Source organism: Camarhynchus parvulus, chromosome 1 (genome assembly GCF_901933205.1).
Source record: "Camarhynchus parvulus chromosome 1, STF_HiC, whole genome shotgun sequence".
NCBI lineage: Eukaryota > Metazoa > Chordata > Aves > Passeriformes > Thraupidae > Camarhynchus > Camarhynchus parvulus.
This window is the reverse complement of record NC_044571.1, coordinates 34,636,560-34,700,266: the sequence shown is the minus strand read 5'-3', so window position 1 is coordinate 34,700,266 and position 63,707 is coordinate 34,636,560. Positions and strand designations below refer to the sequence as shown.

Below are 63,707 nucleotides of genomic sequence, written 5' to 3'. Positions count from 1 at the left end.
TTCAGCTGGATAAATGAAAATTCAAATACAGATTGGAGAGTCATTCTGTGCCAGCAGAAACCAGACGAAAGCTTTTTCTGATGGCCAGATGTCAGAAACAGACTTCTTTCAGGCAGGCAAGAAGAAAGAAGATAAGAAGGAGGAAAATAAGGTTTGAAAACAGGAGTTGTATAAAACATCCCGAAAATAAGTTATGGCAGGTAGGTTGAGCAGTCCTGTGTTTGGAGCCCTCTGAAATATCTTTCTACAGCTTGTTTGCATATTGTGTGCCATGTTTAATTCTTCTGACATTGCAACAACTGCTTGCATGCCTGGAAAGACAACTGCTACAGAACATGCACTGGGGACAGACAAAAGAGAAGTTTTTCCTGTAGTATTTACAGCTTTTTACCTACATTTGACTCTCACTGACAGAGGAGAGACGCAAACCACCTGAGAAGACCAGACAAGACCCCCTCACAAGCAAGACAAAAATACACCATATGCTTTTGCTGCGTTTCGACTCCATCCAACACTGAGGAGGAAGCCGTCTGCAGTGTTGTAGGTAGTTGGTTGAGACATCTCATGCTGCACAGATTCCTGAGCTCCTGTGCCTAAATAATAGGCAACGCCCAAGGCCCTTAAAATTTGCCATTTTTCTTTGGGTATCTTGTGGTTTAAAACCAATTTTCCACCACTTATTACCAGGAATTTCTTCACAGTGGAGGGTGGAAAACCACAACAATCACAGTGAGATATTTGAATGTCCTATCTTCTGCTAAAGTATTGTCAGTTTTTAGAGCAGAATAAATGTGAGTGGACCTAGCACTACTGTTTACAGGCCAATGTGAACATTCATTTGTGGCATTTCACAGTGCTAGTTTTAATTGATCTGCACATGTTCTGAGTACAAGGCAAATCTTAGTGATACGTAACTCACCTAAACCCTCCCATCAATTTACTTGGAAGCTACCCTTCACTATTCATTTTTACATGATTCCAGCTTTCTCACTATCACAACTGTTTAATTGTTTTCTGCATTTTGTTGTGGCAGAAATTTTTTTAAAGTTTATACTGAAATCTCTTTCCTTTTCTTTTTTAAACATGGAGATATTTTTACATTGAAGGCCTTTACTTCTCCTACATCTAATGCAGACTTTGTTTTATCTTGAACATGGTCCTCAAGTGCATAGTCCCTCCTAAAATATGCTGCAAAGTGCCTGAACTATAACTGACACAACATAGAGCCAAAAGGGCAGAAACCTTGCACTTTGGACATCAACTGCTATATTTTGAAAAATGGTGAATTCCTCCTTTTTCAAGTGAAAAATATGCTCACAATGGACTAAAAATATTCTCTCCAAACCCATGCATCTCTTCATAACCCTTCATCTCTCTTCTGAAAATGTTTAAAAAGGAACAGGAAGGATGCCTCATTTGAGTACACTTCATGCCATTTCACTAACTAGCTTCTAGTGAACTCTTGTTGGGTCAGTGAGATTGTTCCTTGAGAAAGGAATGCAAAAATGCACCCATTAACAGCAATCCTTCACAGTATATGCGATGGCATATACTGTGAAGTCTTGGAGAGTTTCTATTTGAGAGGAAGAGAATAAATTATTATTAAAAGAGGCCCATCATACTGTTCTTTTATCCTGGAAATATATCCTTCTGGAGCACCATAAGAATAATGGCTTCTACCCTATTTGATCAGTAAGTGTAAGTTGACATCCATATATATATATAAATATATACATATAAATATACATTGCAATTTGTGAAGTTATTGAGAAGTCATGTCCATATTACATTCAATTTGGGGAATATGGGCCCTGGGCAACTTGCTTACTTGTAAGCATTACTATGTAGTTAATGTAATTTTACTGAAAAGACAAGAATGTAAAGGCTTCTGTTTGTTTTCAGGGTTGGGAGGGGAGTTTGTGTTTGGTATTCTTTTTTAATTACAGTATATAAATTTAATCTATGAATGTGCTTGAACTTTTTTGTAATGTAATGATAATAATAAAAAAAAAAAGTACATGATTTAAGATTCATTCCCGTGTTTTTACCTGCCATGCATGAAAAACTTCCAAGCATAGAAGAGGGCAAGGAAACCAAGTTATGAAATAAAATTAATCTATTTTTCATTGTTATTGTGGATTTTTTCAGGTTTTTTCAGATTTCTTTACATGATAGATATATATATTAGAAGTTGGCATTGTCATAGACACTTCACACAAATTTTAAAAATATCAATACTTTAATGAGGTGTTGGCTAACTTGAATCCTTCTCCTTATACAATAGGTGCACCGATACATATATTTTTTAAAATTTCTATGCATTTCAGAAGGAGCCTAGCAGTCTGAGCCTGTCCCACCCCCAGACTGGAGCAGAGCATTGGAGGAAACTGGGAACAGACAGTCAGTCAGTAGTCATGGAATCATAAAATATATCAAGTTGGAAAGGACCTACAAGGATCATCAAGTCTAGCTCGTGGCCCTGCACAGGACCATCCCTAAGAGTCACACCATGTGCCCAGGAGTATTGTCCAAACACTTCTTGAACTCTGTCAGGCTGGTGCTGTGACCATATCCCTGGGGAGCCTGTTCCAGTGCCTAAACACCCTCAGGATAAAGAATATTTTCCTGATATTCAACCTAAACCTCACCTGACACAACTTCAGGCCAAGTCCTTGGGTCCTATTCCTGGTAATCAGAGAGAAAAGTGCCTGCCCGTCTGCTTCCCTTCATAAGGAAGTTGTAACTGCAATAAGGTCTCCCCGGTCTCCTCTGCTCCAGGCTGAACAGACCAAGTGGCTTCAGCTCCTCCTTATAAAGCTTCCCCTCTACACACTTCACTATTTTGTAGTGTTCCTTTGGATGTTCTCTAAGAACTTCATGTTTTTCTTATATTGTGGCACCCAGGTTGCAAGGTAAGGCCACAGCAGCACAGAGAAAAGCAGGACAATCACCTTGCTCAACCAGGTTGTGATGCTGTGCTTTCACAAATGTTCCCTAGACTGACTATGTTCCATTTTGTGTTCATTTTCTGTTTGGCCTCATATATGCTGATACATGAGAGGGCCAGAGATTATCCTGAAGTCAACTCATCACTTTTTGTTATTTTTTCCAGTTCAAATAGTTTATAATAACATGAGGTGTTATCTACATTGATACCCACCACGGTGTTATCTACATTGATACCCACCAGGGTGTTTTCTCTAAGGTGGTGGTTAGGGTATGTGCTTACCCAAAGATGGCAGGGATAGCACAAATGTTTGTGTGTGAAATTCAGTGTTGGTAAGTGTGAAGTAATGCACACAGGGAAACCCAGTCACAGCTTTGTGTATTAAATTATGTTACTTGTCAGTGACTACAGTGAATGATAATCCGTAAGTCCATTCATCAGCTCAGCATCATAGAAATCCACAGTTCACCCATCCCTAGTTTACTCTCTGCAATTCTGGCCTCTGGCACAGAGAGGATCAACAAGGACTAGAAAAGGCCGAGGTAAGAGCACATGGTATCCCCTAAGAAATTAATTTAAAATCTTAGAAGTCAAGTAGTTTAGGACTGCTCATCTCAGAAAAGAGACAATATAAGGTAGGTAAGAAAAAGGCCTCCAAAATCCTTAATGAAGTTGCAAAAGCTGATTTGGATGACTTACACTGCCTTTGCCCAATAACTGGTGAACAACACATTAAGCTAATGAGATCTAGGCTTAAAATCAGATCAAGTTCATATCTCTTCTTACAACACATAGTACAATTAGAAAACACTTTGCCAAGAATGTTGTGGATTCACTGGTCCAGAGAAACTGGAAAAGAGCATGGAAAAGAAATCCATTGTAGGTTATTAAACAGGAAAACCACCACAGGCTCAGGAAGATCTCGAGGATTAAAACTGTCAAAAGTTGGAGGAGTAATAAGAGGAAGTCATAGTATGCAATTGCCTGTTCTCCCTTCTCTTGAAATGCCAGTGTTTGAGGCAGGACTCCATAAGCAAGACAGCCCCTTGGCTCCCCTCTGGTCCATCTCATACTCCCAGTTAAGCCCTGCCAGAACCACCTTGGAGCCTGGCCTCTTCCACCCTGCCTTCTGGGGCACTGCCAGAGGGATTTAGCAGGAAATTCAGCCTGCTACCATCTTGGAAGAGGCCATTGCATAGTCAGGGGAGCATGGAGCACAAGCTTGATCATCTGTCATTTAGTCCTCTTGACAGATCACAGAATCACAGGATGGCTGACCTGGAAGAGACCACTTGGAGGTCACCATGTCCAACCCCCCCCCAAACCAACTGATCTCTCACAATCAGGTAAAGATGAACTTGTGTCTTACCCCTCAACCAATCTCTCCAGATGCCTGTAACAGTTCATCCATTTTGCTTCAAAACACATAATTATTAATTCCATTTCTGACATATTGTCTCATCTCTGGTCTCATTTTTTCCATCACCTATCTCTCTCACAGGCTTCTGCTGTTGGAGCTGACTAGCAGCAGACCTGCTTGTGCATTTGAGGGATGGCAATTCACTTTTGCTGGTTTTATTTTTAATTTCTCAGGCAGCAGCCTAGTGTACTCTTTAAAGCTCACAGCTGTATTAGGGAAGAACACAATTCTCTGGCATGAATTGTCACAAATACATTGGCAAATACACTCTAGTGTACCTTTTCTGCAAAAAAGAAAAAAAAGGAAACAAAATCTTTTTCAATAACCTGATAAGTTCCTCTAAAAAAGCGAATTCTAATTTAAGATGCTATGACCTGGAAAAGTCCATTAAAATAATCAGTTTTATTGGTAAAATTTTTAGGTGTATCTAAAGTCACAGTTCTTTTAAGTGCCCCAAATGAAAATTCTAATATTAAATAACTCTTACAAGAATGATTAGGATATAAGACTTGGTTATTGTTCTTAGCAATTAAATCCATCCTGGAGGAAAAAAAAAAAAACAACCTAGAATCTTTTCTAGGGATAAATGTACTTTCTTCATTTATGCCACAGTTCATAGTCTCAAAAGGAGTTACTGAGAGCAAGATTTCAGTCATACTAATAAATTTGATATATTTGGATTACTTTCATTCTGGATTAAGTTTTTGCAAGTAATTGTTTTCTTCTTGAACATATAAAGTATAATTATGTAGTGCATAACAGAGTACAGCATAATGCTTAGTTGAAATATCTTTTTTAAGCTTTCTTTTTTATTAGACCAAAAAAAAACCACCACAACCCTGCATAACTGAAGTCTGGACTGCCACTGAACTCCTGGTCTTTCATGACTTAGTTGCAAGTCTTCTAGTATTTTTCCTTGAAGTCTAAACAGCTGGAATATGTTATCAAATGAGGAGATTCTCAAGCATCTTTAATTATAAAACATGAAGTTCAGAGCTGCCAGACAGATTACCTTTCTAGCTTTTAGCATAAATAAATAACTCAACTCCCTTCTTGACTATCTTATCTCAGGATGATGTCTTGCACTCAGACTTTTTCTTCTGCAGAGATTTTCAGCACAGGGACACTGATGGTTCTCTTTCCCCAGTTTCTGCATGACCTGGCTCTGGCATGCCCCAGTTTGCAGAAAGAAAAGTGCCATTGTCCTACTGAGAGCTTCCCAGGCTAATTGTCCTTTGGAGCTTTTCCTAGTATGTTCCACAATCTTAACTGCAGTTGTTTGGTACGGTGAAGTACCAGGAAAATGGAGATGTGTTTTGTCGAGTGCCTTAAATCTCAGGAAATTTAAAGGTTTTTCTCATCTGCTGTGTACCTGAGCAGCTTTATCAAAGGGGAAAGGACAACAGACTTATACGAAGTATAAATAGAAAATGGAAGAAGGATTAAAGAAGTAACTTCTGTGGCAGCTGGGCAGAGAAATACTTTAGGTGTCTGCAGAGAGACACAGGAAGTCAGTTTCTGCACTAGGCTATCTGCAGTTAGAGAATGTCTGTAAATAGTTTTTTCATAAACAGCCACTTTCATTTTAGAAACATGTCGCCTGTTCATCAGAAAAGCTGGGAGCAGCAGTAAATCTCCAGACCTCTGCTGTAAGGAAAGAAATGTGATTAACAGACAAACAAACACTATTGAGATACAGAACAAACATCTCACAGAGTGACTCAAACCTCTTGAAATGTGGGCTTGCCATGCACAAAAGGTGTAACTTACCTGATCAAGTGTTGCCCTAAGCATCTTATTGTTTGGAAGCACTCATGATGACTGGTGACTGTCTCCTTCATTTCCTAAGCAATATCTGCTTTGGTTTTTGATTGCATTCAGACATCCAGATGTCAGTAGATCTCTCTGTAGACAATCACTACAAAAAAAATATTGGTATCCCACAGCTGTTACCATCTTCTTCTTGACAGCTGTTTTTGAATTTGCCATTTTCATGCTTGTAACAGCAGGTTAAAATAATATTCCTGAGGATCCCTCAAATAGGCTGTGGGTCTTTCTTATCTCCCAAAACTCACACGGCTCCAGAAAATAAAGGAAAATATATAAGTTAATGTATAAACTAAAGTCTCTTCCTGTTATTTACCTCAAAAAAGTCTGTCCATCTTCTCAATTTGAAACTCTCTATGAAGTACAATGGCTTTTTCTCACTCAAAAAGTTTCAGCACCACACCTCTGACTTGGTTTCCTCAGTTCCTTATTATTGTCAACATGCTGGTATTTTTTTCCTTTCCCTATTTCATCTTGCATTCCATAGTATATGGAGAATGCATTGGTATGCCACCCCATTCTGATGAGTAAGGCAAATTTCTCTGTAAACTTTCACATAAAGTGTCCATATGTTTGAGATTTTTAAAACCCCCTAAATGAGTACAAAAAAAGTGTTCTTCACTTGATTCATCTGATAAAATTGAGATGATGGAAGACAGAAGACTGACAGTGTTTATTTCCATAGTCAATAAAGGTATTTATTTCATGGGGTAGAATTATTCCTATTCTTACAACCATGAAAATTTGCTGAATGACCCTTAAGATCTTTGGCAATCATATCTTAGCACTTCTTCGCATGCTTATAGTGTCTCTTTATCCCTCCAATCTCAATGCATCTCTTTCAAGATATTGCTAGACATATTGCCATTCACATTAGCTCTGACTGTCCCTAAAAGTACACATCTGCACACACACACGTGCATCCATTGCTCAGCCTGGAGAAGACGACTCTGAGAGGAGACCTCATGGAGGTTCCGAGGTCCTCTTGCCTTTCTCTCGAGAGCAAGGGGAGGGGCAGGCACTGACCTCTTCTCTGTGGTCACCAGTGACAGGACCCGATAGAATGGCCTGAAGCTGTTCTGTTATGTAGTCCTTAAAATTAAAATTAAAATTAGGAATATGAGCGTTTGGGGTGTGTGGCCTTAAGTTCTTAGAAGTTACAGCATTTTAGAGGTACTTGAAAGTTAGGGGTCGTGATCAAACACGTAGGGAAAAGACGGGACGCACTGCCCTCCGGTGGAGATTCAGAAAATAAATATAAGAGCTCCAAGATGCTCTTCACCTCGGAGCCTTTGAAGTTTTTTTCTGGAAAAGCTGGGATTACAGTGAGCAAATTAATATTCTCTTCTCCACACCTTATTTTAAGTTTCCCTAATTTCATGCCATTGTCTTTGCAGCTATCATTATACGGTACAATAAGACAGGAGACCTATTTTCAGTCAGGCAACTATATATTTGTATCTTACATCACATAGATAACATGTGCATGATGCATATATAATAGATATATTATGTATATGCACATAATTTCCCCCAAAATATTTTATGTACTTGTTTATGTATTTTTCAAATTTAAATAACACAGAACCAGTGGTTTTTATAGTCTGATACACAGCTTCTTTTTGTCTAGTGGTTGTTAGTGCTAATTGAAGTGAGACTGAGGCAATGCTGAGATTAGAGGTGGAATCTGCATGTGCAGCAAAAACCAGACATATGACTTCAAGAGAGGCTCATGGATTCAATATAATCCACTGGCTGTCAAACACACAAGCACACAGATATCAAGGGATGCTGTCAGCAAACACTTATCCTCCTGTCCCAGGGACTACAGGGTTATTAGACTCTGACTAGTCTTCCCTTCTGAGGCTGCTTGTTGGCCTCAAGCTCACAGCATGGAGAAAGAAATCCGCAGACCAGAAGTTGCTCTCAGCAGCAGACACTGGCTATGGCACCAGCTGGGAAAGTCAGCATTGGTACTGTTGTAACTGTAATGCTGCTTCTATGTCATGTAAATCAGGATGTGCTTGCAGCATTCCACTTTATACTGGAGGAGGATATAGCACTTATTTGATATCAGGTAGAAACTAGAAGGAAGGAAGCATTCTTTTATTTCTTCTATCTTGTGTCGCTGCTGTGGACCTGGCAGCACAGGCAAAAAATCTGTCATACTCTGGTCCTCTTACTAGGATTTAGTTGTCTTCACATTGAATTTTTTTCAAGGCTCTAGGTTTCTCCAATTTACAACACGTTTTCTGTGGCAGAGGCCAAAAGCAAAGTTAGTTTGAATTCCTAACATTCTTTCTTCAATTATTCTTGGAATGATACTTTTTACACTATTTAAATGTGCTGGCCAAGGATGACTCTTTGGGGCTTGGATAATGATTTCTGTATTGTTTAAAGCTGCTTTGTGAATGGCCATGTCCTGCCCCTGAGCACTGCTATATCCATGTTTGTTGTAGCTGCTGCTTTCCTTGTCCCAGGAGATGGGCATGGAGCTGCCTGACAAATGGGTTGGTATTCTTCTGGTACTAGTTATACTGCACTCTCTCAGCAGTTGTGAAGTTTCTTCTCAAGGTATGATGTCTTTTGATAACTATGCTGTGAAGACAAAGATCTTCACATTAAGTATGTGTTTAAATATTTACAGGGACATGACGTATCCTACGGCCTTTATCCTACAGCGTATTTAAATCTTATTTAATCTGACTTCCTCTGGTCTCCACAAAATGTCTCCATACGATTGTAGTACTACTTTACTTCAAATAGAAAGGAAATTCTGGGAAGTGATCACCTAGAGACATTGAGATATTACAGGCCTTCCAAGCTGGACAGAAGAGGAGGAAGGAGCATTTGTACCTGAGCTGCAAATTGATAGGGATTCTTAAAAATGGCTTATGAGAACACAGAGCTAAGCAATAAGACTGTGAAAGAAATCTAGGGCATCTGCCAGCTAAATACAAGCTGTATACAAAAAGACAAAAATAAAATATAGGACGGAGAATGTTAAATGACATCATGATTTTAAACAGAGTTACTGACGATTAGCTGATGAAATCAATCTGCAAACAACTAAAGATCTTTTCCCCTACAGCAACAGAAACAAGATGTATTAATTACTTCACAAGTTAGGCAGACACATTATACCATGGCAAGGATTTCAGTAGCAGAAAAAGGTTCATTGAAAAACATAAGTGTGAGCTCTTTGAATTGATGAGGTTTTCCTAGAAAAGTCAAGCCGCCCTGTGAAAGGTGAAATGCTCATTCCCTTCATAGAAACTTTATAGCTAAGCCCCTAGGGTTCACTAATTTCCTCACAATGGTAATGCATTGTTCCCCAAACAAGATGACCCTGTGCTTGCACAGGTAGCTCAGGCAACTAATACACTCATCACAATACACACAAAAGTAGGCACAAGAACTTAATCATCACAGTGCTTTTTGCATGCTTGAAGGTGTTACTGTCATAGCCACCAAGTAAATGCCTAGACAGAAAAGCAGAGAAATCCAGAACAAAAGTATTGAGGTCTCTGCAGTTCAGAGTTTTAACTGCTGTTTGCTTCTGCTCAAAATACTTTGGATATTTGAAAAAGTCAATAGTTTCATAACCAACCTTGGACAAGCTTAATCTTTGACTAGCACAGTCAGCCACGACACAAACTTTTCTGATAACTGCTGGTGTCATTGATCTCCCCTCGGTCAGCTCGCTGCAGCCTCACACTCTCTGTGCCTGGCTTGCGAGGCTGCCGTGGAGCAGTTAACAGCTCTCTGCCAAACCTCTCCCAGACATGGTAGCTTATGTGATGTGGTTCAGCTTTTCTCACAGCTTGACATTTGGACCAGCAGAAATAACATATAAAGATGGAAAATGAAAATATGTATTTCAACAGATTTGTGGTTTTGTCTTGTAAATGAACAAAAACAACATTTGCCATGTAAGTTTAACAGAATAACAGATTTAGTAATTACCACTCCTTAAAAATAATAATCCAAGAGCCACATCTCATTTTCTTCAAGTAAAAACCTCTTTTGGTGCTCTCTAGTTTTGGGCATTTTCTTAACTTTCACGGAAAACATATAGAAATTCCACATATTTCCCATTTATTTGTTCAAGTTTCAAAAAGTCTGTTGTGCAAAGCAGAATTCAGTTAAGGGAAACAAATCAGGCTTGTTTTACTCTTGAGTTAATGGGATGCCACACCTAAGAAAGAGGAGTTATGTTGGGTGCATCTCTAAAGGCTCTACAGGTGTCTAGAGACAATGTGTCCTTGTTCCTCTCTCTCAAAAGAAGCTGCCAGGGACAGGTGTTCTTTCATCTCAAGTCTTTCCTTTACTCATACACACAGATTGGGATGGAGTCATAGCTTCACTGCTCTGTTGCTATGAGGGCCAAACTATATTGGAAGACTGAATAAAATGAGGAAAAGAAAATTTGGTCTGTTGATTTGATATATAAACCTTTGCATTATCATCTTAGTCCTCTGGAGTGTCTGATTTTAGTTTATTATGCTTGCTTATATTCAGCACAAAGCAAGGCATAGTATAGAAAGATGACTAGATAAGAAAAATGTCCCGGGTTCTAGGAACACCCATACAATTGCGATTTCCCTTTCTTTGGTTAGTAATGCAGTCACATTGAAGATGTACATATATTAGGATTTACATTTATGTTAAACTTGCAGGGCTGTAATATTTTTTCCCACAGGAATAACTCTTTTCTGATGTGTGCTGGGAAACATAAGCTTCTGCTACTTGATGAGATCCTTTTCCTTTTATTCCATCAAAAATTATATTGGTAACATAAGAAAGATACTATGGCTTTCATTTCTGCAATATCTTTCAGACCTGTCATTTGCAAGGAGCAGTGTCACACTTCACAGCCCTGAAAAAGGAACAGTGAATTTGTTCTGACAAGCATACACTATTCCTTTTTCACACAGGCCCTATTTTCCTCACTGACTCTCCAGATATCCCAGAACTATATTCAGTATTATGGATATGCAGAGCACAGCTGTCTACATTCACAGGTGTACTTAATCTAAATCTTTATTTCTGTTTTCAATTCAGCATAATTTCCCTACATTTTTTTTATTTTGTAATTATTTGAGAAAAAATGTCTTTAAATTTTCAATTCTGCTCTCAAGTCATCATCTCCACTAAAAATAAAAAATAAAAAAATCAAATTTCAAGCTTTAAATCCTTGTAGCTAGGATGATATACAACCTGTCAGGTTATGGTGACAAATGGCTGATCCCCATGCACCATGATAGGAGCAGGAGGCCCAAGACTGAGGGGAGTCCCAGCAGCCCCACGAGGCCAACAAATTTCCCTGTCCCAACCCCTCCAGGTGCCACAGGAGCCCTGTCCAAGCTGTGCTACTGGGGGATCCACATATATGATAGGTAGGTAGGGGAATGTGTGTGCATACAAAAAAAGTTTTTCATCCTGATCAGCCAGAGGGGAATAAAGAACCTGGTGGTGTTTGTGCCTGTGTGAGTTCTTAGTGTCCCTGTCTGTGTTGCTCCAGGTGGTTTTCCATGTCTCCAAGTACACGTGCCATACAGTGTGTCCATGTCAGCCTGCTGGCAATGGAACTTATGCTCAGCCCTGCTGCTGGGGGCACCTGGGTCATGGGGCTGTGGCAGTCTCACCTCCACTGAGCTGTCAGATTTGGCAACCCTTAACACAAACCACGGAATCACAGAATGGGAATTGGAAGTGATCATCGGGTCCAACTTCCTTGTTCAAACAGGGCCATCCTAAAGCACATTGCACTGGATTGTGTACACATGGTTCTTCAGTATCTCCAATGTGGGAGACACCACAATCGCTCTGCGCAGCCTGTCCCAGTGCATGGTCAACTGCACACTAAACTTCTTCCCCATACTGAGGTGAAAGCTCCTGAGCATCAGTTTCTGCCTATTGCCTCTTGCTATTGCTTGGCACCACCAAGAAGAGCCTGGCTCCGCAAATGAAACACACGGTCCATGAGACAGGTGTCAAAAGATCTGAATATGGAATGCAAACGGCTGTTTTAATGACTGGACATATTTTTAATGCTGGAGGATAGATTTCACTTTCTTCCAAGCCAACTGAGAAAGCATGCAGCATCACACTATTTGAAAGCAATCTGAGTTTTTATGATATTTTTCTACTACTTTTTCTACTTTTTCATTTAAAAGGCCAAAGAGGGGATATTTAAAGTTTGACGAAAATGCAACAGGTGATGATGAAAACAGAGTCACAGCATCGTAGAATGTTATGGGTCCTCAAAGATTCTTCCAAATGCCTAACCTAAATTTCCCCTCTTTCAGTTTGTACCCATTACTTCTCATCCTATCACTACATGCCGTTGTGAAAAGTCCCTCTCTGACTTCCCTGTTTTTGCCCTTCAGATGCTAAAAGGTTCTTATGAGGTCTCCATGAAACCTTCTCCAGGCAGAACAGCTCCAGCTTTCCCAGCCCTCCTCATAGCAGAGCTCTGATCCAGCTCCACTGGCATCCAGTGCTCCAGTTCTGATCAACTTCATGGCCTCCTCTGGACTTGCTCCAACACTTTCATGTCCTTCTTATGTTAGGGCTCCTTCTGAGCTAAGAAAAAGTGGTAACACTTCTTTCCCACATACTTCATGCCAGCATTAGGGGAGCAGAAGGGATGGGACATTACACATGATGTGAGCACTGGTGAGGCCACCTCTCGAGTACTGTGTCCAGTTCTGCGCCCCTCCATTCAGGAAGGACATTGAGGTGATGGAGTGGATCCAGATAAGGGCAATGGTGAAGCGTCCGGAGCACAAGTCCTGTGAGGAGCAGCTGAGGGAGCTGGGGTTGTTAAGCATGGAAAAAAGGAGGTTCAGGGGGGACTTCATCACTCTCTAGAACCACCTGAAAGGAGGCTGTAGCCAGGCAGTGGCCAGCCTCTTCTCCCAGGCAACCAGCGACAGGACAAAAGGAAACAGCCTAAAGCTGTGCCAGGAGAGGTTTAGGTTGGACAGAGGGAAGAATCTCTTCACAAACGGACTGATTGGATATTGGAATGGAATGCCCAAAGAGAAGGTGGGGTCACTATCCCTTGAAGTATTTAAGGAAAAGCTGGACTAGTGTCATGGTCTATCGGTGGTGTGCAGTCATAAGCTGGATTCTATCTCAGAAGTCCTTTCCAATCTGACCGACTCTGTGTTTCAAGGCTGCTGTCAGCTGGTGCACAGGGGATGACCGGGACAGCTGCAACCCTGCCCTCACGGCAGATGAGCTTCCGAGCCACTTTCCCCACACGCGGCCGCCCCGTGCTACACGGATCCGGCCCCGAGGTTCTCCGCCCCGGCCCAGCTCCGCCCCGCGGCCCCGCCGCCACATAAATTCGCCACCGCCTCCTACCCGCCTCCGAGCGGCGCGGAGCAAAGGCTGTGGGCGGCTGTGCGCCGCCATGGTGTTGAACCCGGTGCTGGGGAAGCTGGTCAGCAAGCGGGTGGTGCTGGCCAGCGCCTCGCCGCGCCGGCGGGAGATCCTCACCAACGTGGTGAGTGCGGCCGGCGGCCGCTGGCCTCGCACGGGCCGGGGGCTGCGGGCAGCGGCGGCCGCCAGCGCCGGCCGGGCCTGCGGGGCCTGCCGCCTCCCGGCCCGGCCGCTCCGTGAGAGCAGTGGGAGGGGAGCGGGGCAGTAAAGGACATGTGTTCTTTCTGAAATGCATTAGTGCAGAGCAAAGGAGGCCGTAACCTATCATTGAGACTGTTCAGTCCCTCCAGAGGAACGTGTCGGCCTCACTGGGTGGGCTGCTGGAAGCTTTTGAGTAGCACTTGGGTATTACCTATCGAACTTAGCTTGCTTAGTATTACTATTCTTAATAATTCTCCCGATACATTGAACTAAAGTGGAAGAAATAGCTTCAAAATACGGATGTGTGGAGGAGCACCGAGGTTCAGTCATGCACTAAGTTATTAGAAACATACATGCCTGCTGAGTGCAGTAAATGTACAAGTGTAACCTAGAGCAAAAAGTTGGAAGAATAGTTGGGCATTATTTGACAAAACCAAACAGAAACTGTCTGATTTTGTTTTCTGCTTATCGTGTGTAAGGACATATAAAGTGCAGTAAAGCTCCTGTAAGAATGTGCACTGCTGTTGCATGGGTAAAGTGCTATGCAATTAAATTTTAAAAATCCAGTAGTATTTTTTTACTCTGTTTATGAAGTGTGTAAGCTTATAATGTTAGTTTTTATATGAAAAGAATAATGAAATTACTAATGTGATTAGGTTCCAATAAATAAGGGCAAAATCAAATATACACACCAATTTCCAAGTTCTGATTGTTCTGTTTTAGATTGTATGCAAAGAATATGTATGCACTAAGCACTGATAGAAGCACTGGGGGATTTTTTCCATGTGTGTTTGGGGAGGGGAGATGTGTTAATGTGTAAAAAGCAGATGTCAAATTTGCTTAATATGCCTTGGGAGCAATGTTTTATAATGAGGTTGGATTGACTGCATCACTTTCCTGTGTTACAGGGTCTGCGGTTTGAGGTGGTTCCATCCTGGTTTAAGGAGACACTAGAGAAGTCATCTTTTACAGCACCTTACGAGTATGCTGTGGAAACAGCAAAACAGAAAGCTCTTGAAGTAGCAAACAGAATGCATGTAGTAAGTTACTAACTATTACTGCAATGAGCTTTTTGTCTTTAGGTGGTGCATATTACTGTGATTTAATTTGCTTGCACTGCTTAAGTGATCCCTGAGTCCTTTTTCTCCACTGGAGGCTGATGGATGTTTTCCTGTCATTTGTGAAAGATGGTGTCTTGAAATTGCCTAATCAGAAGTCTAATGCCTGCAGTTCAGGCTTTCCACAAACTGAAGTGGCCTGCATCTTTTGTCAGCATCATACCTAGTCTTGTATGGGATGCATATTCCATATTTTTTTGAACAGTCAGGTCTGTGGCTGATCTCATTCCACACATTTGTTGATTGTGGAGACAGACTCCACAGAAAAATGATGATGTGATTCCAGTGCTTTGCTGTAGCTTTCACTGAAGGAGTGACAAGAATAGCTCAGAAATTGTGTGTACAGGAGGAAAGCAGAAAAAAATTACTTTTTATTTGTCCAGAATGTTTTAAAACAGAATTGGCCTATCTAATTTTAAGAAGGGAGAAGTTTATATCATTTTAGATTCTGTTAGACAAAGCATCCATTTTGAATCCTAAATTTTATCAAAATCAGTGATGCAACTTACACTTTCTGTGGTGTTTGACTTATGCCCTTGGCTGTGATCACTGTTTGAACACATAAGGCTCACAAGAGGCTTGCTACATAAGGCTCACATAAGGCTTGCTACCAGAACCTATTCAAAAGTTGAGCAGATTAAATCTCACAAAATGGACCATAATATTTTCTTAATAATATAGCTCTGAAAGAGAGGGGTGTTTGCTGATCCTATTCTAGCGGCAGAAAAGGAGTGTTGAACACTTTAAATTAACACTGTTGCCAGATGTCACCATTCTTCAAAGCAAATATTGCATGATCTCCAGTGTAAATCGTTACCCAGTTTTCTGTCAACTACTTTCCAGACAATGGTACAGCATAGGAGAATGGATTTTAAACCCAACCTCTAAATTACTCACTTTGGGCTTTTATTGCAAAATCACTGTGCTGGTGATAATGCTGGTTCAGTGGATTTCAAAATGCTTCTTCATACAGGAATTAGTAGAACTAATTCTAGATATCATTAAACAATTTAGAGCACATCAAGTCTTTGTCTAGAAGAATTGCCTCCTTGTAAATGTTTTATTATAATGGTCACACAGACAGGTTTCATGTCACACTGTGATAAGTAACAGCAGTATACCTTATAATATGCAGGTAAATCAAAACATAGCTATAAGGACAGGTACTGTTTACAAGGAATTTTTATATATCACTACTTCTCATATTTTAAAAAATAGATTGTGTTCCCCTTTAAGAGGAAAAGACAAAGTGTAGCTAAAAAAAGGGGATTTATTTTTCAGTAAAATTTTGCTTGGAGAAATGATCCTCAAGGGCTGTATTCTCTGGTTTCCAAGTGCTAGGCAGTTCTTTAAAGGAATTGTTTTCCACCTTGAAGACCAGATTGACTTTTGAGAATGCACTTTATTTTCTGGATGCATTTTTTCATCAGTAACATATTTGGGCAAATTTGTGGCTTGAGAATGGTGTGCTCGAGCCTCACTTTTATGGTGATATAAACGTTTACTATTTTGCAAACAGTGCAAAAGGAGAAATGGTGTCTTGTTTAAAGGTTAGTGTAGAACCTTACTTCTAAACCAGTAAACTGCTATTTTCTCACCTTATGTCTTGAAAGATTTTGTTCTCTTTGCATCTTCTGACAAATGCCTTCTTTCTTATGCTTTTGCAGAAGCATATGAGAACACCTGATGTTGTCATAGGAGCAGACACTATTGTGGTAAGAAGTCTTTAGTGATTTAGCATTATTTTAATTTATGACAAATGTAGAAAATACTTGTATCTTTAGGTTTAAGTTTGAAAACTGCCTTCACTGTGAAGTTACACCTGCATTATGATACATCTTTTTGGGGTGTGTTGATGTGGCTTTTAGGGCTTTTTTTCCCCAATGAGGTAATTTTTGAACTCTTGAGAACTAGAAGATTTGCTGCTGGTTTTGGGGACACTAATACAGTCATAAATATTGCTTTGGATCTTCTAGTATGTAGTGGAAATTCTGTTCTCAGGTGAGTTGTCTGTCAGGAAGTCCAGATCATGTGAACAGTTCTGTGCTGAGCCTTGTAGGTGGATGTCACTTTGTACCTGACATCTTCACAGAGACAGTGGAACGTTAAGGACAGAAAAAGCTGAATAATCCTTTTGTTTGAGAGGTGTAGCCATTGGAGGATAGAGTATGGCAAGCACATGCTTGACACTAAATTACCTGTTCTACCAAAGTGTCTGTGCTTCTTGCTATACTCAGTAGACTCAGGTTTGAAGCCCTGGCTGAAATCATGATATGAACATAATTTCTGACCTCAGTTTTTGAGATGTGAGAAAAAGCAGCACACTCATTCTATTTTTCTGTTTTAGTCTGTGGATGAGCAGATCCTGGAGAAACCAGTTGATAAGCAAGATGCCTACAGGATGCTATCAAGGTCTGTAGTTTTAAGTAAGATACAAAATTTGAAGATGCAATTTCTCCATCCATTAGATTCTCAAAACAGTTCCACAAAAGGGATACTTGAAAATTTTTTGGGGTTTTGTTTTGTTTGTTTTAAGTTTAGTAGGTCAATCTCTTAATTAGGGATATGAAAAGCACTTAATATTTAGCTTTTTAGAACTCCAGGACAAAAGACAGACAAGATGATGCATCTTTGCATATATCCAAGGTGTCAGGTGAAAATTTTCACACAGTTTCACCTTACAGTTTGGTGTGGAATCTCGTGGGGAACAGAGCATGTGAGATGCTTCTGATCTCATCCAGAAATATCCTGGCTAATCTTTATGAGATTATTCCTTAAATAGTCTCTTCAAAGATTCACAATCCCTTGCTATTATACATGTGTTGCTTACGCAGCAGATAATAAAGTCCTCAGAACTAATCCGCCACAGCGTGGCACTCTGGAGCTGCTACAATAGAGAGACGGGTAAGGGAATCTGTGCTCTTCCTCTGCACTCTGACTTGCCATGGGATCTTTGGGGACCAGTCTGGATGAAATGAGTACATATGCTCTAGTTCCCTATTACATGTTGAGTTACATCACCTAGCTATTTATAGCCAGCTTTCAGTGAAGATGGCCCTAACAGTAGAATTTATGCCAACTGGCCTTTTTTAATGCATTTGAAATAGTCACTTTTCTGATGTATAGTGAATGAGCTGATACCATGGACTATTCTTATACAAGTGGTATTTTGGAGACTTGAAATGACTGCAGTAGTGGTTTTTATGTGGTTATTTTTTGTTTGTTTTCCCATTATCTTTTCAGTGATCCTGAAATAAAATTTATTTGTTTAGGATACATGTCAGATCCATTGAGTGATACATTAATGTAATGGTCTGCTTCTCAGGCTGTAGCAATATATTCATGTAGAACATTTCATAAGACTGTTGCTTAATGGACATTTTTTGCCTGACAGGTTAAATGGGAAAGAGCACAGTGTTTTTACAGGAGTGGCTATTATACACTGCCACAGTAAAGGTACGTGTCATTTTATTACAACTCAGTATTTGTATTAAAAATTACTTTCATGATAGCTTGTACAAGTAAAGAAACAGGATGAAAATGTTTCATATACAGTCTGAATTGGTTTTCTGCTCAAGAACTACCTTATCAAAATATAAATTAAAGTCTCCCCACAAAAGCCAGCCTTCTTCCTGTATTCAGTTTTCACACAGAAGGGAAAGCGACAAGACAATGGAGTTCAGAAATACTGTCTCTGAAAGCTGTGAGACTAATTGAAAGGCTAGTGTAAGTGGTGGAATACTCTAAATTAAATTCAGGTAAGGTACTACAGACTGTGAGGCTGAGCTGAATGTGATCCATATCAGCTTCATTCTGTGTTGTGCTTAGGCCAGTTGGGGTTTAATGCCTCAGACTGTTAAGAAACTGTAGAGAGAGATACACCAGTCTTCCTTATTGCATAATTTATAGAGAAAGTAAGTCATTTTTGTGGAAACTGTACCATTAATAGTGTTTGAAGGGCATTGTCTGATAGTTGTGCCAATAGTCTTATAGTAGAGCTTTTGCAGACATTTTGCTGGACGTAGTCTTTATGTACAGAAATTAACAGTTTTTAATCTTTTCTGGAGTGGTTGCTCTTAACTCTTGTAAAATGGAATTAAAGTTAATATTGCAGTACTGCTAATATGCTAGTACAGTAGAGGGAGAGCTGCTGCAAAAGAAATAAAACATGTTACCAAGGGCATGTTCCTGTGAACAACCCAGGAATGTAAATAACACCTTTAACTCTTTACTCTAGGAAGAAGGTTAAGTGTGTCCAGCTGTAGTAGTGATACTGTAACAGCACATATCATTTGAAGTGGACAAATTTGAACTGCAGTTCAGTCAGATGAATAGCAATGTACCATTAGTCTGTAGATTCCCCAAGAGATGCAATCAATAGAACAGTTTTGTGGAATTACTATAAACTGTATTTACAGTTTATAATTACAATGTGCTTTTTAACTTGCTAAAGATGAAATTTTTTTACTAGAATTTGTTATCAATACTGAAAGACATGGTAATCTGTCTTCATATGCACCGATTTTCTTATTTTGTTTGGGCTTCACACTATCACTATTAGAAATTGGTTAGCATTCTTCCTTTGGTCTGTACTGTAGATATTTCTTACTCCTCCTCAAGCATTTCCACTGCTACCAGAACTGTGGTAATGGGAGTTGCTTGGTGTTTATAGCAAAGAGTAGAGAGAGCTAATAATCTGCAATGTGCACACTCACCTGTGCAAGGCTGTTACCTTTTGAACATGTTTTGGAAAAGCCTCTGTCTGCAGTGACAGCAGGGTCCATACCCAGGTCTGCAGTACTTTATTGCACTTTCCCTCATCCACTTTCAGCTACAGAAGTCTGAAATAATATTGGCATCTCTTCAGCAATGATAGGTAGATGATGGTGATGGTTCTTGATGGGACTGCTGGATACCCAAGTCTGAAGTGCAGGTGCAGCTGCACGTACCCACTTTTATGACAGCTACGTGTTGAACTCTGATATGTTGTTAAGAGTTCTTTGACAACACTCATAAAGTTGAAAGGGTGGCTGTAACCTTCTTTTGGGTGTGTATGACAGCATCCATAAATAGCTTTGTGTAAGCATTGATAATTTAAGAGTATATTCCATACAGGAAGAGCAGTCTGTAATCCCTGAGACAGGACTGCAGAGGTTGAAAATGCAGACTCTTACTGTTTTGGGGAAGTTAATCCACTGTCCCTGAAGACATACATCTGTGCAATATATTTAATTTTTCTCAAGCAAAATTGTCAGATGATTAAGAAATACAACCTAGATGTTATGCTCTAAACTACAATTCCTGTTTCTAATAAGACCTCTTTCTTTCTGTAGACAATCAGCTAGAGATGGAAATCACGGATTTCTATGAGGAGACTAAAGTAAAATTTTCTGAACTGTCTGAAGAGCTCTTATGGGAGTACATTGACAGTGGGGAGCCCATGTAAGTAAGGCCCTGATGCCGCCACACAACACTTGAGAATAGGCCTTAGGGTACATTATTAAGCCAGTGTAAAACATTGTCCTGTGTTCTGTGAAATTTTGTCCTATGTGTATGAGAAATGATAGTATCAGTGATGCAAGGGCACTTACTCTTTTGTTCTTGTGTAAAGGTGTCGTTTTTCCAGTGAAAGTGAGCTACCTTTTTAGAACCCTAATGAATTTGAAAAGTGAAGACTTGAAATACTCTGGATTAAGCAAGCACTTGTGCAATAGTTAGCAGAGGCGTTCAGGGATCTTCAGTGCCCAAGACCATTCATAGTTCATTACAGACAGGTGAAAAGAGTTAGTGTTGGATAATCAGGGCATCATGGAACTGTATTGGGAGAAAGCTAGAACTTGGTGTATTTAGTTTATCAAAATCACTGCTCTAATGCAAGGAACACCAGCTTAATTTTTACTTATCCTTGTGAAAAGTGAATACACAGTTTGTGTGTGTTGCTGTGTCAAAATTGTCCTTCAGTTTATGCGTTTCTGCTACACTGGTAATATAGTTACTGATCTATATAGGCAACATTTGCAAAAACAATATACCAGACAAGAGCTATTCCATGGAAGAAAGAGGATGAGAACAGAATGCCTAGTTACTAGTCCTAAAATGAAGTTCACTAGATTGCTTTAAAAAAAAAAGTACTTATATGGAGACAGCAAGGGAAAGGAATTTGTCTTCCCTTTGTGTTAGCTGGGCCTGCCTGAAGGCATAGTTAGCACTATGGACTGCATATCAGGTGACTTGATGTGAACTTTTGTCCCTGTAGCTTCAATTCTGACCATGTAAGAAATTGTGGTGGTTTTTAAACTCATTTGTGCTATAAAACAATAAAGCCACGTTTTACTGGGGAAAAGAAAGCACTGTGGACTTTGGATATACTTCAATGATTATGTGTAAATGAAGCGTACTTTGTGAACATGTAAGGTTCACAGCTTATTGAATAGACTGATTTTTAAATTGGATTATATGGAGACAATGTTTTGGCAAGACTGCAGCTTGTAATAAATTCCTGCATCGGTTTTTGGAAGGTGATGTTTACTATGCTAGTTAGTACGATGTTTAGATTTAGTGGGCCATAAAGCTGCAGCTTGAAGGAGAAATTACCATGGATTTTTAGAAAGAATATGAGGTTGAAAATTATTTTGGAATATTCTGAGTATTTCCTCTGGAAGCAAATATCTTTAGCAGTACTTTGCTGCACCAAAATGGCTCACGAGCAGGACTGGGTTGTTCTGTTCATTCTCCTAGAAAAGGAGTGTGACATCAAGGGTTTCTCAAGGACCAAAGGTTCAGAGAATGTATTTTATTATTCTCTGAGGCTGAAGCAAATTGATCTTTGTTTATATAATCCTGTGTATATATGTTCCTATTATGTTTATATAATAGAAAGCACTTGTTCTGACTTTGCAAAGGAGCTACTAAACACAGTGTCCTATAAATTTTGCAAAATTCAGTAAAGAAAAATATCTCACAGCACTGGTTTTTTGGTCATTTTTGTTCCCTCCTCCATGTCCACTCATACAGGTTACACAATTCTATGCATATAGGTTTTTCTAAACAAAAAGTGACCATTCCTTCTTTTTTTTTAATTACATGGCAAAATAATTTTCTGAAATAATACAAGACTTGATAATCACATGAAAAAATAAAAGAAAAATGGCTAGCTCTCTTGAGGATTAAATTGAGTTCTTTTTCTAGCAAGAAAAAGTGTACCATGTGCAGTATAGTCCATACTCAGATGTGCAATACTTTATTGCACCTTCCTTCATCCACTTCCAGTTACAGGAGTCTGAAGTAATCTTGTCATCTCTGGAGAAGTGACAAGAAGATGACAGTGATGGTTCTTGATGGGAATGAAGAAGAAAATTGGCATATGGTATTTAAGTCAATCACTGGTGACAGAGAGTAATACTAGAAATACATAGCTGATGTAAAGTATGGGTACGGAAGGAGGGGGAATTGCTGTCTCAAGGTAGTCTGTGATGAGGCTATAAAAACCCTCAAATTTTGGCTTCAGAAAGATGTTTAGCTTTTTGTTTCATTCCTGTTCCTCTTTTCTAACCAAGGATTTTCTCCTTGCAGGCACTGTCTCTTCTTTTTCTGTGTATCTGTAGAAAGAAGGCTGTACCACAGTAATCCCCACTGTTTTGGGCTTGTATGATGAATAGACTTTGGCCCAGCTTTTTATTTTGTAATCTTTCCCTTGTGAACAACTTTCTGTCTCTGCTTACAACTGCTAGCCTGAAAACTGCTGTGGTTTTAGTAGCTCTCGTCTGATGGCAGTAAAACCAAAGGACTGTACTGCAGTCTAGGAAGGAGGTGATGACAGAGCCTTCAACTCTACAGTTTCACATAAGGAATAAAATATAGAATGTAAATGTTCTTTTTAGGATCCAAATCCAGAACATAAAGTGTTGTAGAAAAATAAATATGTAGCCATTTCTGTTAATCTTCTTGCTGGGAGTATGATACTGCTGCTTTTGATAGTTATAATGTTTTTTGCCTACCTGTAAGCATATACCAAAATAACTATAACTTACATTGAAATATGAAAAGACATTTTAGTCATTATAATATTCCTAATTTAGTTTATGTAAATCATAAAAATATTATAAAAGAAAAAATAATTTAAACAATGACAAAGTTATAAGGTAGTGCTGACAAAGCAAGATTAAAGGAAAATTCCTATTCCACAATTTATAGCAATTCAGAAAATCCTACTTGCTCGTATACTGATTCCTCTGTTTGTTTTAGCATGCTATTAGAAAGGGAATTGAGAGGTAAGTACTAAAAATAAAGAGCTGTTTCTGATCAAATCTAAGATGAAAAAATTAGTAATAATTTTTTTGTGTAGTGACCTTCTTTCTCAAGCAATTTGTGTAATTCCATACTACCTTAAATTAATAGATCTGAGAGTGACTGACCTTTGGTTTCTAAGCTTGCTGACGTAGGCTTTCAGATTCTGCTGTTATGTAGGAAACATACTTTTAACTGTCTTGTTCCTTGTATGAGAACAGTAAAATTGTTGGGTCTCCTGCAGCTTATCTGACTTGTATATATTTCCATTCTAATCTGTGGAATTTGCATAATTACACCTAAAGACAAATTAGATTTCCAGGGTTAGTTTTTGTGTACATACATTCCCGTGCCAAATTACCAGCATTACCATGACATCTAAGAGCACAGTGTTGTGAACTACAGCTCTGTTCTGTCTCAGATGGTTGCACAAGAGATGGATGGATAGGGCTAAATAGAGTAGTGGATCTTATTTGAATAGGTTGCTCTTTACTAAGGAAGTCCTGTCTTCCCAATCCTCATTTTAGGTATTCCTGTGACTGAAATCTGCAAGATGCATTCTGTAATAATTTGAGTTCTAAAAGGTCATCTTTATTGAGCTCCTTTGGGACCTAAAGGCTTTCCAGCCTCTTGTGGAATTGGGTGAGGGTCATTATGCATCTGGTGACCCGGGGACCCTGTTGTTTTTGGTGACACTGTTACCTTTTTGGTAGCCACAACTTGGTAACCTATGACAACACTCCGACTGCAGTCACCTGCTGCTTAGGTGACTGTTGCACTGTCTGAAGCATCAAGACCTTTGGCTCGTCATCCGTAGTAGAAATACTGAGCCTTATATTTATCTTGTTATTTATAAATTGAAGTGTTGAGCCTTCCTAATAGATTTAATCTGCCTGTAACTTAGGTACACTAATCTTTATTCCAGCCTCTGCAGTTCTGGTGTATTATTAGTGTTCTGTGATATCTCTGCTCTTAACCTTAATTAGATCTTTGTTGGTTTTGCTTTCTCTTCCTCAGGGACAAGGCTGGTGGATATGGTATCCAGGCCCTTGGTGGGATGTTAGTTGAGTATGTCCATGGAGACTTCTTGAATGTGGTGGGATTTCCTCTAAATCACTTTTGCAAAAAGCTAGCAGAGTTGTACTATCCACCCTCTAAACATAACATACAACATAAAAAGTATGACTCTATTCCTTCTGTGGACACTTTTGAGAACCTAAGCGATGGAGAATCTTCAAATTTCACAGAGCACAAAGCTGCTAGTAAGTTGGACCACAGTGGGATGCGTTCATCTGGAGCTGCTTACACTTCTGGAAACACTTCTGCTGTCAGAACTGGTTTTACAGTACCTTTGGAAAATCAGAATGGAGTGTCACAGAGTGCATCAAAACTTCCATCCAAAATTCTAGAGCTGATGGATGGTTTTAGAGCTTCAAAGGTAAGGGGAAAAAAACCTACTCATTACATTGTTGTCTGATACATTTGTTTCACTGGATTTCAGTATGTAACAGGTATTGTGAAATACTTCAGCTGGGGAAGGAATGTATTAATAATTAGTAAAAAAGGACCACGGACGTTCTGGAGAATTGTAAGATAGCTGTGATTTCTGGTGCAGTGCAAGCATTGCTAGGCTTGTCTTTTTGTATTTGTTTTTATGTGTTCTAGGAAATTTCAGTTACCTATTGGATGATTTTATCCCTTGAGTTGAGAGGAGAGAAGTTGCAGATTTTTTTTTTTACTGATCAGAAGAGCACAACCAAGCTGGAATTACATACTCTTCAAAAAAAACCATTTTAGGTGATTAACTCACCTGACTTGAAACTGTGACAAGAATTGTATATATTATATTTCCTTTGTAACTTTTAAGGCTTTACATTAGAATTCTGTGGAAAATCTTAATTTTTTTATTGCCTCTTCAGAATATTACTTTTTAATATTTCATGTTCTGGATGTGTTTAACTGATAATATCCATGCTGTATCTGATGGAAGCATACCCCTAACATCTCACAAACAAGGTCACATGCTCTGTGTTTCAGCCAGGCATGATAAGATGCATAGCTGGACATTTTAAGTACTCCCAGATTTTTTACGTGGTTCTAGTGTGGCAAAGATAATAGTGAAGAAGAGGAAGAAGAAATGAACAGTGATCATTCTAATAGATCACTGGTCTCCAAGTTATTTGTGTTTTAGGAAGATGTGGGAAAAAAGTGCTAAAGTGGCAGTGAAATGCAAACTTGGAGCTAAAAATCCAGCAACTTGGAGGTGAATGGAGGGGGGCACACCAGACAGTGAACAATAGTTTTGCTGAAACAGTGGAGAGTTGTGCTCAGCTCTGAAGGAAGACTGTAGTGTGATCATGTGGTTCTGTGGGTGTGCTGCTTGTAGGCATGCAAAGCTGTCCTGAGAGGTTTGGAATAAAGTGGCTTTGAGGGTGCTGCATTTGTGAACTTCTTGTGTACCTATGGGGAGTGACATATTTGAATAGGTGAGATGATGCTGAGCATTTCTTCAATTTAAGTAAAAATAAATATGGATAATCATCAGCATGTGCTGTACATTACTTACACTGTTTACAGTGATGGGATGCTGAATAGTTTTGTGCAGTGAAAGACAGTGGAAGCTGGAAACAAAAGAAACAACTTTACTTTCTCACTACTCCAGAGTAAAGTCATAGTATGAAGCACTGAATCACATGTTGAACTAGTGGGATTTTTTTCCCCACTAAATGGATCTTTGTAAAATTAATTACCAGTAGTGATGAATTGTGATCTGACAAAACTCATCATGTTTCCATTTGCAGAATAGGCATAAGTACAAAAAACATTTATTTCCACCAAAACTCTCAAGTTTTTTTCATTTTGATTCTTGGATGTTGCTTCAAGAACTTTATAAAGCAGAGTAAAATCTCCCACAGGTGAAGGTATTGCTGTCTATTTTCCTCTGAACCACTCTGTTGCAGAACAGGAGATGATCAGGTTTAAGTACTCGAAAGTTAAAAACTTTGAAGTTCACTATGTTCCAAATTTACATAGTCTGATCTGTACTCAGATATTTTATGTTTTTCTTTTAATTTTTTTTTTGACTGAGAATTACTGAATGGGTTGGTCAGCCAAGTTTTCTGCCTTATCTTCTGACCTTCTTTTTCCTGTTCTAATGGTTTCCAGTTGGGATGAATCCAAAGACTGGGCAGTTCTTGGAATCTGGTTGTAAACTAGGTGTAATTGGCTCACTATTGTGAAAGCCTGAATTGTAATAAATCCCAGGTATATGTTCTTATTAGAATAGCAAAGATGTTATAAAATACAGTAAAAATATGTGAAGATGATAGAATATAATACATGCAGTAACAGACCTACCTCTCAAGGTTAATCTCTTTTTCTCCCTTTGCTTTTTATTAAGCAGAATGTCAAGGTCCTTCTTTCATTAATTACCTTTATTACCTTTAGATTTAAATTTCATTATAGTTGCTTGCAGTTGTAAGGAAATGAATTCTGTGTTTGCTGCATTTGCCTCCACTGTTGTGCTCTCCAAAAGTTCCACGATTTTAGGTGTTTTACCTGCTTCAGAATACAAAAACTGTGGAATTGCAAATTAATTTTGACTGGAGAGGTATATATTACTATATTTCATTAACTTTGCTCTCTGGTTTGGTTAGCATATCTTGAAAAAGTTCAGCTAAGGCTTTCAATTTAAGGCAGCCATTGCCCATGAGCTTTTCTTCAGTATGAGGCACTTGCTGTTCTTTTGTCCCCATTCCATCTGTACACATCCTGTTAAGGTGTGCCTGTAGTATAGTTGTCCTGTGAAGTTTTATTCTTTTTGTTCTTAATCTTTTTGGGTTTTTTCCTTAATCTTGCTAAAATACAGGTCTTTATTTTATTAACTGAAGCTGTTACAGTATGTTAGTGGAGAGTTTTGAATTCCTTATGCTTTGGGTCTATTAAATTTAATTTTTCATTATTATTTAATAATAATTCTTATTATCAAATTTTGGTATTGGTTCATATGCTTAAGAACGTTCCATTGCGTCAAACAGCCATATAGATGGGGAAGTGCCAAATATCTCAATAAAGAGGTGGGTCTTAATACAAAATTTGTAGGCTGCATTCCAGAATACTGTGAGTTCCCTTCTCTCCCAAACACCATTGTTAAAAGTTCTGTTACTTGGCCAAGATACTGAAACCCTCTGAGAAGGAAGGGGGAGCACTTTTTAGGAGGCTTGTTAAATTGTGTTGCAGTAGTTTAACAGTAGTTGTGTAGGATAATTCTAGGCAAACAATATAGTTCTTCTGTTTTCTGATTGCAGTCTTTTAAACACAGCATGATAACAATTTCTTACCTACACATAGGCTCTGTTTGTAGCCTCTAAGCTGAAGATATTTGATCATCTGAAAGATAAAGGTCCAGCAAAGGCTGTGGATATTGCAAATGATGTTGGAACCTCTGTATGTGGAACTGAAAGACTCCTTGATGCATGTGCTTCTCTTGGATTACTGGAGAAAACACCACAAGGTGATTAATTTACCTTCCCTGCAACTATATATACTAAAAGACAGGCAGGACTGGAAGAGATGCTTTTAAGGTCACAGGTTCTGACTTGATATTGTGGGTAGCTTGGATTTGGGGCAGAGGGGAATGGATTCCTTTGCTTTCATTATTAGTAGCTGGAATTGTTTCATGTGGGGGAAGGCTTTATGTAATGAACACATTCAAGTCTCCTTTATGGAAACCTTGGATTGTTTTTGCTCTCTGGACATAATACTGACCAAATTTCTAAGAAAAGATTGCATGGACAGTCCCAGGGAGCAGTGTAATAGCTCAGATCTGTCACCTGTACTTGAGTCACAACAACCCCATGCAGCACTAAGGCTGGGGGGAAGGTGGCTGGAAAGCTGCCCAGTGGAAAAGGACCTGGTGGTGTTCAAGAGCAGCTGAACATAGTGTGTGCCCAGGTGACCAGTGAGCATCCTGGCCCATATCAGCAGTAGTGTGGCCAGCAGGAGCAGGGCACTGACTGTGCCCCTGTGCTCAGCGCTGGTGAGGCCACAGCTTGAATCCTGTGTTCAGTTTTGAGCCCCTGATGACAAGAAGGACACTGAGGTGCTGCAGCATGTCCAGAGAAGGGTAATGGAGCTGATGAAGGGGCTGCAGTGTAAGTCTGGTGAGGAGTGGCTGAGGAAGCTGGGGGTGTTAAACATAAAGCAAAGGAGGGTCAGAAGAGACCTTCTTGTTCTCCACAACTACTTGTGAGGATGTAGCCAGGTGGGAGATGGTCTCTTTTTACAAGTGACTAACTGCAGGATAAGAGGAAACAGCCTCAAGGTATGCCAGGGGAGATTTAGATTGAATATTAGGAAAAATTTCTTCCCTGAAAGGATGGCCAAGCATTGGAACAGGCTGCCCAGGGAAGTGCCTGCCTCACCATCCCTGGAGGTATTTAAAAGGTGTGTAAATGTTGTGGTACTTGGGAACCTGGTTAAGTGGTGGACTTAACAGTGCTGGGTTAAAGGTTGTACTTGATAACCTTAAAAGGCTTTTCCATTGAAGTGATTCTATCTAAAACGATTGTCAAATTCCATTTCCTGCTGCAGCAGTCCTGTCAGTCTTCAGCAGAGGGATCAGGCTTTTAATGGGGAGAGTTCTGCAATCTGTCCCTCTTTGTGGACAGCTACTTAAATTTTAGTGCTCCAAACTGGAACAGTCCATGAATGTGTATGTAAACGAGGGAGTCAGTATTAGCATTAACTTTTTCCATCAACACTAAGTAATTCTAAGTTTCCATGTTTATCATTTACATAGTAAGACTTGAAATAATTAGGTGTGAAGAAAAGAAAATAAAGGAGTCTTTTTAACTCTGTTAGAGGACAAGACAAATGAAAAAGACCCAAAGACAAAATGGAGAAAGCTTAAATTCAGGAAAGAAGCAGTCATAATCTAAACAAAAATAGTCAAGAATGAGGAACTTCTAATACTGTCCCTTGAATATTAGGTATCTAACTGAGGTACTCTGGTTTAAAATAAAAAAAAATAAATCAGTGTGTATCTATATCTTCCAGCATCTAAATTCTTTTTTGAAACTAAGTACTTGCTCCTTTAAGAATGATAAGACTTTCAGAATTACTTTTTGTGCAAAATTTTTAGTAATAGATCATAAGATCAGGATTTACTGGTTATTTATGCAGGGAAACATGCCTTCAGATTTTAAACAACAGTTGTACTGAAACAAATCTGGTTACAACTATGTTCTTCCCATAAGGTTACAGTAATACAGACTCAGCAAATACCTACCTGACCTCGGATGGTAAATACTCACTTCATGGCTACATTATCCATTCTAATGACCACCTTTGGCCTCTCTTCACAAACTTGGAGTTTGCTGTCAAAGAAGGGAGCAGGCAGAATCATCGAGCCTTTGGAAAGAAAGCAGATGATCTATTTAAGGTAATATAAATTGTTATTAGTATCAAAACCAGCTGTGTGGAGCCCAGAACTGATCTGGGGACAAACGGAGATAGAGCTATCTGAAGAAAGCTTGTCAGTCTCAGATATGGTAGAAACACAATGCAATTCACCAGTCCCAGGCTTCTGTTCCCTTCAACTTTAGGCTGTGAAGTAGTGGAGCAATCACAGAGTATATTGGGAAATTTGAGTGCTGACAAAAATTCTCCAGATGAAGTGTTGCCCATCCCACTGACACACTCTCAGAACAACCTCTGGGCCTGATTTATTTATGTTTGTGTCCCTTTTATAACACCAGATCGTACCTTACCACACATGTACTCCTTCCATAATGCATGCCAGTCAGTTGATAGTGATGTGCATCCAGTTTAGGCTGTGCTGTGTAGTCAAAGGTGGTTTGTGTTGATGCAGTGGAGAAGGGATCTAATCTCCTTTATGAAGTTTTGTAGTTTTGTATAAGCTTCAAGCTGATATCTATTACTGATAAAATTATAATCCTTCTGCCTTCTCTTTCAATCTGTGCTATTCCTTTCCCAATGCTAGCCCAAGTGGATGTGATCAGACTGGAGAATCACTTAGGGGTGTAACTAGCCTAACTTGTCAGTTACCCATCTGGTGAAGCAGGTTGAGAGGCATAAATATTTGTGTCTGTGTAAGCAGAGTGCTGGTAGTGTGAGCAGGAGAATGTCATTGACAGCACTGCTGGCTTAAATTGTACTTCAGACTACATCCTGCGGTCCTTAATTTGTATTAAACTTCAAGATGGTGATGAAGGCAGTCTCCTGAAGGAGATGTCTACATCCCTCATGTATAGTCAATGGAACAAAATAAGGACTTCTGGAGACTTAAAAGCTCTGCTAGCTTCATGTTAGTACTTAAATAACTGGAGGACAAAAACTCCATTGGAAATCATTCAAAGGGTCTTTAAAAGGCATTAAAATACTTTGCTTTAGGATAGCTGTTGGAGTAGATGTCTAAATTTATATACAACTTAAGTGGTTTAATTAACCACTGGAGCTCATCCTTTGTTAAACATCTGGATTATTAACTTTGCTTGGGTGATGCTTGTGTCCAGTTTGGACCTGAGCTCCATATGTGTACAGGATGGTGTGCCTGAGCAGAATCTATGGCACTATGCACACCACAGCCTCAAGATACTGCCACTTCATGGTAGTTGCAAAGCCAGCCATAACTGCTGAAATCTGTACAAAGGTGAAAGGTAAAGGGATTTGTGTGTTTGTGTCCTTGAAAAGGTAAAGGCATGAGGTTCTGCTCCTGAATGCTTGCTTGTTCCCTGATCAAACCCTAATCAAAAAAAAAAAAAAAACAGAATGATCTTTAACGTTTCTGATTTATGGTATAGTCCAATTATCTAGTTATTTTTCCATCATGGGAGAATACATGTTTGAGTGAAATGAAAGCAATTTGTCAGGATATCAAGAAGAAGCACTGGAATTTTTCTTTCATTCTCCTGAATCTGTCCTTTCAAGGTGTCTGTGTGATCAGAATTCTTGAGAGGATGCAAAAATCTGCTTATCACTACAGCAGAGGATTTGGATGAGCAAATAGTCAGCGGCACTTTTAATGGACCATTTTCATTTTGGGAATTCTGATGTTCACCTACTGCCTTGGTTGTACATAGCTTTAATTAACTCTGAAAATAAACTTTAATTATGCTGCTTTTCCCCCTTTTTAGGACTATTATCACAGCCAGGAAGTAAATCAACGTTTTATGGCTGCCATGCACAGCATTGCTCACCTGACAGCAAGAGATGTGGCTACAGCATTTGATCTTTCACAGTTTAAATCTGCTTGTGATTTAGGAGGTATTGCTTGTAATTGAACTTATATACAATAAAGGGACAAGCTTGATTTCAGTTCTGCATTTTATTACTTAAAAGACATGTATATTTTTACTGGAACTACAGTAATATTATCTACTGTTGTTTTTCTGATACTGCAATGTCAGGATAAAAGAGCAGTGCAGCTAATTGAAAGCAGAGTTACCTAAATGGTATTAGAATAGCTTAAGATAAGTGACTGTTTGTCTCAATCAGTTACACAGTTCAAGGCAGAAAGTAAGGTAGTGGCTCAGGTGATACAGCATTGAGTTGGGAGTGCCATTTTCTGTAGTGTTGTTGCTCTCCTTAGGCACATCCAAGATCTTCAAAAGTAATGCAAGTAGTGAACCACTACTACTGGGGTGTCAAACTTGAAACACTGCCCTGCTAAAACAAAAGTTTTGATTCTTTTCTAATGGGTTTGTTTTGTGTATTGTTGTAGTTATTAATATCTAATATGTCCATCAAAATGTTGAAGACCAGTGATATATATACCTGAAGAAACTCTGCTTTTTAGCATTACTTTTTTTTAAAGGAAACCCTGTGGTTGGAGCTGCACAGAGGAAGTGTTATTACATAGGGAAAGATCCACTGAAGGAAGAATAATTTATTTCGTGCCTGAGGAGGTGGACAGCATCTCAGAGAAATTACCCCAATACTGGTACAACCGTTGCCACTTGTGCAGAGACTCCAGAATTTCACAATCTTTGCTATGCTGGAGAGTGTCAAATTTCATCTATGAGTGCTTTGTAAATGCTAAACAGTTAGAGGTGTTCTTCTTCAGCAAATAGAAATATTTGCCTTTTCATTCACATTTTGATACTCCCCAGAAAAACCCTGAGGTACTGATATCAAAGGTCGCATTTGCAATTCTGTGTCAGTAGGGAGTCATGCCTGCATTCCACAAGCTTTAAAACCTTGCTCTATCAACCAGGAAGTCTTGTTTGTTGTTGAGCTGTCTACCTCTGGTTCTGATTGGATGCCTCTATTTCACAATGTTATATACAGCCTTGCTTTTAAAAATGTCTGCAAATTCTGGGAGAAAATAATTGAATTGACTTCTTTAAACTTTTAACAGGTTGTACTGGAGCTCTGGCTTATGAATTAGTACAAGTATACCCAAATCTCAAGGTCACAGTATTTGACCTTCCAGAAGTCATTGCGAACACCTCTTACTTTCAGCCTTCAGGACAGCACACTGCTCCAGTGACATTTGTGTCAGGTAAATGTAGCACATTATCATTTTTCTGGTTTCTCTTGTCTTTGAGCACAAATAGGCTCTTTTGCTGCTGCTCCAACCCCAAACATATCTTAGTACAAGGCAGTATAGGTTCACCCATGCTAAATGGGAGCATAGTATTTTTCAAGACTGTGGGGATAAAAAATGCTTGGAGAATGTGGCTAAGTAGGTTTGAATTAGTAATTTTTTGAATACCACTGGAAGCAGAAGCTGCATGTGCTTGTCTGAGGTATTTCATTTCTAGACAAGTTCAAAATGGTGACTACAAAGAACTTTGTCTCCTTCCTTGCTTTATGTTTACTCTCCATTTTTTTGTTAGACAATTCTCGCCTATGATCTGCTCTTTAACTACACTTTCCTTATCTGCAAATCAGGGCATACTGTACCTGTTCATTCTTGTTACTTTTGTGCTCTGCTGAAGCACATTGTTTTTGCAGTATGTACTCTGTGGTTTCTGTAGGAATGTACTAACTCTGTTTTCCAACAGGTGACTTCTTCAAGGATAATCTTCCAGAAGCAGATCTTTACATCCTTTCACGTGTTCTTCATGACTGGCCTGATGAAAAGATACACGTGCTGTTAAGCAAGGTATCAGCTGTTTGCAGACCAGGTATGTTTTTTTCATCTTGTGAACTTTAGGGTGCATGTTAATGTACCTTTAATGAGCACTGACTAATGCTTTTCTAGTATGAACTTAGGATATTTTTGTTCAATCATAGTAGCTTTTGCCTGAATGTGTAGGCTTGCATTATGATAATACCTACTAAGAAAAAGAAGGAAACAAAGCTGCAAATAAAACTATATAATAAGCTTTTACTATAGTTGCAGGCTTCACATACAACTGTATCATATCCCCAATCTCTGTCATGCCCAGTCTTTCTTACTAGGCCCTGTATCATCAATTAAGTAAGCATGTGCTTATTTCTATACATAAAATTAGCCTAACTAAAGTTCCTTTGGGTAAATCAAGAAGCAGCAGTTTGTTTTGCTTTTGTTTTGCTATCTCAGTTGTGTCCAGAATATGGTAAACTGGCTGAAGTTCAGTACTACTTTATGCACACATATCCTGAGAAATATGCAGCCTTTTTGACTTTCTACTACATTTGAATCATAGAATCATCAGAGTATCTCAAGTTGGAAGTGACCCATAAGAATCATCAAACTGAACTCCTTGCTTCTTGAAGGCTTTACTAAAACTAGTTCATATGACTAAGAATATCATCCAGATGATCCTTGAACTCCAGCAGGTTTGGTGCTGTGACCACTTCCCTGGGGAGCCTGTTTCAGTGCCTGCCACCATCTGGGGGAAAAATCTTTTCCAAATGTCCCATCTGAACTTTCCCTGATGCTTCATTGCATTTTCTTGTGTCTATCACTGGTTCACCAGAGGGAGGAGATCAGCACCTTCCCCTCTACTGCTCCCTTTGAGGAAGTTGTACATGGTGATGAAGTTACACCTCAGCCCTCTGTTCTCCAGTCTGAACAGATCAGGGGACCTCAGCTGCCCCTCATGAATTTTGGCCTCATGGCCCTTCACCATCTTGGTCACATACACTGAGGCACCCAAAATTACATGCAGAATCAAATATGCTGGGTTGAAAGGGACCCATCAGGATCCTTAAGTCCAGTCTCTAACCCTATGCAGGATGCCCCAGGGGTCTCACCATGTGCCTGAGAACATTGTCCAAACACCCCTTGAACTCAGACAGTCTTGGTGCTGTGACCACTTCCCAGTTCCGGTGCCCAGCCATCCTCTGGGTGAAAAGCCTTTTCCTGATACCCAAACTAAACCTCTCCTGACCCAGCTTCATGCTGTTTCCAAGTCATGTCACTGATCACAAGAGTGAAAAGATCGGTACTTGCCCTCCATTACCGCTCATGAGGCTGTTGAGGACCACAAAGAGGTCTTCCATCAATCTACTCCAGGCTGAACAAAGCAAGTGACCTCAGCTGCTCCTTAGAAGGCTTTCCCTGGAGACCCTTCACCCTCTTTGTGGCCCTCCTTTGGATGGTCTCTAATAGCCTGATATATATATATATATATTTTTTTTTTTTAATATTGTGGTGCCCAAAACTGCACACAGTACTCAAGGCAAGGCTGTACCAGCACAGAGTAGAGAGAGACAATCACCTGTTTAGTGATCATCTGACTGAATCACAGAATTTAGTGATCCTGTGCTTGGATGCACCCCAGAACATGGCTGTCCCTTTAGACTGCCAAGGCACACTGCTGACTCATACTCAGGCAGTATTAAAGATCAAAGACAAAAAGCGGAAAAGCCTGATTCCTTAATGCAAGTGTAGGTCTGACATTTGTTTCAGAGGAGAGGATGCAAAATAAGGCCTAGCCCATAAACTATAATCCTGATTATAAATTATCAAAGAAAATTTTGGGTGACACTTTTAATCTTATGCAAAGTTTGGGTTATGACAGATGCTTACAGGAGTTCAGTTCAAATGAAAGCAAGGCTGAGTTTAAGAGCATAGGCAGGAAGTGATCTGAACTTCTGGAGACAGTGCTCTAAACTCTCCCTTCTTTTTAACAATGAAATGATTGCTTCCAAGAAGAGATCACTGAAAGTAAACTTTAACTGATTTCCACTGAAGACCATTAAAAAAATCAATTTGAGGGGACCTCTGTAATTGTCTCTGAAAAAACACTTTAAAGTTGAACTTACACAGAATCACTTTTGGTTGTTTTGGAAATGCAGGAAGTGCCTTGCTAGTGGCAGAAACCGTGCTTGATGAACAGAAGACGCACCCTTCAGTAGCTGTGCTACAATCCCTCAGTATGACTGAAGGCAAGCAGAGAAGCAGCTCAGAATATAAACAGCTACTGGAGAAATACGGATTCACAGATATACAAATTAAGATCACAGGAAACTTATTAGATGCTGTTTTGTGCTTCAAGAAGAATCTGTCACTGTAGAGTGCCCAGAACCAATCTGGAATGCTGAATTTTCACCCCTTGTGCAATATACCCATCATCAACCAGCTCCTATTGGCAGTTGAGGATCATTCTGGCCCTTTGTCTGAAGCATAGCTGTTACAGGCCTTGGATACAAGTTGGAATGCAGCTTCTGCCAGAGTGAATTCTGTGCGTTTTAAAAAGCATCTGGGGCAGGCTGAAACTCCTGCATGTGAAATACCTTAATGTCCAGTTCTTCTGCATACTGTACTAAGCTTAGACTTGGCATAGCTGTGTATAGCATGTCAGGTTAAAACTGCAAGCTTGTACTGAGGTACATCAATATGTTAGTTTTCTTGGCCATAAAATTAAAGAGAGTTCTCCCTCTGCAGTGTATTCAGTGGTTACTATTAATTTTTATCAGAAATAAGAAAAACTAATATTGTATGATCTGCCTGAATTTGGGGATGATAGTCCTCTCTTTTTCACTGCTGTGTGGGACTTTGCTCAAAAACATCTCATATATAGTCTTTTAAAGCACTTCTTCTACAAGCAAAAGAGAAAACAGAACAAACCTCAAACATGCTCCTACACTACCTGTAGTGTCACAGAGGAACTTCAGCAGCCTCTGGCCTCCAGCCACAGTATGTACCTGCACAGGCTGCAACTGAGAGCTGCTCATAGTGCTTGCTGTCACTTCTGAAGTTTTCTGAATATGGTTGAATGGCCATATATGCTTTCTGTCTCATTAATTGAGATGAGTTTTAGGATTTATGTATAAAACCTTGTATGAAAAATTAAAAAAATAAAAATTTCTTCATGCTTCAGTCTTTAATTGGAGAACTGCATACTGTATCCCATCTCTTCAAGTAATTTGTCACAAATGTCACCTCTCCTAATGTTTATTTCCTTCCTGATACTTCACTGATATTTATTTTTTCTTTTCAAAGTGTAATGGAAGCCTTTCTGGAAATTAAAGTTACACTTTCAAACTAGCTTTCTTTCTATCAGTTGTGAGGCTTTTGCCTGTTGCTTGTACAGCAGTAGTCCAAATAAACCAGTGTGCAAGAGGCTGTGCCAGTACTGAATCACCAACCTCAGCAAAATAAAGAGGGTTAATGAGGAAGGTTAAGAGTTAACATCTGCCCAGATGTTAATCAGGAGTTACTTTCCTCCTTGGCCAGTGGGTAAAGAAGAAGTGCCACAGTGGCTCAACTCATTAGGAGAAACAGGCTTCCTAGAGAGCATTTCAAGTGTACAAAATCAGGGAAATGTCAGACTTTCCCACATTAGAGTTTTTAATCTTAGCAGAAGGCTTCTATGAGTGGAATTCTGACTGATCTTATCTGTACAGACATTTAAAATAGATAAGGCCGAATATTCAAATGAATAAATTTAAAATGTTTCTTTTCCACATTGACATGAAGTTTGCTTTTAGCTTAACAGGTTTGTATGTTGAGAGACTCATTCTGGCAATCAGATGTGTCTCATCTCATAGTTACTCATGAAGTTCATAATGCTATTCCTTAAGCTGCTTTAAGCTGTTTGAGTTAGAAACAATCAAATCCTAACATTGGCACACCTGTGACTGTTACAGACTTTAAAACTATGCCCCTAAGTACTATGTCTCTGACTGTAAAATTGGAATAGAATGTGTTTGGCTTGCACCCAGCCTTCATTTACTCTGTGATTAATGCACAACACTAAGCATTAGTCCCTCGGGCATGGTGTCTGTGGTCATGTACCACAGCTTTGCACTCTCAGGATAATTAAGTGTTGGAGCAGATGATCCAGGGAGGTTGTGGAATCTCTGTCCTTGGAGGCTTCCATGTGAGAATCCAGTCCTGAAGAAGCTGAGCTGATTGCAGAGCTGCCCTGCTCTGAGTGGGAGGCTGGACCAGAGATCTCCTGTGGTCTGTTTCAGGCTCAGGTGCTCTACAATCATGTGATGCAGCCTGGTCACCTGTATAAGCTCATCTTACTAATACACAAATCAAGTTTTTCAGTTGCTCTGAAATCTTTTGCTGACTGGTAGGAGTGGATTTAATAGTCTAACACTGAAAAGAGTCTAAGCAATGTTCATAACTGAGGAAAATTTTCCTGACATGAAGAATGAGGGGGGGTTAAGTTTTAAAATTTTTTGATGATTATTGAATGTCTGAGCTGTACAAGTTGGAGTGGCTCTGAGGAGATTGTCTTAAAGGTCAGAAAGGTATGAATGTTATGCTGCACTTCATAATAAAATCACTCTGAACTATTTTGATCTGAGTTGGTGTCAGGCCAGAAGGCAAGTAAGTACCGCCATGCTTTTGTCAGTAGCCCTCTCTTGGCTTCCCTTTCCCCTCACAGGTCTGAATATGGAGAAGACTCTGTAAATCAGACCATTTAAGTTCTGCTTTCATCTTTAGGTCAGTCCCACCACAAAGAATTCAGGCTCTACAGAAATAACGTACAAAATGTATTGAACAGAAACACTGACTTCACCTCTGCTTCTGTAATGCTTGCCATCCACTCTTCTCTCTGCTTGGCATCATTTCAACATGAGTGTGAAGCAGCAGTATATCCCAAAGAGATGCAACTCTGTTCCTGTCTTACTGTTTTCTATAGTCCTCATGCCAAGTCTGCAGAAGTCATCCCCTTTTCCCCTGAAAACAGACGTGACTTGACTTGTGAGTGTTTGATCACTCCATACTGAGAAAGGGAATTTCCTGGGGTTTGTGAGAGGGGTGGATTATTCCTTTAATAGTGGATTAGTCATTTAATAGGAGAGAAAATCCATAAATGATAAAGGAAATCACCCAGGTCTTGTAGTTTGCACCCCTCTATATGGCAGCAGAAATTTTCTTGCCTGATAATGCATTAGAACTGTTGCATGTGTTTGTTTTTAAATTAGGCTGTGCAATTTTGCTGGCTGAAATGGTGTTGGATGATGAAAAGAAGAACAGGAGCACAGCTCTGCTGCAGTCTTTGAACATGCTTGTGCAGACAGAGGGAAAGGAGAGAAGTGGCTCTGAATATCAAGCTTTGCTGAAACAACATGGATTCAAAAATGTCAAAATCAGAATAACAGGAAATTTGTTAGATGTCATTCTCTGTGTAAAGACTTAGAAAAAATATATTAAGCAGTAGTCTGGATGTGTTATACTTGTGTTTGATGTTTTGTAATTATCCAAATACATTCTCAATTTCTCATCAATACCATAAACAAGAAATGTAATAAGAAATGCCAGCTTTGTGGTATTACTTTTAAAAAGTTTATTACATTTAGTTTAGACTTCAACAGAATGATGCCAGGAGATTCTGTCACTGCACAACACGTGTAGGACACAAACGGTGTCATCAGCCCAAGGGCAGTATTCACACTGCTGAGAAGTCACTTTCTTCATACTTGGTGCAATTAGTAGAGTTTTTAGACCAGCACACATTGCTTTGCCCCTATTCCAGGAGGTTAATGTTGGTATCATTTTAATGCTCCATCACCTTCCATTTTAGTATCATTTTATATTACACCCTCTACTGTAAATAAACACACTCCAATCAACTCTGGAAACTGCTACTGCAATGGTGTAAGATTGGAAACAAGAACTGGAGCAGCAGGTTCCTGAGAGAGTCAAGACAGACTGCTCTGCTTTAAGAGAGGCTTCCAAAAAAAGGCAGTTATATAAAAGCACAAATTTCCTCTGTGATTGTAATTTGAGATTAAATGTGAGGGCACCAAGTTTGTTTCAAGAACATCATCCTACACCTTTTTAGCCGTATTTAATTTGTGAGCTCTTATAAAAGTGGATAGCAGAATATGAGATAAAGAGGGGAAAAAAGGTGAAGAAACAGAAGAAAAAGCATGGTGATGGAGAAGAAAGGATTTCCTCCAGTCATATGCAGGTGAGCTCCCAAGCTGAACAGAACATGACAACTACAGACTGAACAAGTTCCCCATTACAAGTTATGTGCCTTTTACCTTCATTTTTGCACTGATGATACTCTAAATTCTTAGAATATGAAGTTCTTTTTGAATCAATAGAAAATGTTATGGTGAACAAAATCTCAGTCTCGCAGACAAGGTATTGTGCTAAGAGAGTATTAACATTCAGTTATTAGCTTCTTTTAAAGGAAAAATTACCACACTGTGTGTGCCTACCTGAATGAATGTACCACAGCATTTCATAAATTACATTCAGAATATGGTCTTTTAACACCCTATGTGCATAACCCTCTGTGAGCACAGGAGTCACTTCAGTCTATCTGTATTATGCTTCAGGAGAGCACACAGTTACTTTTGATCTTGTGGTGTGCAAAAAAAAAGTATAGTGACATATCTTGTACTAGAGCAGAGACAAAGGCTATGCCTGGCACCTTTCCTTCTCACAACATGCCCTCTTGAGAGATATGCTCATTTTGAAATCCTGCAAAGTACATATATGTGTAAGCAGTGGTTACTGGCACCTCAGCTACTGCAGCTTTGTGGTTCACCAGTCATCTGTTTAAAAAAAAGGTTTGGCCTTATTGACTTTGGTTGGAAACACCCACAAAAAGTGAAAGCAGGTGATGTGAACTAATGTCCTCCAGCTAGAACAATTTCAACACGTTTCAGAAAGAACTAGTATAATTTCAGACAGAAGTTTGATAGTTAGGTTCAAAATACCAATTTCAGCATGCAGTAAAATTAGCAAAGTTACTGATGGAAACTAGGCCTGTCTTGGTAGGGCCTGACTCCCTGCCATGAGTGCTTGCTGTGACAGCCTGCAGGGGAGCTTTTCACAACATCTAACTTTGAGTGCCCATACAAGAAGCTGGAACCACCCTGTCCTATTGTCCCACAGGAAACTGCAGCTAAGTCCATTGCCTTGGATCAGTTCAGGGACATACAGAAAAGTCCAGTGATGTGACCCTTGGCACTGGCAGTGCTAAGAAGGAGGTGGGAACAGAACCTGGGAAGAAGGATATGCCATGGATCAGCATTACCCAGAGGGTGGTGAGCATGGAGCAAAACTGACAGTGCCTGAAATCTGCTCACCTCCACCTAACAGCTGCTGCTGCCCCATTGGGACCCCATGCAGAAAGCTGTGTCTTCCACCTAGACTGGCTTCCAGCAGTTGCTGCAGAAAGAGCCTCCTAGTTCACATGCTTGTGCTGCTCATTGACTACAGCCTGGGCCCACAGACCCACAGCCCAAAGCCAGTGCTCCAGCAGCTCACACTCAGCTTCACAGAATCAGAATCACAGAATCAGTTATGTAGGAAAAGAAATCTCAGATCATCAAGTGCAACCTCTGACCCAAAACCAGGCCAGCAGATCATGGCACCAAGTGCCACCACATCTACTCTTTTCTTAGGGACACCAAGGGACTTTGACTACACCACTTCCCTGGACAGTCCATTCCAATGTCTCACCACTCTTGTGAAAAAATTCCTCCTAACATTCAACCTAACCCTCCCCTGGCACAGCTCAAGATTGTTTCCTCTTCTCCTGTTGCTGGTTGCCTGGGAGAAGAGGCCAACTCTCACCTGGCTACAGCCTCCTTTTGGGTGGTTCTAGAGAGCGATAAGGTCACCCCTGAGCCTCCTTTTCACCAGGCTAACCAGCCCCAGCTCCCTCAGTCGCTTCTCACAGGACTTGTGCTTCAGACTCTTCACCAGCTTCATTCCCCTTATCTGGATCCACTCCAACACCTCACTGTCTTTCCTGGATTAAAGCGCTCAGAACAGCGCACGGTACTCGAGGAGTGGCTTCACCAGCGCTGAGCGCAGGGGCAGGATTACTGCCCTGGTCTTTTTAGCCAGGATGCCACTGACTTTCCTGGCCGCCTGGGCTGGCTCATTTCCGATGCTGTCAGCAGCACCCCCAGTCCCTTTTACGCGGGACAGTTTTCCAGCCAGTCTGCCACGGAGTTGTTGTCACCCAAGTGCATTTGACATCTGCTCTTGTAGAACCTCACACAAGTAGCGCCCATCGGTCCAGCCCGTCCAGACCCCTCTGCAGAGCCTGCGTGCCGGGCAGTACCGGGGCGCTGCGGGCGCTACTGGCAGCGGCACAAAGCGATCGCGGAGAGCGCTTGGGAAGGCGACCGTATGGGGACAATGGTGTGGGCAGCGGCGGACCCGCAGGCTGCCCCGCGGGGGCCGGGGCGGTGGCTGTGCCGGGGCGGCGGCGGTGCCGGGGCGGTGCCGGGGCGGTAGCGGGGCCGTGGCGGTGGCGGCAGCAGGCCGGGCCGGCGCGGGCGACGCGGCGCTGCGACACTGGCGCCGCAGCGGGGCGGAGGGCGAGGGGAGGGGCGGGGCGGGGCCCTTTCGTCGCAAGCCCCGCCCCCGTATCGGACTGGCCAATGGGGCGGGGGGGCGTGTCCGGCGCGGCCCGGCATTAAGCCCATGCGCGGAGCCGCTCCCGCCCTTTCGGCTTGAGCGGCAGCAGCGTTTCCCTCCCGGCGGCTCCGGCGCGGCGCGAACATGGCGGACCAGGCCATCTCCTTCCTCAAGGACTTTCTGGCGGGCGGCGTCGCCGCCGCCATCAGCAAGACTGCGGTGGCTCCCATCGAGCGGGTCAAGCTCTTGCTCCAGGTCAGCGGCGCGGACGAGAACGGGTGGCGTGGGCAGCGCCCCTCTCTGTCCCTATGGGCCCCGGGCCGGGCGAGGACAGGGGGACGGGCGGGGGCGGGGGCCGCGGCCAGCGGGGACAAAGGGCGCGAGCGAGGCGGCGGCGGCTGGCGGGGAGGTCACGTGAGCGTCGGCGGGGAAGCCGAAGCCGGTTCCGCCATGCGGGGCGGGGAGGGTAGGGAGGGCCGGGCCAGGCCGAGGGGGGCGGCCGCCGCTGGTGTCACTTCCTGCCGCCCCCGCTCCCGGCGCCGAGGGCACGGCAGGGAGGGGAGGGCGGCCGCTCTCCGCCGCCATCTTGGCGGCCGTCACGTGATGCGCGCCCGGGTTCTGGATTGGGCCGCAGGCGGGGCGGAGCCGGGGCGCGGCCGGCGCGTGCGGCCCCGCGTGACCCGGCGGCGCCCCAAGGTGACTCGAGTGACCTTCTCACAGGCCCCGGCTCTGGCCGCGGGGCTGGCAGCTCCTCACTAGCCCCCAGCCCCTGTCCCTCTGGCTGGCACCTCTGTCGCCTAACGCGGCTCTTTCCACGCGGTTCCCACCACAGGCCTGTCTTTGTCAGTAAAGGCTCGCACCTCTACGTGTGGCTGCTGTATTTGTCGTGATGTATTTGTCTTGTACTTGCCCTTGTATCTCACAGAATCAGTTTGGTAAAGACCTCAGGGAGATCATGAAGCCCAACCTAATGCCACGTAGTCTAATTTTAAGCAGACTGTGGCACTAAGTGCCACGTCCAGTGTTAAACACCTCCACGGGTGGTTGCTTCACCAGTCCCTAGGCAGTCCATTCCGAAGTCTAATCACTTTTTGTCTGAAGAAATTCCTCCCCTAGTTCCCCCTAAACCTTCCTTGGCACAGCTTGAGGCTGTGTTCTCTCGTCCTGTCACTAGTTGCCTGGGAGAAGAGGGTGGCCCCCACCTTGCTGCAGTCTCCTTTCAGGAAGTTGTAGAGGAATTGCTCGCAGTTTTCTATTCTTGTTTTGCAAATTTTTTTGATTTCTGAGAAAGCTTGGAAGCAATTTTAAAGTCTTTTTCTTTATAACACCAACAATGGCCACTCAGAATTAACAACTTTGTTTTATAGGAGAAGCAGGTTTAAGCCCAGCTGCACCATAGACCTGTCAGGGCAAGTGATCAGTATCTGTGTTTTTATTTGCAGGTGCAACATGCGAGTAAACAGATTGCTGCTGATAAGCAGTACAAGGGCATCATCGATTGTGTAGTGCGTATTCCAAAGGAACAAGGAGTGCTGTCCTTCTGGCGAGGAAACCTGGCAAATGTCATCAGATACTTCCCAACTCAAGCTCTTAATTTTGCCTTCAAGGATAAGTATAAGCAGGTGTTTTTGGGAGGTGTAGACAAGCACACTCAGTTCTGGAGGTATTTTGCTGGTAACCTGGCATCTGGTGGTGCAGCTGGAGCCACTTCCCTCTGCTTTGTCTACCCCTTGGATTTTGCAAGAACCCGTTTGGCTGCTGATGTTGGAAAAGCTGGTGCAGACAGAGAATTCTCTGGTCTCGGGGACTGTCTAGTCAAAATCACCAAGTCTGATGGTGTGCGTGGCTTGTACCAAGGGTTCAATGTCTCTGTCCAAGGCATCATCATCTATAGAGCTGCCTACTTTGGAATCTATGATACAGCAAAAGGTAATACTCCAGAGGGAACCTGAAAAGCCTGTTTTTAGTATTGTATTGTCTGATTTTGGATATGTGAAGGTGAAGGGGGATATGAGTACCACATCTGTGACACTGCTGTATACAAGGGAAAACTTGTGTTAATGGCAGCAGCCTGGCTGCAAGTACTGGTTTTGTACTTCAAGCAGTTGCTCCTAAGGCCAGGAGCATATGTTTGTGACCAGACACTATTAGAATAATTTCTTTTTTGTTCAGTGCGTACTAAAGTTACACTGGACCAGTCCAAGTGTGTTTAGCTGAATGGGATTGAACAGTGGTTTTGCAAAGTAATTTTTAAACTTGACATTTGGGGAAATAAGCCATTGATGCTAGTTCGTAATGCATTGTTATCCACCGGGATAGTGACTTAATTTAGTGATGTTTCTTTACTAAAAGCCTAGTGAATAGTCAAGTCTTCTCATGCCAATCTAAAAAGATTGCTTGTGCTTGAATTGTAACCTGCTGTGATTACTGAGAAGAAAGTCTTCCAAATATGGCTTCAGGATGTTTAGAGTTTGTGAAGTGTCTTGCTGCAATTTTATTTGGAGTATGGCTCTACAGTGTTCCATACTAGTTCATCTAGTAAAATAGCTGTCATGCAGGGAGTGAACCAGAGGAGGATATGCAAGATGAAAAGCTAATTGCTGTTTTTGTTTTACTGCAGGCATGCTCCCAGATCCCAGAAATACTCACATTGTTATCAGCTGGATGATTGCCCAGACAGTGACTGCTGTGGCTGGCGTGGTCTCGTATCCTTTCGATACAGTGCGGCGTCGGATGATGATGCAGTCAGGACGCAAAGGAGGTAGGCTGCAAATCCACAGAGCTGTCAATGCTGTGTGAAACAGCATTAACAAGATGGAGTTGGTTTTTTACTAGTAGCCATCCTGAGTTACAGTTCATTGTTCCATAAATCTGGTTTATTATATTGTACTCCAATGAGGAAATGCAGTAAGGCTCAACCTGAGATTATCAGGATTTATGCTAAGGATTTTTCATTATGGAACATGAAATGAAAAAAATGGACTGCCCGTTTGCATTGTTAAACAAAGATATTAAAAAGGAGGCGTAATAGTTTTAGTAAGTATTGTGTTGCATTTTTCAGTTGTGGTTTGGGACATCACAAAGCAGTTTATTGAAACACAGGGCAGATGTTAAAATTACCTGAGATGAAATAGGAATTAAGAATAACTCTTTGCTCTTTTCCTGCAGCTGATATCATGTACTCTGGAACAATTGACTGCTGGCGGAAGATTGCAAGGGATGAAGGAGGAAAGGCCTTCTTCAAGGGTGCATGGTCTAATGTTCTCAGAGGCATGGGGGGTGCTTTCGTGCTTGTGCTGTACGATGAATTCAAGAAAGTAATTTAAACAGCCTAAATAGAATTGGAAATCAAGTTGAGCAGATCATGTAGAATAACTACCATTATGGACCATTGACCTTCAAGAAATTCCTGTGAGTCTTATTTATCGGAGCCAGATGATACTTGTAGATGGGGCTAGAAACTGACATAGAGGGCTGATCCACTTCTCTGTAACACGCATAAAAACACTGAATCTGGCAATTCAGTGTGACAGCTTTTCTTTACAGCAGTAAGGAATGAGTGGCGTTGGTTCTGGGTCCAAAGTTGTTAGGTCCAATTTAGGCAGAAAAACTATCATTTGTCTGTGGATCAGTCTTCAGTTTCAAGTCCTATCTTATAGGACCATAAAATTGTATTTGAAAGCATTTGCTAACAAATCATGTTTTTTTCCACTTGTACTGAAGCACTATGTACCATTTTGCACAGCTGAACATCTAGCAACTTTGTTCTTAAATTGGGGCATTCTGCTGTAAAACAATAAACATACTTACTCGGTCTGTGTTGAAATTATTACATAAAAGCTTTGGAAAAGCCTCTTGTATTTCAAAACTTGTTTCAGATAATCGGTCCTCTGATACTTTTACACAAATGAGCTTTTTAAAAAAATAATTAAATGTGAGATCTTTTGAGAGGAGAGGTGGGCAAGCATGGGTTATACTAATAGAAACCACTCCCATTCTTTGTGCCTGATAGTGTATGATGGGCTGCTGCAAGTGGCTTTTTGCATGATTCTTAGAAATTGATTTACAACTTCTGTGATTTAAAATTATGGGGGTTCAGTTGTAGTGCTAGGAAAACCCAGAGTACCAAGGACTGTTAAAATAATGCTTTTGCCCTTGGTAAAACAGCCTAAAATTAATAATTATTTTTGTCAAATCAGTATGGAAAGCATCATGGCATTCATGCAAAAACCCAGGAACCCAGTAAATGCCTTCAACTTCTGAGTCACCTATGTATTGTATTGTTGCTGCTGGTTGGAAATGTTGATAGTGCCATTCAGCCTCTGTTCGGCCTCATCTGCAGCAGTGGTCAGTAGCTCTGTGGAAGGTTGATTTTAATCTGAAATGAGTTGCAGTCTAATAGATGAAGTTGAAGGGTTGTGGGGGAGGGAATATGTGTGCTTCTATGTAGCTGTAAAATAATAGATCAAACTAGGTCAGCCTTCAGTATTAACTGATGTTTAGGGATGGTCAGAAGACCAGATTGAGTCATTTCTCATAACTGCTCTTTGAGATAATGTAATACCTATGTGCTGTTCTTCATATGTATATAATCTTCTGTACTTTGTAATCTGCAAAGACATCCTAGAGGGACCAGTAGAGGAAAAAGAGGTGTTAATCTTCGTGTTTTAAGAGCTCCCTGTATTTTGAGAAAGGAAAAGTGTCACTGTATGACTCATTGAAGGCTGACTGAGCTGTCTTGACTTCTTCTGTGTGCCTTCTAAGATTGCTATTCAAGATGAAGTATTTAAATTACCTGCTTGGGCTTGGCTTTGGCTGGTTATTACCTTCCTCCTGAGTGTACTTTACCTTTTTCCTTTCACTGTTGCACAAGCACTGCTTTCAACATCTGTATGTGAATGTAAGGACATTACACAGCTACTTTGTACACAGGCTACTGGCAAACTTCATGTAGCTACTGCAAGTGGTTCTTACATCCTGTGTGGCAGTAGCAGCTCTCTCTCGTGCAGGCAGGTCATTTGGTGTTAACCCTGCCAGTCAGTTCTCTGGGGGAGCAGGGGAAGACATTTTGTCTAAAAACATTAATCAGGTTTCTGTATCAGTGCCTTGCAAGGGTAGAGATAATGATGGGATACCTCCCTGTGAGAGAAACCAAATGCAGTGGTTACTTCAGCAGCCCCTGACAGGGAAGGACTTTTACACCCAATCTCTCCTTCAGAACAAGGTTTAACCAAAACAAATAGGAAAGGAAACAAATCCTCCCAAATTTGCCCTAAATCAGGATGCAGAATTTAAGTTGAACTACAATTTCCCTATGCTGTACATTCAATATGAACTAATTTGTGGTGTTCAGGCTTGGTTTTTTTTTCTTTTTAATATATGGCTTCCCTTAGTCATGCAGCAGCAATTTCCAGTGTGTGGCGCAGTTTAGGGATGTAAGAGGCAAACAATAAATGAGACTTTTAAAAAAGAAGATTTGTTCTCTGTCTTATTGAAGCACTGAAATCTGTTCATTTTGAATAGTATAAACAGGAAAACATCCAGTGTTTGTAAAAGAAAATACTGGTATCTAAAGCCTATATTATTTTTAAAAGGCATTGGAAATAGCATTTGCACTCTTTGAAGGGAGAAACTAAAATACATTTGTGGAGAATTTTTACATTTAAGATCTAGCTATTAAATACTAGATTTTATTTCATTTCTCACAACTGTTAGATTTTTTTGAATGCTTTCAGTGCTATTTGTGTTACTTAAGTACATACTAGAACTGCACAGGATCACAGTGTTGCAGAGGTCTATTTACAATTGAAATACTGAGCTTGTGAATTGCCTGACTGAGACCAGTATTAATAATAATATTTGACAAGTACAATTTTATTTTCTGTTCTTGTCTTGCATAAAGTTAATTGCACATCCTGGGATAGCTTGGTGGTACTGGTTGGAAGATCAAAGCAAATTTAAACACGTTCTAAACAGCTGGTTTGTGCGTTAGAAAATAACGGCATATAAAAATTACAGTAAAATTGCTGTGGCATTATCCAGCAAGGCTGTCAGCCTACAGGAAATCATTATAATGAGAGGCAAGAAGCTTCATAGCAATGACGACAAGAAGTAACAGCTTCATTCTGGTTAAGAGGGCTTGTCTCAGATTGTGAAGAACCTCTTAGCAAGGTTCAAGCACTTCAAAGTAGGTACTTGCAGAAAAGCTTAGTTGCCAGGTATTGTGGGTTTGAACAAAGGGAAAAGAACAAATTTCACTGATTTTTCTCCCTTTTTTTCATCTGCTCCATTTAAGTGGATTTGAAGGGGACAAACAGTTTTATAGGTGATTATATTCTTTTATAGGCTGGTTTGAAGTACTTGTCAGCAGGATCCATAATTTTCTTTCCTGTTGGGGGATCGGATGTGTTTTTGGAAAGTTGGATCATTCTTCAATTGTAGTTATTTTCTCAGTATGACTTTTTGTTGTTAGATTTACATATTCTGTCTAAAGGAAAAGAAAATTTTGTATCGTGCAGTAAGCTACAAGTTGGTATCATTTTGAACATTAGTTTCAGCAGTACCAAAGGCATCCCGTCTTGGTCTTTTAATGGTTAATAAATGATTGCAAGGCAGGAGAAAACAGTTTTAAGGACAGTTAAGGAATGTTTCAATATGTCTGAGCAGTACTAGCTGTCAGCAGGAGGAAGAACAGAAGCTGGTTTAGACCCTGGACATCCTTAGGTGAGGCAATAGAAGGAATTTATTCAGTCAGTATTGGCTGAATTTTCCATATGTAGGCATTGGCTAGGCATGCAGATAAAATATTTTGGTTGCTATCACACATTTTTACATTGACTAACCTAGAGTTCTAGGAGAGAGCCTGCTGCTAGGTAAGATTATAGTACTCATAGAGGACTTGGAGTTTAAAGTTTTGAGGGAAGATAAATTAAAAAAAAATGGGAGAGATAGTACTGATGGGGAAAACAGATTAAAAAAGCAAGCTTGCTGTTGTATTGAGGGTATGTTGTGGAACATCAAACCAGGGTGTTCTGGAAACTTCTTTTCTAGGAAAGCTGAAGAATGGGTAAAGAACTGCAGGGCTTTGTGGTCATGGTGTTTACTCTTCTCCAAGGAAAATGCACAAAGAGTGTATCTTGCAAGTTCTTGGAATATGTTTAACTCCAACAAGAGGCAAGAAAACTCGGTAATGGTGAGAAAAGCATATGGGGAGATTGACTACAAAGTCATTGGTCTGTAGTAAGATGAGTAAAATACAATGGATTAGAGGAGTGCAAGTTGTCTGATGCACTGAATGATTTTATGGGTAGGATCTTAAAGCAAATAAAATTGGCAGTTCTTTAATTTGAGTGTTTTAAGGATGCAGTGCAGAAAGAGGTTTTTTTAATCATGAGCTTTTCCAGCTATCTCAGAAAAAGTTTTGTAATAGGAGAAAAGAATTAGAAAATGTGAAAGGTTGTTGAGTAAATAGAGGGAAAATGAGGAAATGCAGAATTTAAAAAGGTCTGATTAGCAAAGGATATTGCAGGTTTCAAAACAGCTCAAAAATCCATTAGCACTAAATGTCAGGGAGAGTGTTTGGTATTCAGTGGAGGAGAGCTTTTGAAAATGTACTTTTTGTACTGTGTTATTTTAATAACTTTAAAGAATTACTAAATTCGATCAGCGTTAAAGGAACTGCATTTGGAGAGAAGAAGTAAAATAAAATTAGGTTTTGAGAGTAGAACAAACAGTTTAAACATGTCAGAATTATATGAATTACCTTCACAGCGGTGGTTGGCAAGTGTGAGGTAATGTGAGGGCTTCACTTAACTCTGGCAGCTGCTGCTGCGTTGTTCCCTGCATGGATGTGCCTGTGCTACAGATTGCAGACTTCATCCACAAAGGCCTCTGGGTTGTAGTGGAGTGATTTGAGTGTGCTTGGTAGTGTCTATGCACAGGAATTTGGAAGTTCAGGAAAAGCAAGCAATCAGTATGCAATTTTCCAAAAACTGCTTGTTACTTTCCTAGCTATTATTATTTAATGTGATGGACTGTGGACTGCTGCTGCTCTGTAGCCTTAGCTCTGGCTGCCTGGTAGGAAGTGAGAAACCAGGTATTTATGACTTAAGGTGTATGAGGAAACCTATGTAAGTCACACTCCTACCTACTTTCTGTGAAAGCCAAAGGCAGTAGGACCAAACACAAATTAATCAGGACAGCAAGCTGGTATAGAGTTACCAAAACTGGAGAGTTTTAGTAGTCAGGGATTTGGGGATTCTTTGTAAACGATTGAAGGAAAATATATGTCTCACTTTTGGAATCCTCACTGGAATGCATGGTGTTGCCCACTGAATTTTAGGTAGTTAATGACCAACCTGATTTACTGACTTCGAGTATGTCTTTGCTTTAGCCAGCTGAGGGAAAGCATCCCCTACTATGCAGTCACCATACAAACCACTGCTCAAATGGATGGATTGGAGAAGCATGAATGGTTTGAAGCCTGGTTGTCATGATGTGTGCAGATAGACAGAATATTACTTGCTGTTGACAGTGTGCAAGTGTGTAAGATATTGTAGATAGCAAAGGAATAAGGGTAAAAAATAATGGATTTTAGGTGCATTAAACCAAGCTATTAAAAAGGCTTTTTAAAAGTAAGGATAAATAAACACGCAGAATAGGCTGCACAGGGATGCTACAGTGTACTGGTCAATAAAATTTGATTTAAAATCCTGAAATTGCAAATCCTTTGTTGAAGCAAGAGGATGTTTAACTGTTAAGTCTTCCAGCCTTATTGATTTGTAATAAGTGCAACAGGATTTTTACATGGGTATAGGTCAGGCTTATGAAATACATATTTACATTATATTAGGACCATTGGTGTTTGAAAATGCTAGTGGAAAATGCATCCTCACTTTGGGTCTTTTTAAAGTATGAACAGCAACCTTGCAAAGCTGGTACACACAGAAATTACAGTAAATTTACACTCAGTGAAAGTGTAAATTCTGGTCTTAAAATATGTCTGCAAATACCTCCAGGACAATCTTTTGTTTCATTGTTGGCATAGAGCATTTCAGGTTTCAAAGCAGAATAGGTTGCATGACAGGAATTAATTTTGGACCAAATGTTAACATTTCTTTTTATAAGTCAGTTCTTCTAGTCTTTGGCCTGTTGTGCTTTATAGTTAACAAATTTGACTGAATTGAGAAGAAATCATACCTGGATATCTTCATCAGCTAATGCACTGAATTTGTCTCTTGGTTGTGGTGTGGGAGGAAATAGGTTCTTGAAACTGCAGTACCTTTGGGTAGAAAATGGGATTGTGGAGAAATTGAAAATACTGCTAATATAATTTACACAAACATTTTGTGGTGTAACTTAAGGACATTTTTTACTTTCAAGATTGAATATCTATTGCTCTACAAATTAAATGAGAAATAAAATATTTTCAGTTGGGTAACTGGTGGGTAACTATTATTACACTTAGCATTTGGGTGATTAAAATTAATTTTGTGATTAAAATCACAGTAAATAAGTTATTAATAAATTACTTTGAATAAATCATGTGACATAACTTTCACCCCTGAGTGAGAAGTTTTCTCAAAATAAGAGTATGTTAATTTGGATTCCTTTTTGTCTGGTACTGTATATAGGCAATGACTTCAAAGCAACCTGGATGTTTAATGCTTAAAAATAAGAACAAAAAAGCTTTTGTAGGATCTGGTAGAATCAATCACTTAATAACTTCAACGTCCTTTCCTCCTTTTCCACTTAGTTATTTTGCATGCCAAAGGGCCATCCATAGCAATCCTGGTGATAATAGTTCATGACATTGATAATCAGATTATTTAAATTTGCAGGTAGGGAAGTAGGAGGTTGTAGGAACATGTTTCATATAGATAATACTCTGTCAGTAGTGTCTAGAGAAAAAAGGTTGATTTACCTTTTGAAAAGACAATACAGGAGAAGCGTAATTGAGATTGTTCCAAGTGCAATCAGAAATAAAATCACAAAAATAAAGTAATCTTTCCCTTGACCTGAAACAGACAAGAGAGAGAAATATTTTAGCATGGTAAAAAGCTGCCTTTGTGACTGTATGATGTAAGGAATGTGAATTTCACTACATTTTTTGAATGTTCTAAAGGACTTCAACTTGACTTCATTGTCCAGTTTTGTCAAAAAATGCAGAGGGACTTGATACATTTTAATTATTTTCAAATATTTAGAATTTAGAGAATTTTTAATTCTGGAAAAAGAGAAGAATAAACAGACTTACAGAACAATTAATAGAGCAAAATTAGTGAAAAGAAAGATGCAGAAGGAAGGGGATGATATTCATGTAAAAACTTAAGATAACAGAGAGGCAGCCTCATCACAGCAGACCAAAGACAAGAGTGGGTCTGTCTCAGTCTATTTCTGTAGCCCTGGCATGTGAGTAGCTGCTGCCTTCACAGTCCCAGCTAATCAAAGGCTCTGCTGCCAGAGTATTGGAGCTACTCCTCCATGTTAATAAAATCCACCCAGTTCCTTCCATGTAATTGGGTAAAACTTAAGATTTTATTCATTCTGTGATGTGAGGAATAAAGGGAAGCAAACAAAATAATACTGGAAAAAAAATCATAGTCTTACCAAACTCAATGGGTTCACTCCATTCCCCCCAGTTTGAGTTTACAAGACAGTTTTTCCCACGTGCTCTGATTTTCAGAGTGTATCTTTTTTTCTCATTGTAATTTTGGAATTCATATCTGTCACTCCTTACCTAAAAGGAAAGTGATCAGACTCTGCATTTCACCTCATAGGCAAATATTAACAAAGTTTGTGGGTAAATTTTCTGGTACAGTTTCTAAAAATAAGTAATTTGTATGATTTTTTTTTAGGTATGTACTATCTTGCCAGCAAATCTATCTGGTTTTTGAAGGTTAAATTTTTTTTTAATTTATTTTGTCTTTGATTTCTTTTGTTGTGCTTTATGGACACATTTTGGGGTTTTTTTTGTGTCCTTGTTTGTGGACCCTAAAGAAATCTGAAAGACACAAAGCAGAAATTGGAGAAGTAAACTGTGTACTGTAAACTCCCCTTGCAAACTTCATGGGGGTTAAAAAAGTGTGGATGATGTCGGTCATTGCTAAAAAGATTTAATGTTCTTGAGACAATACAATAACAGATAGGTTATATTTGACCTCATGATACTTTATTCAAAGTCTGGAATCTGTCAAGTCCTTCCAAGGCTTAGAAGACCACTCATTTGTTGAGGGAAGACTGACAGTATTTATTAAATTCCCCAGGTTTTGAAGATTATTGTGCTCCCTTTGTCTACCTGTCCTGAGCTATCAGTGATATTATTCCAATGAGATAGAATATTTCAGGTTTTTAGTAAGCAAAATGTCTCATCTGTCAGGAACAAAATCTATTTGTGCAATGGATGGAATGTATGAAGTTTTGTGAACTGCATGGAAAATTTTGCCTGCTCCATCCAAATGGATATATTCAGTTTACATTTAAAGATATCACAGGAACATATTTTTCTGAATTCTCATTGCTATATTGATACACAACCTGTAAGTTCTATAAGTTCTATAAGTGTATTTTCTGTAATGGTATTTATATGCCTAAGTAGGCAAAAGCACAAATTTGTATGTGACAAGAATACTTACACGAGGAAGCTTTTTCTCTTCTGTGGGCTCATCCTGCAAAACAAAGACAAATCTTCATTTTATTATTTTTTATCAATCAAATATTTCTCTAGATTGTTCTCATTTTCTTGCTTTTGAAGATCATAAGTTATTTTAAACTGAAAAATCAATCAGATATTATTCTCCAGTGATGTCCCAGAATAACAGCATTTTATTCAGAGTTCTGTCTTCCTACATTTCCTTTTAGAAAAGGAAGGAAACATTAATTATTTATCAGTAGATGTGAGAAGCTGTATTTACCACTAAGGGTATTTTTATACACACTATGCATTCTCATCCATATCCAAATTACACAAGCAATCACATCATCCTACAAACACAGCAGATCTGGAATCTGTGGTTTCACAATAGTTTGTGAAAATTGACATGAATAGCGAATTTGCCCTCCTTCCAGTCAAAGTCTCTGTTAGACTTATCCGTGCTCAGGGGCTTTCTGTGAAGAGCTGCTTACACATCCTATACAATCAACATTTAATTAAATGGAATCAAACATTGACCTGGATCAAAGAACCTGAAAATTTTGAAGGAAAGGATAGGTTCAAAAATGAGTGAACAAATTCAACAGCAATGATCTCAGAAAGCATTGAAAAGCTGAGGTCCTGGAAACATCTATCACATGTAATATCAGGATAGCCAACATCATGGAAAAGTCAGAAAGGTATAACTGGAAGGAATGTCTCATTACAGAAAACACCCACAGTGTGTCTTTGACTGTAAAGCAGACTAGCATTCCCCCATCACTCACTGTCAGCTGAGTGCTTTCACCTTAGGACGTGAGGGAAGTCATCAGCCTGTGCTGGGAATGAGCAGGGTGCAAACAAATTGCTTAAACCTTAGGTGTGTAGTGCTGCTTTAGCTGTCTTACCTCTGTTGGTGCCTCCTGGAAGGTGTGAGTTCTAGCTGCCATCTCCATGTCAGTACTGCTGGTACCTTCAGCACCTCAAGATGCTGAGAGGCACCTACTGCTTCACAGCAGGGAGCCCTGATGGGCACTGACCCTAAGGAGATATTCCTGCTCCTGTGCAGAACCTACATTAATGTGTCTCAGTCTAGGAGATGAATTTCCTACCCAAATTTAAAAACCTGCACTGAGCCCCACCCATTCTGATTGTGGCACAGGAAACAAGAGTTAGCATGTATTTCTTTGAAATAAATGTTTTGACATTATTGCTATATTGTGATCTATATATTTATGTAAAATTTCCTAAGCATTTCACACAAGGTCTTTTTGTCAAATTATACCAACCAGCTGGAAAGCAGCATTGCTGCAATTGCTCCTTGTACCAATAGGTACCAAGGTAGATACTATTAATGCATGAAAAATACAAAATCCGGGTAATCCAAACAGCCTGCAAGCTGTTGATCTTGTTTTTAATAAACAAATGAGATTTAAGGATGTGTTGCTTCATTGCAGTTGTATATTTATATTTAACCCTTAGCTGATCTTTCCTGTTATGGTCTTGTGGCTGAGCAGTTGCTACCATGGCAGGCCTCTGAGCTGCAGAAGTTGATGACAGCTGGGATATGAGACCAGGAAAACTGTAGCAGGAGGAAAGTACAGCTTATGAGAGACAAATTAACAAATAAAGAAGTCAGAAATGTACATATTATAGATATGCATGAGCATAGGTACAGTACCAAACACAAACCAAGAAATTGTTTTTACCTTATTTTGTATGCTAATTTCATACTGAAAACACTTTGTGTTTTCCACATGACTTGTAAGGGGTGGATGCCACATAATTATGCAACCCATAGGATCTCTGGTACAATGGGCAGTGACATTTAATGGAGCAGTGAGTATTTCTGGGGAAAAAATGGAATAATTAATATAGGCATGGTCAGTAAACAGCTACAACTCATGCCTTCATAGCAAAATGCATGTGAAGGTGAGGCAGCTGAAGTACAACTGTGGGCTGCTGGGACTAACTGAAGTTATCTGGTAAAAAGCAGTAAAATACCTAACAAAAACTTGAGAATATATCACTGCCGTTTTTGGACAACTGAAGTAAATGAAGTTCATGTAAAGAAAAGTTATGAAAGATTTTGTGTAATTCACTAGTGCAATCAGCAGAGTGCCATTTTCTTCTACATCTGTTTTCCAACCTCACATTGACAATGCAAGTTTCCATAGGAAAAAGGAAGGAAGTTTTTTTGTTCAAGATATCTGAATTGGAGTGCCTATAATATAGTTGACTCAGTGTGACCTGATTTCTCTTGGGGCTTAAACACCTAATTCACAGAGGTACCCACATATTTAACTAATGCTGTTCTAATTTGGAAGCTGAACCTCACTCTGGTTTTAGGACATGTAGATCTTGTGGTTCTCAGAGAGGTGTGAGATTAAGGGATGATAAAATAATCCCTTAAGAAACGTGGCCTTGAAAAATCTGACCATTGTGTTTCATTACTTGGAATCCATGACTATGTCCACACCTCTTGTCTCAGCAGTTTTTTCAGGCTGCCTCTGCCTCTGCTTGTTTTAGTCAAGTTTTGGAGCTATATTCTGTCAGGTGTTGAAAGCAAAGACTGCCCTGCAGTGCAGGATCCTGCAACAGCGACAGACTTTGTTTTAATATCCTTTACAAGAAAAATTCCCTACTTCCTTATTTTATAAAACAGTAATAAAGTAAAATGCACAATTACTTACCAATTTTATACAGGTCAATGTACTCATCATAGAACTGGATCAGGGAGTCTTTGCTAGACCCATTCACCAGGAAGTAAGCTTTTTCAATCCCTATGCTCACGTTTTGGAAGATACATCCCACATTTCTGCAATTTTCATCTTTAATGTAAAGCTCACATTCCATCTCTTCTTCATCTCTGCATACAGCAAAGTATTTTAGTTAAACATGGGCACTGTGATGTACTGAGTGAGAATTCACACTTGCCTGTCTCAAGCAGACCTACTTTGAATTCTGCCAGTAGAGAAAATACTGTGTGTCTGCTGGAGCATCCCTTCCTGCCTGCCAAGTGCAGTTCATGAGGAAGATGTTATAAATCACACAGGAGAAGTTTTCAATGGCTGAGCCCTTCATGCCTGCAAATACAGGAATATCCATGGTGAGGAAAAATCATGTGACTCCTCCAAGCTGGAGGATCATGGCACACACTTACTTATGTTAGACACCTGCTGTTATTGCTTGGGTTAGGAGTGACAACTGAGAGAAAACTCTACTCTCACTCCACTTTAACTGCCTCTGAACTGTGAAACCTTTCAGTGAAGCATTTCACAAGTAAAGGAAGGCACATTGCCTTTTAATATCATCTCCTTTTGCAATTTCACCCAGGAAACTGCTCCTAATGTTTTTACACAGAGGATTTTAAAAGCTGAGACTTTTAAAGTGAGGTTGGACTTCTTCCTGCTCTCCAATCAAGCAGGCTCCTCCTTAGATGTTTCCACCTTCATGTGAGTGACAGTGACTTGTTCTTTTGCTTTTCTGGAGCACATTGAAACAGGAACCTCGTTGCTTTTGGAGGTTCCTCATGGCTGGGCTGTGCAGGCATGCTCAGCCTCTTCCTCTTCTTCAACCACTTTTCTGCTTCTTACTGTGCTATGTCCTAAATTCAGTAAGAGCATGGAGGCTTCCTGTGCTACTGACTCCATCCCTCTCCAGTGCCCAGTAAAGAGGGCAACCTTATGGAAGAACAGGGGAATCCTCTGGAGAAGCTGCACACTTGAAAGGTAGCGCCAGCAGGGGAGACACACCAAAGTTTTGGCTGTTCTGGCTTATATTTTGAGGGTCACCATGAATGTTTCTGCTGGCAAATCTATAGGAAGAGAAGAGCAGCGAGCATTTTCCCCTGCTCAGACATGAGAAAGCTGCTAATCCATCACATCTGCCATGTCTGAAATACCCCAGTCACACACAACTGCTGCGCCCATGGTGGCTGGAGAATTTTAGTGGAGAACTCTGAGCTGAGAGGGAAGGTAAAAATGGGTCACAACAAACTCATCAACAGCCCAGTAAGTACTAACATTTTAATTTGTAACAGCCAGAAGAGTTATTTGAATCCACCCTTAAACCACTGTAATTTATTAGCATTTTGGAGCCTTAGTGTAAAAGAGAATAATGCATTTATGCATACATTTGTTGTAATACATCTCTTGCAGAATGATGGAGACATTTATTACAGGGCAAATAATTTTAACAGATATGGAAAAAAAAGCTTTTAATAGAAAATATAGCTGTTACCTACTATGTAAGTAACTGTTTTCTAAGGCAGTGTCTACCTTTAAAATATTGCAACTGCATAAAACCTTAGCCAGACCATATACATTACCTCCAGGGAGAAAGCTGCATTGTTTTGAGATGTTTGTGTTTGGCACTTCAATGACAAAGGTTAGCCCTTTGTGCATAGGCATGTATAGTTCCACTGGAAAGCTGCATAGTGGACTATCCACCTGTAAAGAGAAATGATATTTTATTTCTCTGCTTTTCCTCTTCTGATGTTAGATGAGGCTGGCTATGGCAGTGCAACTCAGGACTAAAATTCCACGTATATGTATGGTTTTGGTTCAAAAACTAGCTCTCTCCTTTAGCACTCAAGGGTGATATAGAATGGAACTGAGGAATCAAAAGCATAACCACACAAAAAGCTTTGCAGCTCAGGAGTTGGATGATACACTAGTGTGCAACTATTTTAGGAATGGCATGACAGAAGATGACAAATACATAGGGGAGCTACAAATGAATTTAATCAAAGGATTAAGCAAAGCAAAAGTCCTCATCTGACCTGCCCAGGGATTAAAAAGTGTCTGTGGTGTTATACATATAATCTTCAATAAAGATGTGATGTATTTGTACCATGTATTTCTAAGGCACCTGCTTTGCTAGGCTAAATAAGCCATCTTTATCTCCGTTGACCTTCCTATTTTCCTCTTTGGATAATGTGGGTTTATAACATAGCCTGTGCTACAGGCATGATCCCGTTTACCGGGAAACAAGGGAAGAATTTAACATAACCATAATCCATGGTAGTGTTTCTGGGACTTTTTTTTGTGGGGGTCTCTTGCTATGTCTCTTTAAAACCTCTAGAAGTCTCTATCTCACAGCCCCTTTTTTTCAGCAGCTATATCCCTGCTCATGATTCAACAAAGCTGCAGTTCAGGCTATCATTTTCTTTCTACTTTGGTGTCAGAATTTCAATTCTTTAGTATGCATTGGGTGCTCATCTCACAGTAAATGCACTCTGGCATTGCTGATGGCTTTCCACAGTCCCCAAGAGATCAACCTGTAGACTGCAAACAGCCACATGTCAAATGTCATCTGTGACATTCATTTTTTGCAAAATGAAAAATTTTCCAAATGAAATGGATAAAAGGTATGAATATTTATCTCAATGAATAGCAAGTTTCCAAAATTTTCCAAATGAAATTGATAAAAGGTACGAATATTTATCTCAATTAATAGCATGTTTACCTCTGTGTCTATATATTCCATGCCTCTGTCCATGATGATACATCTGTACTCAGAGAAATTTCTGCTGCTCTCCCAGGACAGTTCCATTTTTCTCCAGTTCACATTCACATTTGTAATAGGTGATTCCTGTGTGTCTGCTGAAAGTGTTGCAGCATAAGTTCAGTAAGGATATGCTATTGCTTTTGTTGAATACAGAGGATGGTATCTGTCAGGCTTAAGGTAGCAATTGCCAGCTTCATTGCAAGCATCTCTGATAAATGAAGAGTTAAACCTTGTTTCTCAGATTATGTCTGCAAAAACGTACTTACACTCCATACACTGGATGTCAGCATGCAAGGGATGAAATAGCGTCATACACCACAAAATCATACAAATGAGTCCAAGAGTATCAAACATCATTGGAAAGAGATCCATCTGGAAAGAGATAATGAACATCTGGAAAGAGATAATGAAACCTTCAGAAAGAAAAAGGAGAATATTTAAAAAAAATGAAAGGAAAATCATGTTGAAGTGCATTTTGGTTTTGCAAAACTTAATTTTTTAAAAATATTCTTTAGAAAAGCCAAGCAGAGGATGTGCTCCAGGCACCTCTTCTTTGAACTAACTGAATAGTCATGACACTGCCTATAACAAAGTAGTTTGAGATAAGGAGGCCACGAACTCTCATGGTGATAAATACACTCACTGTATTCAGTGCAGAGACCATGACTGACAATTACTTTTTCCCACATATCTGTCCTAACTGTACCATCAGAAAGTCAGGTTTTCTTGCTTTTTGATCCTGTGAACATCACATTCTGTGCTTTGCATTAGCAGCTAGCATGGCGTTGATAACACAGCAGTGTTTTGGCTGTGGCTGAGCAGTGCTGGCACAGCACCAGGGTTATCACTCCAACCCCATCCCACCAACTCTGCAGAGTCCAGTGGGACAGGGCTGAGCCAGAGGCTGGGAGAGAACGTGGCCAGGACAGCTGACCCCAACTGATAGGGATATCCTGTATCATATGGCATCATGTTCAGCAATAAAACCTGGAAGAAAGAAGGATGGGGGTGGGATGAGGCATTTCTTGTCCAGACATTTGACTTCCAAAGAAACTGCTATGTGTACTGCAGCCCTCTGTCCCAGAGAATGATTGGATATTGTTTGCTGAGGGGAAGTAGAGTATAAGGAAGAGGGGGGGAGTGAGAGAGCAACTTGGTGGGCAGCTGGTGGCCAGCCAAGGTCAGGGCACCACAGTATTTATTCCCGTCACAAATGGGTCTCCACTTTTCAAACTGCATAACTCCCACTGGTCTTAGAGGTTTCCATCCATACAGAATAGTCTACTTCAAATTTTATCTTGCTTCAGTGTCAGAAACCAAGGAGTCAGATGTTTCAGATCACTGTAGGCAATTTAAATTGCCAAGGAAGTGTGAGCACCTGCAAAGGGTGACTCTACATTTGTTCACGTGGTATGGAGGACTGAGCAAAGCTAGTCAAACACTTGCATCAGCTCTTGTCAAATATTTCTCATCTTATGTACAATTTTCCTTTTCTCCAAGGAGGTTAAAACTCTTTGGAAAAGATTTCTCTATTTCCAGCTTTTTTTTTTTTACATGAAGAAGCAACTCTGGTTAAATTTTTGTTTGCTTTAGCATTGTCTAGCAGTGCAACTTCCTAATAGCAAATTTCTTGATTACAGATAGTACTAAGGATAATTTTAAAACTGGATTAAATTCTTACAAACTCAAGAAAAAGAGAAACGTGGTAATATTTTCTTACTAATCAGCCCTTCTATATTAATTTTATGGTCATCTCAGGATGCTGATTTCAAACTGACTCCTCTTGAGGTGAAAGCAAAAACCCACCCTGATGTTCCAAGTCATTCTGTAATCTTGAATATTTTCAGAAGGCGTGTCACATTTCCTGGAAATTGGCTTGATGTGACATTTCCATCACAGTCCCCAGGATTGAAGCTGGGCCTTGGGATTGCAACAGAGACAGACTCTTCACTGTAACCTGCTTATCTCTTGCAGCATCCATATATGTAAATCATCATGCTACAGTAAGGATGTGGCCAAGGCTGCTGGGAAGCGATACTGAAGAATCTCAAGTACAAACAGTATGGAGGACTGGGCATTGAATTCTCTGTGAGATATTGTCTCAACAGTTATTTCCACTTTCCCATGCTCTCAGGGACCACCCCAGCAATGCACATGAGAACCTTGAAGCCTGTTGTCCTTCCAGTTAGCCTCTTAATCATATTTTCTCTGTTTTGGCCCTTCTGTTCGGTCTCTCAACACTTTCCCCTTCCTTTCCTCATGTTCCTTTTCTAGGCATTTGTTTTCCTATTCTTTGGCAACTGTCTGCTCCCCTTTCCTTTATGTTCTTTGTTTCATTTTTCTTGAGATCTCCCTCTCTCTGTTCTGATTACTCCTGTTCTTTCAAAATCTCCCTCAGGTTTCCTACACATGACTGCAGCCCCATATGGCAAGCACCCTTCATGCTTTTTCTCATGGAAATGCTCATCTGGGACACTGCCGTGGGAATCATCCACAGCCCTGTCTGCCTAGAGAGGTGTTTGCTGGCATCATTGTCTTCACACTCTGGACATTTCACTGGATATGCAGTGGGAATAGCAGGGCCTGTAAGCATTCCCTTTCCTCATAAGAAATGATCATTCCAGCTGAATGCCCCAACACTTAGCCAGGTTCTCTGTTTTTTCTCTGCCTGCAGGCAGGATGGGCGATGTAGGCACTGTGGTGAGCCCTGAACTATTTCAGCTGAGCAATCCAGACCTTCTGTACAGTGGCCAAACAAGTAGCTCCAATTGTATTTTTAGGAATTTCCAATCATATCTTTAGGAATTTTCTGCCTCCAGGACCTCCACTCTCTCTCAGACTGGTCTTCTTCAGACAAATGTGGTAAAGCTCTCTCTGGTTGGAAGTCACCTCAGTATTGAAGGTGCCAGAAAGAACATTCATGTCAAAATGATTGTGAGTGTTATTTGGAGGATTAGACCAGAAGAACCATATATATTCTGCTGTAAGCAATATTTCCTCATATTTCATCAAAATAGAACTTATTGGGATGACAATGCCCAAACTGGATTATTTTTTTTCTGCCTTTCTTCTTTCCTCTTTCTCCCCTGGCCAGTGTCAGAAGTGTGTGTCTATCCTGCTACACAGGGGAGAGCCCCAGGGGTACTCAAGCACCTGTTTTCCAGACACCTCAACTCTTAGCCCTCTCCAGGGCAGTTTGTTATAAGCCCAGTCTATCCACCTTATCAATGCGTCAGAAGTGAAATACTGTCAGGTAGCCTGTAGTGGTTTCCACAGAAAGCATGCACTAAATACTGACTTAAGCACTCTCAATTCTTACCCTCTCAGTCTATTATCTTTGCTCTTAGGCTGTGAGCTCAGGATGGCACCAGAAAGCGTCACCTGAGACCAGTGACTTATTTGCTTCAGTGTCTCTGGGAAAATTACTCCTGCCCATGACACTCTTCCAGAAATGAAACTTTGTATTTTACTCATAGTGTAATGTGAGGATAAACTGATAATTATACATTGCCAAGATATGGAGAATATCATACACCGGCTAAACCTTCCTAGAAGCATTGAAATAGGAATAGAAATCTTACAATGCATGCCAAGGAATATTATTATCAAATTGCTGGCTAAATACAACTATTTCAGTTTTTAGATCAGTATTCTGATTCCTGTAGATGATACAAAACTGGGAGAAGTGGGTGCTATGTGACTATTTTTGCTTCAGAGGGACCAGGAGAAGCTGGAGGAATAGGATGACAAGAATCTTTTGGAATTCAGCAAAGGAAGGTGCTGAGTCCTCTGCTTGGGGAGGAATACCCCCTGGCACCAGCAGTGGCTGAGATCCACCTGGAAAGTGTTTTGCAAAGAGTTCAGGTTGACCCAGGGCCAGTGATGTGCCCTTGCAGAACAGAAGATCAAAGGCACCCTGGGCTGCATGAGGCAGAGTCAAGGGAGGTGTTCCTGGAGTGCCTCATCTTGTTCTGGGATCCTCAGGAGAAGAAAGATATGGAGCTGCAGAAGGAGTCCAGCAAAAGGGCTCTGACATATGAGAAGAGGCTGAGAAATCTGGGATTGTTATCCCAGAGAGATGAAGGCTCAGCAGGATGATATCCATGTGTACGAATACCCAGCTGTGGGGAATGAGGAAGAGCCAGGCTCTGCTCAGTGGTGACAACTGACTGGACAAGAGGCAATGGGCAAAAACTGAAATCATGGAAATTCAATTTAAACACAAGGAAACACCTTTTACCGTGAGGTAGTCAACCACTTGAACAGGTTTTCTAGGAAAGCTTTGAAGTCTCCAGTGTCGGAGATACTGACTGGACAAAGCCCTGAGCACCCTGCTGTAGCTGACTCTGCTCTAAACAAGGCTTGGGATAAGATAATTTCCAGAAGTGCCTTCCAGCCTCATCCCCCCCATGATTTTGTGATCTACTCCCCTACTCCCCCCCTCCCCCCCGCCCTCAAGAAATAGAAATCTACATATTTCTAGTTAATTTATAGAAAGGGTACAGAAAATATAATTTCTTTCAGTTATTGAAAAATAGATGTCAGATAAAAAATGTCAAATAGTGCAATATAATCACAGACATTTCATAGTCTTCCTTGGATCTTGCAGAAATCTTTAGAAATTTTGT

General features: G+C 40.3%; 3 protein-coding genes across 4 annotated transcripts; 2 read left to right on the top strand and 1 right to left on the bottom strand.

Annotated features, from left to right (window-relative positions):
• Nucleotides 1–13,585: 13,585 nt before the first annotated feature.
• ASMTL (acetylserotonin O-methyltransferase like) lies at nt 13,586–38,929 on the top strand. 2 transcript variants are annotated; one of them, XM_030953205.1, is made up of 13 exons: nt 13,586–13,710; nt 14,696–14,827; nt 16,573–16,620; nt 17,253–17,317; nt 18,300–18,361; nt 20,239–20,347; nt 24,209–24,629; nt 27,542–27,704; nt 29,449–29,633; nt 31,348–31,477; nt 32,571–32,714; nt 33,220–33,342; nt 38,534–38,929. In XM_030953205.1, exons 1-13 carry the CDS (start codon nt 13,618–13,620, stop codon nt 38,746–38,748), a joined length of 1,890 nt encoding a protein of 629 aa, XP_030809065.1. In that variant the 5' UTR covers nt 13,586–13,617; the 3' UTR covers nt 38,749–38,929. The 2 variants fall into 2 exon arrangements, with proteins under 2 accessions (XP_030809065.1, XP_030809056.1); XM_030953196.1 differs by lacking the exon at nt 38,534–38,929 and adding an exon at nt 35,444–38,443.
• A 3,079-nt stretch (nt 38,930–42,008) lies between these two features.
• On the top strand, nt 42,009–47,409 carry SLC25A6 (solute carrier family 25 member 6). The gene is made up of 4 exons (XM_030950703.1): nt 42,009–42,194; nt 43,382–43,868; nt 44,560–44,700; nt 45,108–47,409. The coding sequence occupies exons 1-4, from the start codon at nt 42,084–42,086 to the stop codon at nt 45,263–45,265; spliced, it is 897 nt and encodes a 298-aa protein (XP_030806563.1). The 5' UTR covers nt 42,009–42,083; the 3' UTR covers nt 45,266–47,409.
• Nucleotides 47,410–48,363: 954 nt separating this feature from the next.
• Nucleotides 48,364–59,433, bottom strand: LOC115903990 (granulocyte-macrophage colony-stimulating factor receptor subunit alpha-like). Its single transcript, XM_030949430.1, has 11 exons — nt 59,346–59,433; nt 59,038–59,174; nt 57,899–58,019; nt 56,525–56,654; nt 56,262–56,437; nt 55,278–55,417; nt 53,573–53,605; nt 52,548–52,677; nt 51,862–51,955; nt 51,138–51,219; nt 48,364–48,426 (listed from the first exon to the last, which is right to left on the bottom strand). Exons 1-11 carry the CDS (start codon nt 59,431–59,433, stop codon nt 48,364–48,366), a joined length of 1,194 nt encoding a protein of 397 aa, XP_030805290.1.
• Between the last annotated feature and the right edge of the window lie 4,274 nt (nt 59,434–63,707).

Bases quoted from the DNA above. Each gene is read 5' to 3' on its own strand.
- ASMTL (XM_030953196.1), top strand. From the start codon at position 13,618: ATGGTGTTGAACCCGGTGCTGGGGAAGCTGGTCAGCAAGCGGGTGGTG. The intron at 17,318-18,299 runs GTCTGTAGTTTT...TTTGCCTGACAG, and splicing joins GCCTACAGGATGCTATCAAG to GTTAAATGGGAAAGAGCACA. The intron at 24,630-27,541 runs GTAAGGGGAAAA...ACCTACACATAG, and splicing joins ATGGTTTTAGAGCTTCAAAG to GCTCTGTTTGTAGCCTCTAA.
- SLC25A6 (XM_030950703.1), top strand. From the start codon at position 42,084: ATGGCGGACCAGGCCATCTCCTTCCTCAAGGACTTTCTGGCGGGCGGC. The intron at 42,195-43,381 runs GTCAGCGGCGCG...TTTTATTTGCAG, and splicing joins GGGTCAAGCTCTTGCTCCAG to GTGCAACATGCGAGTAAACA. The intron at 43,869-44,559 runs GTAATACTCCAG...GTTTTACTGCAG, and splicing joins AATCTATGATACAGCAAAAG to GCATGCTCCCAGATCCCAGA.
- LOC115903990 (XM_030949430.1), bottom strand. From the start codon at position 59,433: ATGTTTGATACTCTTGGACTCATTTGTATGATTTTGTGGTGTATGACG. The intron at 56,655-57,898 runs GTAATGTATATG...CTGTATTTGCAG, and splicing joins ATGCAGCTTTCTCCCTGGAG to GCATGAAGGGCTCAGCCATT. The intron at 48,427-51,137 runs GTATGATTTCTT...CTTTTCCTTTAG, and splicing joins TAGCTGATGAAGATATCCAG to ACAGAATATGTAAATCTAAC.